This window comes from Protomyctophum bolini (assembly GCF_963924005.1).
Source record: "Protomyctophum bolini genome assembly, chromosome: 12".
Lineage (NCBI taxonomy): Eukaryota > Metazoa > Chordata > Actinopteri > Myctophiformes > Myctophidae > Protomyctophum > Protomyctophum bolini.
In genome coordinates, this window is record NC_137873.1 from 27,130,287 (window position 1) to 27,202,375 (window position 72,089).

General features: G+C 43.8%; 2 protein-coding genes across 2 annotated transcripts; both read left to right on the forward strand.

Annotated features, from left to right (window-relative positions):
- The first annotated feature begins 981 nt into the window (after positions 1-981).
- shhb (sonic hedgehog signaling molecule b) lies at positions 982-4,904 on the forward strand. The gene is made up of 3 exons (XM_080779326.1): positions 982-1,348; positions 3,005-3,266; positions 3,653-4,904. Exons 1-3 carry the CDS (start codon positions 1,019-1,021, stop codon positions 4,345-4,347), a joined length of 1,287 nt encoding a protein of 428 aa, XP_080635452.1. The 5' UTR covers positions 982-1,018; the 3' UTR covers positions 4,348-4,904.
- Positions 4,905-43,276: 38,372 nt separating this feature from the next.
- cnpy1 (canopy FGF signaling regulator 1) lies at positions 43,277-59,188 on the forward strand. Its single transcript, XM_080777430.1, has 6 exons — positions 43,277-43,523; positions 44,903-45,005; positions 47,750-47,865; positions 56,316-56,531; positions 57,801-57,891; positions 58,990-59,188. The coding sequence occupies exons 2-6, from the start codon at positions 44,912-44,914 to the stop codon at positions 59,022-59,024; spliced, it is 552 nt and encodes a 183-aa protein (XP_080633556.1). The 5' UTR covers positions 43,277-43,523; positions 44,903-44,911; the 3' UTR covers positions 59,025-59,188.
- Positions 59,189-72,089: the final 12,901 nt, after the last annotated feature.

Consider the following 72,089-nt stretch of genomic DNA (forward strand, 5'->3'; position numbering starts at 1 on the left):
CTTTGTACAGGTCCATTTGGTTCCATTTGTGCAGAGTTACGGGGCCATTTGGAACCCATGCACTCAAGGACACTTTGAGACCCACTGATGTAGCAGAGTGTTTACAGTGAACCATGCACAATAGCATCCTGACTCTGTTTGACCAGAATGGAACAGAGCCTTCCGATTAGTATCATCGGTAACACCTGTGAAGTGAGTATATATAGGGAAAGGGCCCAAGTTCTTTCCAAAATGGAAGAATGCATATTGGCTTTTGAAAACATATTTGACTGTTGCTGTGCATGATTATTTGACTCATTAAATTGTGCTATTTTAAACTGCAGTATACATTGCAAATTAGGTCTACTTTGCAATTTTACTGACAGTAGCCTAGTTCTCTTTCGAACGAGACAGCTGGCTCAGATGCCTATTTGACATGATAGATTCACATGGCTCATAATGACCTGAACAGTATTACCAGAATTTAAGTTAAATTGCCAGTATTTTGTTTTTAAAAACAAAACAGCGAGACAAGGGTCACGGACAAGTTGGACCGGTCATCCTTATAGGCCTATTTATTTTATTTTATATTATAGACAAAATGTGTGCTATTTAGTCGTTCTGACCTTGTATGAACCCTTCTGGCATATAGCAAGCATTCAGTCCTTCTGTCTGTCAGACTCGCATCATGGATACCCATAGGATATACCCATAGGCGTGTGTACTGAAGCAATAGCCTACTTGCGGCTTGCCCAGACATGCGCTTAGGGCGATTGAGAGGGGGGGGGGGTGGAGGGAGAGCGAGAGAGAGAGGGAGGGAGAGAGAGAGAGAGAGAGAGAGAGAGAGAGAGAGAGAGAGAGAGAGAGAGAGAGAGACTTAGTTATGGCAATCACCGCGGTCGCGCCGATAGGACCCTAATCGAGTTATAGAAAGAAAAAAAAATCAATCAATCAAAGAAGGGACGACCGGAGCCCTGTCAGCGAGAACTTGGGGAGATAGAAACACCTGCAACAGGAGGACGCAGCGATCATCCTAGGAATGGGTCGGACGGGCGGCTCGGAGCTAGTGATGCTGAGGAGAGCTGTGCTGTGCTGCGCAGTGTGTCTGCTCCTCCTCGCATCCGTCGGTTCTGCCTGCGGGCCCGGCAGGGGCTTCGGAGGGAAGCGGAGGCATCCCAAGAAGCTCACCCCGCTGGCTCTCAAACAGTTCATCCCCAACGTGGCGGAGAAGACGCTGGGGGCCAGCGGCAAGTACGAGGGCAAAATCACCCGAAACTCGGAGCGGTTCAAGGACCTGACGCCCAACTATAACCCCGACATCATCTTCAAAGACGAGGAGAACACGAACGCCGACAGACTCATGACACAAGTAAGTTCAGGGTTTAATTAAACCTAATCATTCTATTATTTATTTATTTGTTTATTTGGTGGTGATTTGAGTGTATAGAGAAGTGATGATTCATCACTTCTCTGATGAATGACAGTTGGATTTGAAGCGACAAAATCAGTGGATCGGTCTCTTTCTTGCCAGTGAACCGTGATGCGGGGCTCCCTCCCGTCTCCAGTTGGCTCAACCAGAGCATGATAAATTGAGACGTTCATTAACAGATCGATGGCTGGGGGCCGCTTCTTTGCGGGTTGCTTTCTATTGGATAGCCCGATGGTAACTTTGTCATTATCTGTGCGCGTCCTCGCCTTGCATGCAGCTTTCTTTACGCACAGCGCGGTACACCCTCAAAGATAAGATTGTATAGCCTATATGTAAAAAATAAATACAAATAAAAATCAAGATTAGGCTACTACAAATTCACTAGTAAGGATCCCTTTGGGTTTCATTACTCTCGAAGTTACACATGGACACTGGACAGTTTCACACTGAAGCTGTAGCCTTATGTGTGCGCAAGACGCACACAAGTCTGTCCCTAGCCTATACTGCGGTGCCCTCGATCTCAAGTCATGCATGCACTCCTCCTATCTATGTCTATTGATCCCTTTTACACGCATCTGCTGCTCCTCTGATCAAAGTGGAGTCGTCACGTCGCCTATTCTGAAGTTCAGGCCATTGTGTTGCTCCATGCTATTATGTGAGAGAGGAAATTGAGAGAGGTTATAGGGCAAATATCAGTTTTCTGTGAAAGATATAGGCTAACGGCATATTTTTTCCCCTTCAGAACGACTTAATTTAGTTAAGCAAGTATTATATGTCCGCAAATTATTTACCTGTTTTAGCCTAGTTATTTAGACATTTGTTTTTTATTTTATGGCCTACATTTCCTATTGTAGCTTATATAACTGTGTATATACTTTTTACATTACCGTATACATTAATACATTATTATTATATTATTATTATGCTTATCAATAGTGATATTTTTAGGTGAAAACTAAATACTTTGTTGTTAGAAAGTTTTAAACTAAGATGTCCAAGAGTCTTTAGTAAACAGAAAATACATTTTCAAATGGGTTGCCAATTTTGTCCAATCAGGAAAGAGTACTTATAAGCTTCAATGTTCTAGTTCCAATTTCACTTGTTTATCCTGATTGGATGAAATTGGTATTCTGTCCTGAATATTCTTTTTACTAAAGAGCTGAAGAGACAGCGAGACCCTGTTACTGAACAAACACTCTAATTCATTTAATTAAGTATTGATAGAGCTAATTAACACAAATTGTGTGTGAAAAACACTTAAGCACCTTTAATTACAGTTTGTTGTTGTTGGCTATAGTCTGTTCCTGTACAATCAGCTTTTTTGTCCAATTACAATTAAATTGTCAGCTGCTGCTTGTAGATCGCCTATATTTTCACCACTTCTTTAAACATTTGTTTTCTAATTTATGGAATTTCTTAGATTTTTCTTTCATTTCTTCATGAAATTAGCTACTGAAAAGATTATAGCCTGTATAGTCATAATCAATCTACGTGTGTGTGTGTGTGTGTATATATATATATATATAATATATATACCCAATGTGTATGGGTCCTGTTGTCTGAATGTGACGTTGGTGTCTCTCCCCCCTCTTTCAGCGGTGTAAGGACAAACTGAACTCTTTGGCTATTTCAGTCATGAACCAGTGGCCGGGGGTCAAGCTGCGGGTCACGGAGGGCTGGGACGAGGACGGCCACCACTCGGAGGAGTCCCTCCACTACGAGGGCCGCGCGGTGGACATCACCACGTCGGACCGGGACAAGACCAAGTACGGCATGCTGTCCCGGCTGGCCGTGGAGGCCGGCTTCGACTGGGTCTACTACGAGTCCAAAGCCCACATCCACTGCTCCGTGAAAGCAGGTCATTATTGTCCTATAGCCGTATACCCAAACGGCTTCTATTGGTCAGCTGATTAGGCTATATTGCTAGGAGGCTATCGGTAAAGTACATGCACTTAAGTACAGCACTTAAGTACACTTTTGAGGTATTTGTCATGTTTCTTTTGTAGTGGAGTAAAAGTACAATATTTGCCTCTGTGATGTAATGGAGTAGTAAAAGTATTAAATACTTCAGTAAAGTAAAAGTACCTCAAGATACAGTACTTCAGTAAATGTACTTGGTTACTTAACACCGCTGCTAGTGGTGGTGGTGATTATGATGATGTACTAATCTCAAAATTGCCCAATATTATTTCATAAATATGACATGAAAACACTTCTTTAAGTTGTTATCGTGTTTCCTTACAGAGAACTCTGTGGCGGCCAAGTCGGGAGGTTGCTTCCCCGGTTGGTCCGTGGTGATCCTCGCCGACGGACGGACCAAACCCATGAAGGACCTCCAGCCGGGGGACAAGGTCCTGGCTGCCGACCGCAGAGGAAACGTCATCTCCAGCGACTTCATGTTGTTCATGGACCGCGAGGTCGGAACCAGGAGAGAGTTTTACGTACTGGAAACCGACGAGCCTCGTAGAAAACTGACCCTGACGGCCGCTCACCTCGTGTTCGTCACGAGCGACAACGGCACCGCCGGGGCCGACGCCACGAGGGCCGTGTTCGCCAGCAACGTGACGCCAGGACAGAAGGTCCTGGTTCTGGACGACGGTGCCGGCATGGACCGCCTGATAGCCGTCACTGTGAGACGGATTTACGTGGAGAAACACGAAGGCTCGTATGCTCCAGTGACGGCGCACGGAACTGTCATTGTGGACCGGGTGTTGGCGTCTTGTTACGCCGTGGTGGAGAACCACGCTTTAGCCCACTGGGCCTTCGGCCCGGTGCGTCTAGGACGCACATTGACGTCGCTGCTGCAGGGCACTGTGAGGGACTTGGGGAGCGCGCATCAGGGAGACGGGCTGCACTGGTACTCCGACCTGCTTTATGGGATCGGAACCTGGCTTTTGGACAGCGGGTCATTCCATCCGCTTGGGATGTCACAAAGTTGAGACCAGATCCAGGAACTATTCATCTATCTGTCCGAGAAAGGAGAAAGGCTGATGTTGAACTTTGCTATGGTCACGATAGGGTGGAAACTCCGACAAATGTTTATCTGGGACTGGGTCTGGCCAGGAAAGAAGCCGTTTAAAATGTTTTCATTTTCAGACACTGAAGCCCGCTTTCTCCAATGGACATTGTATTGACGACAAATAGCCTATAAGATATAGCTTGTATATCATAAATTGTCATAAATTTATATTTCTTTATTTATTATCTTCTGTATGCTTTACAGAAAGGCGGAACGTGTTCATTTTATAGTGGCCTGGTGGTATAAAAGATGTCATATTTTTGAGCGCTATAGCGACTAAAAACCCTGTGAATGATCCATGTCTACTGAATGAATGCAGAGAAAATGTGATAGTTATAACTGATTGTTAGGGCCTTATATTTTCATGGATGGATATAGAGTATAATGTCAATAAATTATATTTTTTTATACATTGAAACTCGCCCTCAATCTACTAAGTGGTCTTAGGAAATATTTAGCAGTCATTGTGTCATTTTGGTATGAGAGCTACCGTCCGTATACCAGGCATAGAGCCCACCTTTCAATTCTCCCTAAATGCTTTATAATACCGTTTGACTCGAGGCATATAAAGCGTAGCATTTCTCGGTACGCCATTGGATTACACCGACAAACAACGTTTGTTGTGTGGAAGTATTGTAGCAACTGTCATGCTTTGTTGTCAGAGCAGTTTGAACGTCATAGCCTACAATAGCAGTGGTTTTCAAAGGGATGGCCCGGAGACCCCCAGGGGGCCTTGAGGGTAGCACATTTTTATTTAGTTTTAGTCGTAGTCTTTAGGGGTGCATAACAGTCCGACAAGCAATAGTCTGACACCCTACCGCCACCCTAACATACCCTAACAGCACTCAGAAGCCACGGGTAAGTCTTAACCGGCCACGTATGTCGGAGCCACGGAGAGTCTTAACCGGCAACGTATGTCAGACTGACATACGGACTAACGTCGACTAAAATGTATTTTGGCTTGTAATGTATTCGACACCTTGATGGTGTCGTCATGGCCGATTTTAGACTTGGTTGCATGCTCACAACGTGTCGCAGGGCGACCCGTTGTGAGCTTGTAGATCTGCTATTTTCAGAACGCAACCTAACCTGACTTTTCCTTTAGTTCCACTGTATCTCTTCTCCACTCCATAACATTTTAGTCTAGTTTTTATTTGTTGACAAAATTGTCAATATATTTAGTCTCATCTACTATGAGTCTATTTCTCATGTAGAATTTTGACATTCAACTATGACAGACAGACAGACAGGAGGGAAATTCAGCTGTCATAGCACCGCAGTAGGCATTGACACAGATACAGGTAAGAGTTGACAGAAACAGTATAGTGATATATAATGCCCGGGATTCTAACTCTGGTCTCCCGCATGGAAAGCCACTCACCCCCTTTTTCACCTCACAGACACGCACGCACACACACTGGCCATCTGCACTTTGACTGGCCACGTTAGTATGAACAATTAATAGGTATATAAATATAGGCATACATCATGTAAAAGATATAGAAATGGGGATGTATGGTCCGACCAATCATAGTCAATGTGGGAGTTTGTGACGTGAGAATGTTAAACTCCTTGCCTACAGTGTAGTCTCTGTATTTCCATGTAACAACTTCATCCTAGTGCTCTTGCTGAAGTGTCCGCCTGTCCGCTGTCACCATTCCATCCCGAGAGAGGAATAGAGTGCCTTTCAGAGAGAGAGAGAGAGAGAGATAACTTCAACAAAGAGTCAAAGTACTCGCATAAAAGGTAGCACATCCCACCAAGATGGCATTGTAGACTCACATTGTTATGTGCTCTGATGAAGATATGACTGGCAAACACCAGTGTCTCACCAAATGTGTGTGCCATCAAATAAATTAAAATGCAAAGAATGTAATCTGTGAGTTTTCTGCTTGATTTGTGGAGTGTGCTACGTTGTTTGTATTGGGTAGTGGCAGTGCCCAGGTTATCAAGAGTGTCCAATGCCACGGTGCTTTTCCCACAAGCAACTTGTTGGGAATTTGGGAAACGGATCTACATAGTTTTGGCACATGCATAGTCGGATACACATTCAAATCCATTCGTACTGAATCGTACACTAAGGATTTTACTGTGTGTAAACATGACAAAATAGCCCCACCAGCCCCTTTAAATGCAATGCGAAGACAGGTGCCTTGACTGCCTTCTAAGGGAAAGTGCCAATGTGAACCCAAAAGTTGGATCACAGACACAGTATATGAACAAATTACAGTAGACAGATTGTGTTTTCTATTGTAGAACATAATGGGTCATGGCAAAATTTGATCCAAAGCTAAACCAGATGAAAACCATGGTTTAGACTGCAAACACTGCATGTCAAAATGCATCATGGTAAAACACATCCTGCACTCCTGGACTATTCAAATTGTGGTGCTAGTAGAGCCTCTAGTGGTCGGAAAGGCCACAGCATTTATTTTTGAGATTTAGCTGGTGGGCCTATACTCTCATTCAGAGTGTCAATCTTCCAGGCATACTCCAATCCCACCCCCAAAAATGAACCATGAACCTGATATAGGAGCTGATTACACCCAGAGATGAGTTATGTTTAAGGTTCATAAGCACACATTTTGAAATGTATTCGTTTTATGTCATATATTGGAAAGAAATTGGGCCCCAATACCTACTTCCTTCACAGGTCTTACCAATTATAGCTACTTATTAAGGCTCTGTTCCATTAAGTTGTATCACAGTGGTTCTCAAACTTTTGAATTTCAAGGACCCCCATAGTTCTCTGAGGCTTGTATAGTGACACGCCCACTTTGGTTCCCACTTCAGGGCAAGAAGAAGTATTTTTTGCCAGCCTGCCATCCATCCATGCATCCATGCATCCATGCATGGACATGGTGGGAAGGGAGAGAGAGAGAGGTCAAATAGATGTATGTTGCGTTACACTTGTATTGGGTTTCACACCTGATGCGTAATGTATTTACTCCAGGTGCACCTTTCCCAAGTGGATCCCAGTCCCTGTTGTGTGAATCCACCCTTTGTGGTATCGTATGGTAGGCCTATATGGGCTCCGCCAGGTGAGCCACCGGGGGACCCCAAGCATGAGAGGCTAGAGCCAGACTTTCTACCAGTAAATGGTTATGGAGTTCATGGTTTCTATACCACGTGACATTTTGTGTCTTTCAAGTCCATTGTGCCTGACCAAATAATTCATATAGGTTATATATTATGGGGTACTATATATCCGAGGTACTAATACAACCACCAGTTCAAGTTAAAAATGCCAGAACAGCCAACAGTTAATGTTACATTTCAGTATAACCAGAAGGTGGTGCCATTTACTAAATTGAGGAAAAACCTCAGCAAAACGACATTATATATTATTCCACAGTTGTGTGTGTCTCACATACACCTCATACTGTGAAGTTCTCTCTATGTCTGCAGTGTTATAGCCTGCCTAAAGAAAGCAGATCTGAAGTGAATCATGCATCTTAAACACAAACTGAAAAGCGCAGCACAAAAGGTTTAATTTGAGAATGGTGGCTTTTCAACAGCCTTACTACAACCTTTGCAGAAACAAGACAAACGGCATCTTTGGTGCATTCATTTCTTTTGACAGTTTGTTGGCCAATAGCCAAACACCAATGCTTTTTTATTCCTGTGAGAAGATAGAATAGACATAATTTAATTAATGTTGTGAGTAGCTTGGTTACATACAGTACATTGCTCTCCCAAGATCTCGCCATAATGTAGGCCTGGCTGTATACGTTGTAGACAAAGCAGAATTTCTTTATTTTGATTGTTTGACTTAATTTCCCTATCCAATCCCCGTTGTCTGTTGTGTATTGAAAGTACATTTACTTAAGTACTGTACTTAACTACAATTTTCAGGTATTTGCACTTGAGTATTTCCAATTTCCAATACATTTACTTCTACTCTACTACATCTCAGAGGCACATATTGTACATTTACACCACTACATTTCTTTGAATAATCAAAATCTACAAAGTAAGTATAGTAACTAAAGTTAGTTACTACTTACTTTGTAGATTTAGATTATTATTACAAAACATGCATTAACCACTTCAGCCCTTCGGCCATTTGAAAATAAAGGATTTGTACAGTATTTGAAAACTTCTGAAATGGGACATTCTGCATAATGAGTTTACTTTTGGTACTTTAAGCACATTTTGATACCAATACTTTTGTACTTTTTCTGGGGTACATTTTTCCGGACCTTTACTTGTAACAGAGTACTTCTACATTGCCGTATTGATACTTTTACTTAAATAAAACATTTTAAGTACTTTTTTCCCACCACTGCCGGTTGTAGCTTTGGGGGATAAAGGGCTGCGTTTTCACACTAGATTGCTCCCTGATCGTATCAGACGTCAACCTTGGTGTCAGTGCTTAACGGCTGCAGACACTGAAGGCAGCAACGCACCACGCAGAGAGGCCACTTTGACCCCACTGGGTGGATCTTAGCGCCGTCAGCAGGTTTCTCACTACAGGACGCTTGGCAGTTGATGGAAAAAGCCCTTCAATTGACACAGAACAACAGACAGGCCGGAGCAGGCCCATGCAGCGTTCCTCCATCCTCCCCTATACCCCTGCCAGCCTTTCCTTCCTTCTTTTCCTTCCTTCCTTCCTTCCTTCCTTCCTTCCTTCCTTACCTGACTGAATTCTCTTCTTTCTGTTCTCTATCTTTTTGGCTCTGTTCCCTCGTTCTAGTCCCTATCTCTCACCTCCCATACAGTATAGCCACTATAGCCCGTGCCTCCTCTCCCCAGTTATTAGCTTTTTACCCCTTTACCCCATGTCTGCCCTTCCACTCTCGTTCTCTTCTTTCTCCCCCTTGATATCCATTATTTTACCCCTTCTCCACGCACACACACACACACACACACACACACACACACACACACACACACACCCACACACTCTGTTTCCTTTCGGTGCCTCTTAGCAATAGGTGGCCTCTGTGGTCCACATATACCAACCTCCTCCAAGAACCTCCACCTTTCACACTTTAATGTGGTCATTTCTGTGTGAAAACGTTAAATTCACTTTTATGCCACTAATGTCTGTCAACTGGTTCTGTGCCTGATTGACCCATAAATGTAGGCTACTCTCATCTGCATAAGCCTACAGCCTACACTTGTGATGCCATGGCCAAGGACACCGACACCTATGGTCGATGATACAGTACCAGTTGCATCTGTTGTTTTTCATTACTCTCAGTTTTTTCTATGACTCTAATATGTGGAACTTGTCGTTAATACTCCCTTACCTGAGCTGGCTGCTTGCTTACAGAGGACAATTGCAAATGACTGACTGACAATGTCATTTGGCGACAATATAAAGGATGACTCTCAGGCAGGTGTTGATTTCGTTGACTGAAACTATGTGAGGAAAAATGTTTTTCATTTACGATAATAGTGCAAGAAAGGGAACGGGAGCGTTTCCCTTTGCCCGCTGGTTCGTTCTCGTTCTTGACAGTTCGTTCATGTACCTGATTGTACGTAGAAAGAAGTTATATCTCGTAGAAGGTCTATTGCCACATTTGCCAGTAGCTTTGAGACTACGTAGCCATTTTCCATGCGGTAACATCTTCAACAGATGTACATTTGTACCTTCTCTCCACGTTCTCCCCTGTCTTGTTCTTGCCATTTTGTTCTCATCACTTGTTCCCACTTCCCATTCCGTTTCACCTTCTTTGACCTTTCCATAAAGTTTGCTCTATGTCAGTGTGTGAGCGCATTTGTGTCTGAAGAGTTGTTACACACTCACGCTCGCTCACAAACATGCGTGCGTGTGTGTGTGTGTGTGTGTGTGTGTGTGTGTGCAGGCATGTGTGGGAATGAATCGGTAATATCTTGTTAAAGGTATTTCAGATAGTCTTTTATGCTGTAGCATTGTGAGACGTTTTATTGCAGAACAAAGGTGAACGTCTTTCCATACTCCTCTCTCTCTCCCTCTTCCCCCCCCCCCTCTCTCTCTCTCTCTCTATTTCTCTCTCTCTCTCTCTCTCTCTCTCTCTCTCTCTCTCTCTCTCTCTCTCTCTCTCTCCCCATCCCTCTGGGTCCTGTTTGTGTGTCTATCTGAGATGCTGGGCTGGTGGTCTGCTGCCCATCTGCCAGGCCCAGGCTGTGCTCCCTTGCGCCCTCTCTCTCCTCCCCCTATTTACCTACCCACTTTACCAGAGCACTGCAGCCCAGAGCACTGATAACTGCTGAGACAACCAATTTAGACGGCCTCCCCTTCTGCCGCCCGCGGGGACGTTTCTATTTGAGGATTACACTCCTGTAGGTTGTTTCGTCCGCTGTAGCTATACTAACATTTTCTGTAAAAAAAACACGTATTTCACATTTCACAATTCAATTCAAATCAAATACTGCAATTTAGAAATACTGTTACTGTAAATAAAATACAAGTCTGGAATTCATAATGTACTTGAGTACTTAAGTACAAAAGTATTGGCATGAAATGTACTTAAAGTACCAAAAAGTTAAAAGTACTCCGCAGAATGTCCATGCAGTTCAAGTTTTCAATGTAATTGTGAGCTTGTAGAAATGTATGGCTGAAGTGGTTCATGTATGTTTTGTAATAATAATCCAAATCTATAAAGGAACTTATATAACTAAAGTTTTCCAATAATTGTAGTGCCTGAGTAAAAGTAGGCCTACAATATCGTTATCCTCATGGCATATTTAAGTCACTTTTTGGCCAAATTGACATTTCTGCCTGACTCTACTCTCCTAACACTGCTGCATCATTGTGCCTTATATATGTCCTAAGCCAATCAGAATGCTTGTTACATTCCAAAATCACTTTCTGCTTAAGGGTGCATCGGGATATGTGCATCGGGAGCACACTCACATACTGTTTTGTATTGTCAGTGCACTCTATCCAACGTACCTCAAGAAATTACTTCAGGCAGATATAGTGTTTTTGGAATGTAACAAGCAAACTGATAGGCTGAGGACATAAGGCAATAAGGCAGGGTGAATCAGCGGTGTTAGGAGAGCAGTTTTTTCATCCCTTTGACCTTTTTCGTCTTTTCCTTAAAATCAGCCTCATAGCAATTATGCTATGAGGCTGATGATAATGTACTGTTAAGTACAGTTACTTGAGTATAGTCTACTTTACTTTCCACCACTGGTGAATGGGGGAAGCTGATGCTTCTGGCGCATCTGACACAATGACAATGCAGGGCTATAAGGAGCCATATGCAGGTGTGGATCTACAGTACACTGTACCTTTACTGGACAACATAGACCTAGAGTTTTTGTTCACATGGTTGCTCACCCTGCTTTAGGGGAAAGCTGAATTAATTACTTAAATCTATATAGTAGGTATCATTCACATCCTTAATTGCACACTATTAAGTCCAGACATCTTGCCGGAACCCAAGGGAAGAAAAATATATTGTTTTACTCAGTTATCTTTCACTTTTGTGTATTTATTTTCTATTTCATTTTTATTTATTGACACAGACCATGCAGATTACTTAACTCAGCACTTATCTGTTTTCTAATAGTTATCTTTCCACTGGCTGTGCTCCAGATTAATTTAACAAACCAGCATTCAACCCAGCGGCGTATGTCAGTCACAAGGGACTGCGTGCAAGAATCGAGGAATCATTGTGGGCCCCTCTACTCATAATAATTTATTGGGGGGTGGGGGGCGCAATTATAATTATTATTGGAGGTGTTACAACCCCTGCAGTCCCCCAGGAAATTCTACATATGGTGTGCTGTGCACACCTTGCATTAATGTCCTATCATTCCCATTTCATCGGTGGGCCGCATTTTATACTGGCTTTGTATTACTAAGATTCTGTATACTTTCTCTTTTAGGTCAAAGATTGAATTTTGACCTTTCAACTTATACAGTATCAAGGTTAATGATTAATTGGATATGCAGCGAAATTGAAGACCATTATTATTAGCGCCCCAACAGGGGGCCCCCCTGCTGTGGGGGCATGTGCAACGCATGCCGAGGTGTCAGACCACAGTCACATGCATTGACTCCAATGGCCTATGAGGGCCCTTTCACAAATGCGCTCCAAACGTGTCCGATGTGTCGACTTCCCTGTTCACTTCCATTCTGTTGGAGCAAAGAGGCGGAGCATCCATTCCCTAGCGCCGCAGTGACTGCTTTGAAGTGTGTGAAGTGAACTCCTTCCCAACGTATAGGCCTAATTCTAAAAAACTACACATCAGAAACAACCGCCCACAACACCGCAACCCACCACACTGGGAATGGACACATCTGAAGTCTTGGCTTGCGTTGGCGCCGATGCGTATGAAGAGCATGTGTGACGGTGCCTTTAGGCAGCAATTGGCTCATCTCCAAATGACCTCTCCTTGCAACTTCTTAAGGTGGCTGAAAATAATTCACTCTTGTGAGAGGAGAGATATATTTCACTCAGGTTTCCACTCAGCACTGAAGATACACACATTATAGGCTATTTGATGACTATACTCAGCGCTGCCTTTGCCACAATGCCATAATAATACAGACTAACTAAGACAGACTAACCACCTACAGTAAACCTTCTAAAACGGAGCTGACTTGCAACTGTACTTGGTCATTGGTGTGCTCTTTTTCCCCCTACACCAAATGTCTTTGGTGACAATTAGCCGATTTACAAGCTCTGAGCTTGTACATCAACATGACCTGATGAAGATAAGATCCACGGGATCGAAAAGTTGTCAGACAAATAAATAAATAAGTATTTTTTGTACCTAATATGGTGCGGGCTCCTAACAAAAGCGTTCATGACATTTTCATGTGTGTTACGTAATAACGTATACAGTAGCAAAGATCACACGATCTCAAAGCGTGTGAAACCCATTTCAAACCTCTTACAGCATTACAAAGCCACGCAGGTGTAAACCACTCACTGTGTGTATAAGGCCTAGCAGAATGTGGGGGGGAGGGCGTTAACATTTGTCATTTGGGAGCCCAGATCCGAGGCCTGCAGTGGGCCAAGTGACGTTGCTGGAAACTATAAGATCAGGCCCCCTCTGCCACTCCTATGCTGCCTCGCTATAGTTCTTACACATACATTTGTTTGGTTAAGCCATTCCCCTCCTGCCTGCATGACCTGTCGATTCTACAAAATAATGCCTTCTAGATCAGTAGTTCTCACACTTTGTTGTGCCGATGACCCCCAGAATGATATTTATTTGGCCCTCGACCCCCCCCCCCCCCCCCCTCATCTGAAAATACTTTGTGGGATTTCAAAAGTATTCAACATTTTTCTAACACTGTCAAGATTTTTGCCCGCTGCAGCGCGGCACGGAGTGACGCAGTGTGAGCTTACAGTATAGCCTACATCTGCTATTTTTGAGAACCACTGTTCTAAATCCTAAAAGTTTTCTGAAAAGCGAATGTTGATATACAGTACATACGTTTTGTGCACATATATAGCATATACCGGTATATACATTATGTAGCTAAAATCTAAAATAACACAGAATCACGGATGCTTTCCTGGTTTTCAGAATGGGTTAAATAGAGCTCATGTTGTGTTCTGTAAAGGTCACTACGGGACTAGCGGTCACTATAAGGGATCCTAATAGGAAAGGAAGAATACCACACCCTCCCCCTTCACCACCACCTCTCCCCTACGGCATTACTGTACAACTGACCTTGGCCGTGTTCATCATGATGTGTGTGTGTGTGTGTGTGTGTGTGTGTGTGTGTGTGTGTGTGTGTGTGTGTGTGTGTGTGTGCGTGTGTGTGTGTGCGCGCGTGTGTGCGCGTGTCCCTCTGACCTTGATATGCTGCATATGGCCTGACATTTTCTTACTGTGAGCCCCCCCACTACAGAAGCTTAATGAGCAGCCCCAGAACACACACACGCACGCACCCCACACACACACACACACACACACACACACACTCTCTCACACACACAGTGTATACTGTCTACATCTTGGCCTCATCTGCTCATCTTGGCCTCACACACACGCACACATGCATGTATATGCGCGCGCACACACACACGCACACATGCATGTGTATGCGCGCGCACACACACACGCACACATGCATGTGTATGCGCGCGCACACACACACGCACACATGCATGTGTATGCGCGCACACACATCTATCTATCTATCTATCTACCTATCTATCTATCTATCTATGCACCAAGTCTCTGTCTGTCTGTCTGTACGTCTGTCTGTGTGTAATCCACGTAACTCAAGAACCGTCCGCCCCACCGACTTCAAATTGGACACATGCGTACCACAGTGCAGTGGCAGGTGTCCAGTCAGTCGGGCCAATTAATAACGGTTGGCCTGGAGAGGGCCCCTGCCCAGGGTCCATACTGTATATGGAGCTGGCCTGTTCTGACATCATTCTGATGCAGGTACTCCATATTTGGGCATGCCTGACAAAGAACTCCATATCTGGCCATAGAAGGGACACAGACATAATATCTGGGTGGGGCATGCATTTCCAACTTGCATCGTTCCAAGTAGGCCACTGCTGTAGAGGCCCCACGGGCACCGCTCTGGTAAATGTTCACTTTGACATGCTCAGAACATGCTACGGTTGTTATGTCATTAATGCATTTCTACTCTGCTCGTCTGAGGCTTTGTGCCACTTACTGTAGCATGTGTAGGCTATAGTTGCTACAGACATAGCAGCACTGTTTGACTATAGCAGTGGTTTTCAACCAGTGGTCCAGGGACCACCAGTGGTCCTTGAGGGGGTTCCAGGTGGCCCCCAGCTAAATGATGGAGAGTTGGTAATGGACCCTTATAGATCTCAAGAGTTAGAAGAATTATTATTTAGATTGACGTTTGCCTGTAATATCTCTCCTAATGGTACCAACATCAATACAGCATAGAATTGTGGACAAAATCTTATCCAACGATAACAAAATATTCTTTAGTTTTGGGTCTGAGGTGCTAAATGTCATCAAATGGTGGTCCGTGGCTCAAATGTCGATTAAATAATGGGCCTTGTTAAAAGGGTTGAAAACCACTGGACTATAGGAATCCGCTCGTAATGTAATTCCGACGGCAGATATAGTCCGACAACGTGGCTTCGCCTGTGGTTATGGTTATTGACAGGGTTAGTCATGGGGCGAGTCGGACCAACGTCAGAATAATGTGCTGTCGGAAGAATGACGCTGACCCGTTTGACTAAAGCTTAGCTGCTAAGACTAAAGCTTAACTGGCATGGCTATGTTGGCTGTTGCTCAGCCATCAACGAGTTAGAACTGAAAAGTTTTAGTTTTAGTCTAGTTTTAGTCAACTAAATATAAGAGTTTTGTAGACTAAATGTATAGTTGATGTAGTCGACTAAAATGTATTTTTGGCCGGCCTTGATGGTGTCGTAATGACACATTTTACACTTGGTTGCAAGCTTTTCAGAGCGCAACGAAACATAAAATGACTTGTCTTTCATGCAGTTATTGTGGTAAGTTTGCAGATGACTATAAAATATGACTGAAGCTAACTAAAGCTATCGTTATTCAAACGACTATGACACAATTAAATCAAACTTTGCTGTCAAAATAAACACTGTTTCACTCCCATTACTCCGCTGCGGTTCAAATATATTATATTTTGTACATTTTCTTTTAGTTTTTAGTTTTCTGAAAAGCCGGAGGTCGAAATGGGAGAAGAGATAAAAGCAGGAACCCAACAATTTAATTGAAATTATATTTCTATCCTTTCCCACTCAATTTAAAAAATATATATATTCTGAATCATTCCTTCTGAGTACTGTACTGATTCTAGAGGTTTGAAGTGCATATACTGTACATTGGGTACAGCGTTATGTTGTTATGGTGCTCTAAATGCAAAAGACAACAGACAGCCAGAACAGATTGGATAATGTACTAATTCCTTTATCCAATGTCGTAGCACTCTTTGAGCATAAGGAACCATACAGGCTGAGTTGTATTAGCCGCAAGATACTGCAAACATTTGACAAATCCTCATCAATACCACACACACACACACACACACGCACGCACGCACACATGCACGCACGCACGCACGCACGCACGCACACACACACACACACACACACACACACACACACACACACACACACACACACACACACACACACACACACACACACACTCTCTCTCTCCTCATCCTGGCCTTACCTATAGAGTTTACAGCTCATTTGTTTAAGCTTTTATAGGTATTACTATTTATCATTCGAAATGCCATTTTAATTTACGCTTATCTGCTTGTCTGTCACCATAAGCCTCTCAAACCAGATTCCCTCTGGTAACAGCCTGTGGGATCTTTATGTTTTCTCCTCTCCTCCTTATAAAGCACACACACACACACACACACACACACACACACACAGAGTATACATAAAAGATTAATTAGCCGTCTCCAGAAGTGACATGTATTGTTTACCTGAAGGATGCTCGTCTCCCTTGAGATCCAACACAGAGAGAGAGAGAGAGAGAGAGAGAGAGAGAGACAGAGAGAGAGGATGAGATAGAGATGGACAGAAAACGTCAGAAATGCTCACAAAGACCAGAATAAAGAGCTGGGGTGGGAGAGAAGGAGCAAGGGGTGTAGGAGGGATTGGGAGTATAAGTGGGATGGGGAGGTATACGTGGGGGATGACAAGAGCGCCAGATGAAGAGATAAAGAAGGGCAGAGAGAGAAGAGAGGGGGAGATAACATTGTTAGAGGGCCAGTTCAGAGACACGGCAGACAGGCAGTATGAGGTCCCAGGGCAATCGGAGGCATCATCCTCTCTGCCTTTGTGTTGCCCTCCTGCCATGTCCAAAAAGAAGACCCATTGATTCTGGTGTCGGCTGTGCTTAATTCTTACACACACTAACACAAAGATACAGACAGAGACAGATAGAGATTCACCGCCTTTTTCTGTCGTATGTAGAGGCTATATACCGTAACGGCATTAGATGCAGCACATTTTGTTGCATCTAATACCTCAATCCTCATGAAAGAAAAGAAAATCAAGACATTTCCACTTCTACTCTCATTACTGTAGGCCTACTTTTTTCCTTTTTGTATTTTTGTAAGCACCATCCAAACAGCATCTTCTAAAAAACAATGTGGTGATTTGAACACTCTTATCGACAGCATCTATATTCGGGGGGGAACAGACTACAGAGTAGGGGGGAACATTCACCAAAAATAGCCGATCCAAATGTGAGGAAAATAGTCACACAAGCAACGATAGCGTTGACCCTTGAGCGGTACTTCCACCAAAATTCTGCAACTTCCACCCAAAACAAATGATAGCGTCTACAGCGTAGGTCTTGCCCAGCGTAGACAAATCTGCAGTGCAGTGCCCTGTAGGCCAGCTATATGCAATCATAGCAGTGTCAATCTGCGCTTAATTTGACACCGGAGCTGTGATTGCAGCCAGGGCAGCTCTCCGGCTTTGTCTATAGGCAACAGAGGCTGGCGGAGATGTGCTCCATGGAGCACACTTTTATAGTTCTGTGTGTGCACGTTAATGCAGTTGACCCATTCACTCCAAGTATGGAATGGACAGCGACCGGAGGGGTCAAAGTTGAATTTGGTTGAGTTCTGAGTTGGCAGCGGCAGACAGTGGAGATGTACTGCGCTCACCACAGACCAGTGATGTCAAGAGCCTTTGAAAGTCCTGTGTGAAGGGAGTTGCCTGATCTCTATTAATCACTTGTTGCTAGCCATTTACAACACGTATTTGGACAAATGCTTTTCAATTTACTGGTTTTTTAATTTAATATTTTATTAACAAGTCTGTTAACAGACAATGGTAGTATACAGTCAAAGGTTATGCTATAAAAGGATAACACAAATATAGCCCCATGGGAGCTTGTTTCCACTGTGTACTGAATTAATCGTGGGTGTTCCTCAAGCACCACTTTTAAACCCTAAATGCTGTTTTGATTGAACAGGGTAATTTTTTCCTATATACAGCTTTTGTCCCCACACATCTCAATATTTGCCATTGACAATGAAAGGAGAAATTAGGTAAAATGTCCACCAAATATGACGTAAATTTGTACGATGACAAGAGCGCCCCTCACTTCATACGGGTGTGATTTCTTTCTCCTCTATACCAAATCTCTTCACGTGTCACAGTCCCACCCCTGTGATGTCACAGAGTAACGTCAGGACGTGACATCAGCAGGGTTTCTCTCCCCTGTGATGTCCCAGAGTGATGATGTCACAAGGGTAGGTGGGAGGACCTAAAAGCAAAATTTGCATACACATGACATCATTCTCTGACATCACTAGCTCACTGGGGTGGAGAGAGAGAGATAGTTGGATTGTGTCATTTTTCCTCCCAGAATGTTTGTCTCCGTCTTTTGAAATAATAATGACTTCTGTTTGGAAAAGATTGCAACACGTTGGCAAGAAAGCCGTAAAGTTCCAATTTGTTGCGTCCTACCAGGAACTTGTGTTGGAATGCACCAAGAAATGGCAACCAGACAAGCTGAGGGTGGTGTGGACCCGGAGAAACAGACACATGTGCTCAAAGATCCTCAGTTGGCAGCCTGGCATCAATAACCCATACCGAGGCAGGGTGGTGTGGCCGGTGCCAGAGAACATTGACATTTTGGTTACATTATTCAAGGACCCCGATGCGACCGAGTTTGAGGATAAAGACTGGACCTTTGTCCTTGAGGGTGAATGCAAGGGCCATCGTAAGGTGTTGGCATCTGCCGACATAAACCTCAAGCAATTTGCCAGCCTCACCCACACCCAAACCGACCTGACGCTGAAGCTAAAGCCGACGTCCGTCAAAGTGGTGGAGGCCACGCTCAAACTGTCCCTGCTGTGTGTCTTTGTTCGAGAAGGAAAAGCCACGGATGAGGACATGCAGAGTGTGGCCAGCCTGATGAGCATCAAACCCATGGACGACTTCAATGAGAGCGACGGGGAGTCGGTCACTTCCTCCCTGGCCCAGGCAGATAGGGAAATGGCACATGTTTGCCAGGAAACAAGCCCAGTTAGTATTAACCGTGGCAATGACTCTCCGTGCGTCAACATCAGAATAGGCGACCAGCCAGTCGGAATGGGCCCTGACTCCGGTCAGAACCCTGGTCAGACTGGCAAAGAGAGTGATGCTGAACCAAGGAGCATCGGGCCATGTGATCGGCCGAAAGTTTTTCCTAACGACAACAGAGAAAAGAAAGAGCAGCTGATTGAACGACTTGCTGGCCAGCAGCTGAGCATCCTGCCGTCTCCGACCAGGAGCTCTGGGATACACGTCTCTGCCAATGACACACGTGCACAGGCCCTTCATGCTTCTCCAGTGACCAATGGGAAGCCTGCACTAGAGGAGCCAGACAGTGTCCTCAGTGTCACCTCCCGTCCTGTGGAGTTCCATGACGTCACATCTGACCTCACATCTGAGGAGGCTGTTGGGAAGGACGAGGAGAGTTTAGTTCTGGTGAGCTCCAGCCGGTCACTCCTCCGATGGTGTCAGGAGGTCACCAAAGGTCACCAGGGGGTGGTAACGGTCACCAACTTCCGCACTTCCTGGTGGAAAGGACTGGACTTCTGTGCCATCCTTGACAAGTTGGACCCTCGTGACATCAAGCTCAATAGCAAGAACGTGTTTGGCTATGAAGCGCCGGGCGTCTCTCGTCTGTTGGGGCCTTCTGACGCGGTCCTGCTGTCTGTCCCTGACCAGAATATGGCCCATCTGGCTTCGACAGGTCATGACGTTGACATCATGACCTACCTCAGTCAGATCCGCTTGCACTTTACCAACCGAGACCTGCGTGTCTCTGTTCTCCAAATACAACACGGCAGCAGCAGCCAAACCATCTACGGCTTTGCCCTCTCTGGTCCTGCCCTGGCCGCATTAGATGCTACTGCTTTCTGCATGACCAGGCTGCAGGAAGGAGGTAGCAGCTCCCTGGTAGTCCCACCTCCTAGGACCAAACGCATGGCCAGAGGGGAGGGGTCCACAATACCAGTCCCTCTCCCAAGGCTGCTTACCAAATTGTTCAAGTTTCGACCGGGTCAGGGGAAAGATCTGAGGAGGTGGAGGAGAACAAAGCGAGAGGACGAAGGCAACACACGGGGTGATGTAGAGAAGGCTCTCCCCACGGCAGAGAACACTACTCCAGCAGAGTCCCGATCACCTCGACGACCACAGGAGTTGATCTGTCTGCAGGACACCAGTCAGTACGTGCAGAGCCAGCTGGTGGCGCTAGAAGGGGAGCGGATACACATCGACAGCCAGGCCACCGCGGTGGAGAGACGCCTGCGACCCCTCATGGAGACAGGAAGCGACAGCGTCGCGGAGGAAGAGCTGATCCAGGAGTGGCTTGCTCTGGTCAACAAGAAGAACGCCCTGATGCGCAGACAGGACCGCCTGGAGCTGCTGCGCGAGGAACAGGACCTGGAAAGGAGGGTTGAGCTGCTGACCAGAGAACTACGAGTCCTAACGGAGCGCTGCCAGACGACCATCGCTCAGCAGCAGAGAGAGCAGCTCCTGCTGCAGGAACTGGTGTCACTGGTCGACCGGCGAGACCAGATCGTCAGACAGATCCATGCCAGGGAGAGAGAGGCGGCAGAGGAGGACGAGTGTCTCACACGAGCTCTGGAGCTGAGGAGGAGAAAGTACTGCAAGAAAAAAAACAAATGCGTCTTACAGTGAGGGACTTTAATCGTCCCCATACTGTGCGTGGGGGGGCTATTTCTTGGAAAAAAACACACACACAAGTGTGTGAAGTGAGGGGTGCTCTTATCATTATACATCAACATCATTATACATCGGCCAATCAAATCATCACATTCCGTGCAACAGACACACACAAAGCTGTGCATAGGCCCTCAAAATATATTATATATTATGAATGCAGCAACCAATCATCATAACCAAATTGGAATCACGTGTTGAGGGGCCTTTATAGAGCACATGTCCAAAACAGCTTTCACTTCTGCCCATAGGGGGCACCGCAAAAGCAAACAGTTTCATTGTCTGTCATACTAACTCTAGTTACCCCACACACAGTTTGGCTGCACCCCACGACTGACAGCCCAGCTTGGAAAGGCCTTGTGGAGTGCACTTTTCTATAGTTACACTGTGAGACCTTGGATGTTGCTGTGGCACAGCCGCAGATGGATGGTATACAGACCCACCCTGACTATTAGGAGCTTTGCACGTGGATAATTTTAAACTTTCCCTGCTCCTCACCTCATCCATGTATCAATCCATTCATCCATCCATCCATCTGGTCGAAAACCTTTTTGTGTTTTGATTTCAGGCCCAGCCATATAAGCTTTTAGGGGAGCATCCGGTCGCTCTACCGGCCAGCGGCCACTCTGCCCCTGAGCCACTGCCCTACATGTCAGTATAGTGATCCTGACGGTGATAAAGTTACCGGTAAGTACAAATGACTGCGTAATCAAACCTTGGACAACAAATCTTTTCTCTGCTCAGATTAATTTCCCTGACCCTATTTTTCACAGTGATATTTTGGTGCTCTTGTGATTTATTTAAGGTTGGAGCTTTTCAATGAGGAAAAAAGTGGTTCATAATTTCAAAAAATCACACTCATATGAAGTGAGGGGTGCTCTTATCATCATACATCATCACATTCCGGCCAATCACTTTTACCGTCCTCACTTTTCTGTCCTCACTAGCGCGCCTCAAATATACGGAAACCAATAGTCATCATCAGTCAGGCTTTTGCATCATGCCAGCAGCTATTCTAACATACAGCTTGCAGTTATGTGAGGTAAAGAGAGGAAATAAATATTGGTGTATTCCAGGTGAAAAAGATGAGATGAGATGAGATATAATATAGCCTAATATATCTCATCTTAACTCAAAGGTTCGTGAGCACCCATGAGCGACTCAACAAATAAATTAACATCTATTTATTTTTTCTTTATTCTCAAAGATTATTGCAGCAGATGATGAATGTAAATGGCTAGGTGTCTACTATAAAATACCACTCCGTACATTATTATCAGGCTAAATACAAACCACAGAGTTGTGTCGTAAAGTTTATTACTTTGTAACGCTTGCCAAGAAGGCGGAGGAGACCGATCTGTACGGTCTATTATTGCAGCTGACAGTGCCTATTGATTGGGAGATGTTGGCTGGTGAAGGTGTCAGGAATAGGTGTATTGATCCGTCTCTCGGCACCATTGTCAGAGCTAATCATGTGCTCTGATGGTAAACCTATGAATAGAGACCAATAAACACCATAGCGACCTTGAAGAGCAGTGAATGCTGACGATGACAATAATCCCACGGCCAGCATCGATTTCAGGTGACAGTTCAGATGGCTTGACTTCGTCCTCAGCCTAGAATAGAAGAAAGGGAACCTCTGTAGTTTACAGTTTGATTTATTTTATTTTTATTAAATTCTTTAAATTATTTTATTAAACATTCTGTCTGATCCCATCAGAAAGCTCAGAGTCCTGGACTGGTGTTGGATGAATGCCTTGCTCACGGTGTTCCAGGTGGATTAATGCCTTGCTCACGGTGTTCCAGGTGCTCCCTCCCCAGTTTATTGATTCATAGGAACTAAATTGAACCATAAGACTATCTTTATTTATGCAGATGAATGGTTTCCTGACAACCTCCGCACCCTGAGAAGCAGTGGTATAAAGTAACTAAGTACATGTACTCAAGTACTGTACTTAAAAGTACAATTTTGAGGTATTTTTTACTTTTACTTTCACTACAATTATACGAATATATGAATTATATGTTACTATAGTTACTTTGTAAATTGTTATTATTTTAATGTGTCACGATGCGACGCATTCGTATAGTTTTTTGATCAGCTATTTTCTAAAGATTTTGTATACATTTTGAACTTGTGAAATGAGTATGAGTACTTTTACTTTCGGTACTTTAAGTATATTTTGATGCCGATAGTTTTGTACTTTTTTGAATACTGGACTTTTACATTTAACAGTATTTCTAGATGGACAAAATCTAAATTAAAACTAAGCTACTGTAAACGTACGTATGTTAGGTTCTTAGTTTATTGTCTTATGATCCTAGACTGACTTTCTATGTATATGTCTTCTCGCTTATTGTAAGTACGTCTGCTAAATACCAAAATTGTAAATTGTACTGTAAAACTATGACTAAACATACTGACAATTTTGTCAACGAAATTAAAATGTTAGTGAGGGACTCGTGGAGAAGAGATCAAAGACAAGTCATTTTGTGTTGTGCACTTTTAAATAAATTCAGCATGTACATAAATAATACAATAATAATACAATATAATAATAATACAATAATAATAATAATATAATAGCAACAATTTTATTTACACATACACAGAAATGTTTGGGAACCAGTGATGTAGCCTATTATATGTAAATTACACAATCTATTTTATCTTTCTGAATAAAGAAATATCCAAATATGTGTCAAAAAAGACTGGGACTTGGGAGAATTAACATTTATTGACTGCCCCATATAAAAATAAATCATAAAAAATAATTATTTGGTCATAAAAATATACATTAGAGGGGTGGGGGCTCCAGGCACCACTCTGATGTCATCCCCGAATCTGATTTGATTAAAAAAAGAGGCATCATTAGTTCAGAAGCAAGCTAATGCACATCACAAAAACTATAACGTATCATTCTCCATTCATTGTCAATCTGAATTTAATGTTTGTGTAGTGGACAGACATCAAGCTGGATATAGGAGGGGCTGTATCAACAGCTTTATTTCATTTTAATAATATCATTATTACTTGTTTGTCTACTTGTGGGACCGCCTCAGCTCCGTCAGCTTCCCATTCACTGCTGTTCCCTGCAGCATGCCTTTGGTGGCTTGGGGAAACTTCTTTAATGTTGCTTCTACATAGAATCAGGCCTGTGCAGAGAGCACGGGGGGGCAGGGGCTCAAACTCCAGAAAAGGGCACGTGTGTCTGCGCGCACGCGCCGATTTTTGGGGGTGGTCTTTTTGTGGAGTCCTTCCCTTGTGCCATTTCATGTCATTGGACAGTAAAATAAGCAATATGTTCTCATTAAGGCCTATTCATAGTCTGGATTTTCGGTGGTAAGGTGACCACCGCTCCGGTGGTGAGCTGACCACCGGAACTGAAATAACGTTGAGCGGTGGTGAGTAAAAACAGAGAGAAGGGCTGGAGCGGTGGCGGTGGTTTGCTCTTCACCGCGGCTCGTGACGTCATGTTGTAGTTCGGCGGTCACCCCACCACCGTAAATCCAGACTATGTATGAGCCTTTAGTCTGAAACTAAAACTGACTGATTGGCAGATTAAAAGATAATTCATTATGATAGTGGAATTTATCATTACTTGTCAAATGTTCGTCTTGAAGGGCCAATGGAACTTATTGGCCCCCCACACAAGCCCTTATTGGTCCCCCACACAAGCCCTTATTGGCCCCCCACACAAGCCCTTATTTGCCCCCCACACAAGCCCTTATTGGCCCCCCACACAAGCCCTTATTGGCCCCCCACACAAGCCCTTATTTGCCCCCCACACAAGCCCTTATTTGCCCCCCACACAAGCCCTTATTGGCCCCCCACATAAGCCCTTATTTGCCCCCCACACAAGCCCTTATTTGCCCCCACACATAAGCCCTTATTGCCCCCCCACACAAGCCCTTTTTGGCCCCCACATAAGCCCTTATTGCCCCCCCCCCCCCCCCCCACACACACACACACAAGCCCTTATTTACCCCCCAAATAAGCCCTTGTTTTCCCCCCACACAAGCCCTTATTGGTCCCCCACATAAGCCCTTATTGGCCCCCCACAAGCCCTTATTGGCCCCCACATAAGCTCGTATTGGTCCCCCCCACACCACACATGTCCTTATGTGGCAATTTTGGAGAAAGGGCACTTTCTGCAAAAGGGAGACGCAACTTGGCCTGTTGTAGAGCCACCATGAGGCGGATTTGAAAACTGTCAAGTGGCATTTCTTTCCTCAGCCTATAGTGGGAATAGGCATGCACGGCTTATCCGTGGATATGCACGGCTTGGGATACACTGCCATGTCTTCCTTCTCAGAATGCATTTCTTTCATGTGGATTCCAAGGGATTCGATTTTCCAAAAGTTGCGTAACTGATCTGACAGTGCCTGTTCCTCTCCGACGCTGATGTGCATCACTTAAATGTCCACAACTTCAGTTATGATATTTAGCGTGGTGACTTCTCCTTGCACCAGCCATCCAAATACACTTTCCAGTGCAACTATAGTTCTTCATTCAGTCCAGAGGCGGTTCGGTTGGTAGTTTGCTAATGAACCCCCGTACCCGTAAAGGTATGTGACTACGTGCATGACAACATGACCACTTGGGAAGGGAAATTTCAGTGGACAGTGGGTGCATATACTGCATATTGATATATTTTGCCAAAATGCCAAAATTTGCGCCTCTGAACCCACGGAGTTTCCGCCCCTTCTTCCTGTGACCATTTTCCAATATTGGTCTCCGCCAATTAGGACTCCTAATTCCACTGCATCCATCCCTATGATGGGTAGCCAGCTACATCTGCTATGGGTATTCCTTTTGCTTCCTTATCTTTCCGTTTGTCGCTTTAACCATAGAAGAGCTCAACTTGGGTGTTTCCAATAAATGGACATCAATGCTTTGATTGTTCTTAATATTTCTCAAACGAGCCTTCACTTTCCTGCAATAGCCTATGTGTTTATAACTTAAACGCTTGGGTTTAGTGTGTACAACCAAGTACACACAAGATGCATCTTAGTTGACTAACCAACTGTAGATTTAGTCAACACTCGACACTAGATATTATTATTCTATTTGTTGGAATTCTAATTAGTTGCTGGCAGATGTTCTACACTAGAGGGCAGCATAGGTCTTAGACAATTACAGTAGCCTACTACAAGGCCAATAAAGCAGGATTTATACTGTGGCATTTACATATATAATCTATTAGCTTAAAATATATTTGGCCGAGTATAAAACTGTCTACAGCAATGATTACACCTTTTATATCCAAACATGGCATAGGAAAAGGCACTAGAATTGGATTATAGACACTATAAATCTATGTTTTTATGGTACATAATATATTATGTCATTTATTTGGGATGGCGGGTCTTTTAATCAGGGCCCATCTCATTAGTTGGGAGTGTTAGTTTACAATGTTTTTGTACAGAGCACAACAATGGCTTTAGACAGTTGATGCTTTTCTTTTCTCTTCTTTGCTCAACCCTGAGTTTCCCTTTCTGTCTTTACAGAAAAGTATAGGCACCAAAAAAGATTGGAGGCCAAATAGATACAGTATATGAATCTATGATAGGGTTTTGAGAAATGAATGAGACTTTAACATGAGTTTAATGTGTGTGTGTGTGTGTGTGTGTGTGTGTGTGTGTGTGTGTGTGTGTGTGTGTGTGTGTGTGTGTGTGCGCGCGTGTGCGTGTGCGTGCATGTGTACACATAATCCAAGCCACTGTTTAATGTTTTAGTTCTCTCATTGAAATGCCCTTCATATGCCTCTCAAAGCAAATACACATGTACGCGCACGCACGCACACTCGCACACACACACTCACACACATGCACACACACAGGCCTGCTGTGGTCCCAAGAGACACCCAGAGAGTAGCAGCTGCTCTGTCCACACACACACACGCACACACGCACGCACACACACACACACACACACAAACACACACACGCACGCACGCACACGCACACGCACTCACACAGAGAGAGAGAGAGGGAGTCCGTCATGCCTAAACAGTGTTTGCCATTTGTAAAGGTTGGTAAACATTGATATGCCTCCCTCCACACAACTGGTAGTGTCAGATATGAGCCTCAAGGATTTAATGATTTATTTACCACCAGAGGGATGGATGATGGATGGATGGATGATGGATGGATGGATGGATGATGTTGGAAGCAAAGCAAAGCAAAGTTACTATGTTTACCCAGGGTAACTGGACTAAGCTCAATAACTTGTTTACAGCCAGGCCCTGCTCATAGAACATTTCATGGTAGGGGTTCAATGCCTTGCTCAAGGGCACTTCAGCGGTGGCAATTTTTAACGAGCCGGTCCGGGGATACGAACTAGCGACCTTCCGATATCAAGACCGCTCCGCAAACCGTTCGGCCACCGCTGCCCCAAATGGATGGACTCATATATGGGTGGATGGAAAGTATTCTCTTTATTTAATGTTGCTATTATATTGCACCTAACTCCAATTTAGTTTTAGTTTTAAGCCTATTTTTAACCCTTTTTAAGAAAATAGTATTGTTTGTGGCTTCCACAGCTGTCATACCTGTGCTCTAAAACACACACTAGACATGTAATTTATTTCAGGATTTGTTGAATTGTCAAGTAAAATGGTAAAATAAATGGTAAATGGGGCATCCAAAGTGCTTTACAATGTGCATTACATTCACCCATTCAGCCATTCACACAGCGATGGTAGAGTAGTTATGGTAAGTGTCTCAAGGACACTTTGGCAGTAGGTAACCCAGGGGGAGCGCTCTACCTCCACCGCTCTACTGTACCTCCTGAGTCGTCCCAAAAACAACAAATAATGTGTTGTGAAAACATTGCTGCCAACACATATTAATTAATTTATTTTCTTTGTAGTTAAGTTACAATAAATTAGCAGCCGAGCAATGCACACAGTGCCTTTTTCAGCTGTATGGATAGACATGTTTCAGTAACCGAAAGGTCTGTTGTTCATATAGCCTACTGCAACTATGTGTCCTTGAGCAAGGCACTGAACCTCTGCGTACTGAATGAATATCATTTGTTGTAGATAACGGCATTAAAGGGATATTTCACTTTCAAACATGTTTGGGGTCATTTTGTGAACACCCCCAATATTAGTCGCTTGATTCCATATTTAGATATTTGATATTTATTTTTTCAAACGTGCCAACTTCCTATACAAACCCATTGAAACTTCAAACTCCATTTTATCCACAATAGATTCATCAAACACACTCGTCATTGGTCCTGGTGACTGATTGTCCTTCTAATACGTGAGGGGCCATGTTTTTTCAATTACTTTTTCATTTATTTAATTTTTTTCAAAATAATTATAAAAAATAAATGAAAAAAGTAATTGGAAAAAAAAAGAAAGAATCACAGCTCCCTCGTGGATTAGAAGGCCGATATCAGTCACCAGTGCCAAGGACATATATTCTCAGTAAATCTAACATGGTTAAAATGAAGTATGAAGTTACAGTGGGTCTCTTATAAACAGTAATCAAATATCTAAATACTGAATCAAGCAACATAAAAACTTCCTCACAAAAGCCCACGGTAGACATGTTTGAAAGGGAAATATCCCTTTAATTAATTAATTAATTTATATAAATGATTGGTCAGTGGCAAAGTGACAGGTTGTTGTAACTTTTCATTAGTGTTCAGATGGACATAAGCTTCACCCCAGGGAAGGGAAAGAAGTAGGCAGAAGGATGCTATCCAAGCCCATGACATGCCAATTAAGCTGTGATTCCAGCACAGATTGTTTAGTATGTTTACTAATGCTGATTGCTTATGTAGTATTGTGATTATGTAGGCGCTGAATTCATGGTCAACTACAAGTTTGGATGAAACTTCTTTACCCTCTTCTTTATCTACAAGTTTGGATGACACTGATAACCCCACAGTATCTAGGTCTAGTGTCTTGTAAAGTTTTACAATGCTAAGTCTTTCTCAGGGACACCCATATACAGTACATCCTGATTTCAATGTACTTTCATCATGTTAGGGCCTGAAGAAAAACAAAAAAATGTTGCTCCTCCTGACCTGTAGTTTAAGAAACCGATCTAATTAAATGCATCCATTCTCTCTGTGTTGCAACTTAAACGGCCACACCCGATAAGCGCAAGCAGAGTTCCTGGCAAGCCTCCTTCCTACTCGGCGAGGTGACTCGCCGACACCCCGGGGTGACAGCAGAAGTCGAGATGTCACATCACATCAGCGACCAGGGGACCCGTATGGTGGCCTGAATTCTACGTCCACCTCCCTCCCACTGCTGTGCCCTCTCTGTCTTTGTCTCTCTCATTCTCTTATACGCCGCTCTCTCTCTAATGGTTTTCAGGCAAATGTACAGTATACAATGTGCAGAAACCACACGCGTGCGGCGTGCACGAACACAAACTATACATTATATTATTTTTTTCGGAACGCTCTCACTTGCACGCAAACACGCGCGCATGCACTCAGACACATGCACACAACCAAATCATATGAATAGTAATTGATCCTCATGTGCATTCTGTCCTGCCCCCACCAGGCACCAGCCCCTCCAGACATGCTTGGGTACGCCCCTCTCTCTCTCTCTCTCTCTCTCTCTCTCTCTCTCTCTCTCTCTCTCTCTTTTACCCATGTACACAAATACACACCATCTTGTCAGTTTTTCCCTACCAATACACATAGACTACATTACAATAAGGCTGGTACATGACAATTGATTTGGTACAGCATAAAGGGCTTCACAGCAGCATCCTCCGCCTGTATGCGGGCTGATAATCGTGGTAGGGTAGTATCCCCCCTTGGCCATATGCAACTATAGTCATACAGCACACACTAACACATACACATTCATATGAAAAAGAGAAAGAAATACACACGTGCACATCCGATAACACATACGTACGTGCGTAAGTATGCCTGCACATACGCACACACGTGCAATGCACAGAGCTATCAGCCTCAATGAAACGTTGCAAGCTGAGATGAGCGTGTGTGTCGGATTATTGAGACAGGCAGTGAATAAAGATGTTGGTCTGCTCAGCCATGGTGCAGCTTCTGCTGCTGACAGCAGAACAGGCTAGACACACTCACCAGGCTGGGAGGAAGCTTCTTGGTGGAAAGTGCAATGTTGTGGTGTTCCTGGGAAGGCGCAGTGCATAATGGATGCCTCCCATGGTAGTTGTATAGGTAGCTGAACTGTCATTCTTTCACATGGGACAATCGAGAATGGTGGTTCTCAAACTTTTGAATGTCAAGGAGGACCCACATAACTCTGACTCTCAGACTTGTAACTGTGGCCCGTCTATGAGAACCACTGATCTAGATTGGAACACCCAATGTGATCACTGACTAATTATTTTTAGTATAAGTTGAGGGACCCAGGAGCAACTATGGTGGCATGGTGACTTAGTATGTGCAAGATAAAGCAGACAGAACTGGGATGCCAGGAATTTTACATCATGGAGCAAGAAGTCAAGGTCTCTGTCCACAAAACCATTGTTTCAATGGAGATGAGAGCTATTCCAAAGTGTCTCTCTCTTGTAGTGTTTGACTGCCTTTTCATCTATATAGTAGGCATAGTGGACAGGTCGCCAAGACCTGAGAAACATTGGGTATGGTGAGTGAGGTGAAGGGAGGGACATTTATACCACCTGGCCCCAACGTTGTGGAATGACCTTCCTCAATCTTCCACTGCAGTCCTTCAGAGTCACTCATCTTCTAGCACTTAGTAACCTTTGTGCATGCACTTGTTGACTATTTAGATCTATACTAATCACGCTATTTAGATGCTTTCACTTGTTCCAAGATCCCATGTACATTATTTACAGTATATATATATATACGGTAGATGTATGGTGTTTACTATGGTGTTTGTATAGATTGTTATTAGACAGATGCTGAAATCGATGTGTACTTGTTATCCCAGTTACTCTGAAGCTAAAGTTTTCTCAGCACTCTACTGGACTAGGGTGCATTCTGCTTACTCTGACCTTGTACTTTGTAATTCACTCTGGATAAGAGCGCCTGATGAATCCCTAAAATGTAAAATGGCAAAGGCCTAATTTAGCTATGCGAGGAAAAGGGGGTCAGTGACAAACGAGATATCATTAGGGTCTTCGAGTAAGCATGTCTCCTCGATGTTTGGTTGAGTTGAATTGAACACATCCAGGAGAGTCAATAATGAATTCTGGCAGGCCTGAACTCCATCCTCTCAGCACTGATCACATATTTCAGGGGTTTTCTATTCATAACACAGTACACGGAGTATGACACACATCACCAGGTCATGCGCCAAATTTGAACCCACAATGTCACGAGTCTGTGTGTGTGTGTGTGTGTGTGTGTGTGTGTGTGTGTTACTGAGATACTCTAGACTAGAGTCTGTGCCTGTGTGGTGTAATTTTTGAGCGGTGCCTCCACTCCATTACGCAGCTACGTATGTGTGTTTGTATGTATGTATGTGTACGTACATACGTGTCCGAGTACGGACAGCTGCAACACCTAAAGTGGCCAGTAGAGTACAGCACTGCAGAGCCCTGCATGGGTGTTCCTGCGGGTCTGGATGTTCCGGGATCCCCCAGGGACCCCCACACGTTAACTCTGTCATTTCTCGACTGTTTCGGACACGGGTGGCTCGCTGGAACCGGGCCGGCACCCTGGGTGCGTTTCTGGGGTCTGGATGTTCCGTGGACCCCCCACTCTACCTTTTGGGCACCCCTGCTCTAGAGTCTGTGCCTAAGGGCCGATTCATACTCCTATTTTAGAGCCGAATAAAAGTCGGTTCGGCTCTGTAGTGCCTACAATGTGACATCATTTGAGGTTCGGGGGGGTGGGTACCGTCCTAAAGTCGGCTCTTCGGTGCTACTGAAAATTTCTGACGAGCCGAAATCATTTCGGCACTACAGTGGTAAAATAGGAGTATGAATCGGCCCTTAGTGTTACTGAGATACTAGACCACTAGTATATGTTGTTTTTAACCACTGTGAAGCAGCGTTTGTTAAATGGAAATGGTGGTGGGTTTTCGATTGGCCAGTGCACTTGTGCAAGGACGCACTGTGATTGGCCAGTAGCCACTTTGAGTGGCAGTCGGGGCAAACGCTCTCGCCAGAAGTTGATTTACTCTTCTGTGCCTAACGGGTTGCAACTTGAACAGGGCTGAGTCGGCTAAACGATCTTCACAGCGTTCGACACGGCAACTTGCGCACTTTAGCGCGTTCAGTGGTGGCTCAAGTTCACTTGAGACGGCGCCCCTCCGTCACGGTCTAAAACTGGAATACTTTTTACCATTTATGCAAACCCACCACCATGAATGGTGATGATGATGATTAGTTTTTGCCTGGTTTGTGTCTGTGTCGTCATGTGTGCAGCTAATCTTAGACACTGCTGGACCAATCAGTCTAAAACATTTCATGGACACTGCCAGTAGGCGAAGCAAGACACAACACCTGACTTTTTTTTTAATCAACCTCATTGTGGTGCTATACCAGGCCGCTTGTTGGTTGTATAAAGCCCACAGCTATTTCTGCCAAACAAATTTTCTTCAAAACACGCCTTTTGCTACTACTTTTGGAGATTTTGTCCAAAGGTAACACAAATCGTTTACACAATAAATACACTTCAGTCAGACAACTCACGAATAGATTTACCAATATTTATTACAGAATGAGTAATGAGTGTGCATATGATATTTGACTTCGGCTTCGGCGTTCGGCTCTGCTGGATTTTCTCCCTGCTCGGCACGATTAAGCACCAACATAAAACATTATAAGAGCAGGGAGATAGATATACAATAACACCCCCCCATGGGGAGCATAAATAGCAGAGCCCACCGGTGGTGCTGGGAGAAAACGTCACATAACAACCAGGAACCATATGCAGAGGAAGGCAGGAAGAGCATGCAGTCTAGTGAGCTTAAGTAGCCCGCCCAATTGGTCAGCTGACTGCCGCATTGGCGAATGACGTGTGGGACTTGCACACACTTATACGCCCACATAGTAATGCAGCATGTTAATCCCTTGAGTATAGTATGCGCCTTTGAGCACTGCATGAACCCCCTCGAGTGTATCTGACTGAACTAACTCTGCAAGCTACGTCTCATATAATTTCTTCAGTCATGTGATCAAATTTTGCATATACCATTCCGATTGGCTATAATTGCCTTCCAAAATTAGCAGGGGGCCTATTTTACAAAGATTGACCCCACATTTGATATTGCATATTGAGGGGCCTCACATTGCACAATGCATAGCCAAACGTGATTTCACTTAGACCCATGTTGAGCACCACAATACTGGAAATTCTGTCCCTGTTTTTTGCAGAAACATTATTTAATTTTTCGTTTTTCAGCAACTTAGCTACAAAATGAACAAAAAGGAAAATTGACAATGAGCATCAAACAGGGTTTTCATATTCCATACAGTTTGCCTGTAATTTGGCTCCCAAAATTGATGAGAGGTCTTGCTTACAGTAAATGCCATATACGTGTATCATGAAATTCAATCAACCCCAAATTTTAATCACAAGTTGAAGGGCCTCAATAGAATACACCTCCAAAGGCCCTTTCACTTATAGCCCGTAGCCTGGTCCTGGCGGCTGCAGTGCAACCCATGGCTTACACAGCCCTGGCTAAGCAACCTTGTCTGTCGGAGATAGGCGCACGGCGGAGTGTCCCATTCTAGTTATTGTTATTATTTAAGAATCTTGGCCATATCCCCTGTACAACTCATCTGATTAATTTCCTCCATCTGCGGGGATGAAAAACATATTTCCTTCTCAATGCTTCATGTTCAGAAATAAAGAATGCTTGACAAGAATACTTTACCCGCTTTCTTTGATTTGCTATTTGCAAGATGTACGTAGTATTAACGAAAGCTTCTATGCAAATACAATTTCTTTGCATATAGAGGTGGTGATTTGAGCTTTAATCCATTATAGTGTATTCCAGTCAGGAGAGCCAAAATAACTAGGATTTTACTGTGTATCAGCCGAGGCTGGTTTTTAATTTAATGTCGTGGGCCCTGAAAACAGGAGCGGTGCCAAGTCATGGAGTGTATAATCCCATGTACCAACAAGCTGAGGAACGGCTTTAATTGGCATTTTCTAGAAAACAAACTTGTGCAGCATTGTGGTGGACATTTTTGTCAACAGAAGGGGTAAGAGCCTCATGAAGGCTGTCAACAGCTCTGTATGAAAAACAAACAAAACTGGATGCTATGTTGGTGTGATAAGATGGATGTGTGTTCCAACTCGAGTCTTAAATTCCCACAAGTCTATACTGAAGATAGTGAGTGTTGATGTAGCGAATACAAAGGCTAGAACAACCAGAACATGTATTCTACTACTATTGTCCATGAAACACATTCTGCATTTGTGTCTCTCATAAAAAAACACAGTCTATGCATCATTGTGGGTTCGAATCCGCCGTGGTGCAACCGGTTTCGCCGGGCGTCTACACGAACACAATTCAGTTCGCCATTTGTCAGCCTTCTGATTGTTCCCTGACTGACTAACCAGCAGGCTCATTTCTGCCTCGTTCCGCCCTGGTTTCGCCTTGTTTATGTTGAATTTGTTAAAACATCATTTTTGGAAAAAACTTAAAAAAACATGATATGCCCATGCTGTCACCATGCTGCACCTTCTAAAATAAGAATTGAATGCACAAAATATCATTATTATTATGTCATTGGTAGTGGAGAGAAAGGATTTTTGTCCAACCACGAAATGGCAACCAATGGGTGCGAAGAGGGGCACAACCACACGCGGGACTTGACAAAGGGTGAATTGGCCTGTGTTCAGGGGAGGGTGGGGGGAGGATGAAAATAATCACTGCACATCCTCCTACGGGCTGGGGCGGCACCTGTCAGCGGGGAGTGTTGGGCGGGAGGAGTAGGACGAAGGCGCTACGTCCTCCCGGTGAGGCCTCCTCACTGGCAGGCGAGCCACTATAGGATACAACAGCAGTGACAACACAGAAATGTGTGTGGGAGGAATCAATTGGTATAACGACTACATTGGGGAGAAAAAGGGGGTAAAACATAATTGGCTACTCTAAATTTAAGAGACAAAAAAACGTGTGTGTGTGTGTGTGTGTGTGTGTGTGTGTGTGTGTGTGTGTGTGTACACAGTACACACACACACACACACACACACACACACACACACACACACACACACATGTGCACATAATTCATTTTTTTCCCCTTTTTTTAGGGCCACATTTCAGGTGAACCATCCCACATTTGCAGGGTATAAAAAGGAATTTGCAGTTTCCCAGCAAGACTATGTGGTGTGATGGACAGATGCATGGATTGAGACTGGACAAAGAATCTATTACTTAGTTGGGTGCAAGTGAAGATCCCCAGAAATAAAATAAATCGAAGGGTTTTGATGGCGCCTAAGCTCGTTGACTGATCCTTAAATGCTATGGAAAACCCTTGAGTGTATTGTTGTAAAAAAAAAAAGAACACAACAACAACGTGGCAGCGTATCAAACCTGACAGGCAATCTCCCTTAATGCCGTGAATCCCAAATTACACCATGCTACTGAACGTCAAGGTTAATTCCCTCACACAGCGTAATGAAATGATTCCACATGACGCCTCCAATTGGTGCCTGGCTTGGAGGCCTGCCCATAGAAGAGCTGGCTGTCACGCAGGGTTTAAAATGAAGATGAGACCGGAATGAAATTGACAAGTGGAAATGTGGTAGAGAAATCTACGTTGTTTTGGTGGAAAACAAAAACAATTGCTGGGGCAAAAATATCATTGTTCCAACACACTATTTATTAAAAAAGAAAAAGAAAAAGCTGAAGGAACGTGCATGAGCCTATACTTGCATTACATTTTTTGTAAATGCACCATAATCAACTAAATATATTATTATGTGGAGACAATACATGGATGGTAGTTTGCCAGCTGCCATGTTTGTGTGACAACCAATCTCTGTCCCTCTCTCTCATTGTCTGGCACCTCCCCAGTAGCTCTCTTCCATTCCTTTCCATGCTCCACTAATTCCAGTGCCCCTCTGCTCCCATCCATAAACTACCCCCACCCCCACCCACCCACCAACCAACAACCGCCCCCAAAATACACTTTCTCTTCTAACCCCTACCCATCACACCCCACCCACCCTCAACCTCACCTCTTTTGTGCTCTGGTCCATCAGACATGATATCACCAACAGCCAGCCATGCTATAGTGTTGTGCTAGTTGTAGTTTTTGTTGACAGTGCTGGTTATGGGAGTGGGTGGATGTGTGGGTGGTGGGGCATGTTCTCGTATTGTATTGTTTTTTTTAATGCCCATCATTAAGTTGAGCTGTTAAGATGCATGTCCTGTCCTGTCACACACCAATGCTGCATGGCTTATAGACCAAAATTCACGCCAATGTCTTTCTCCTTGCGGCAGACTTATGCATGCTGTCCCAATAATATGGTTGCTATTATTTAGGTTATTATGCCTGAACGGTTTTGGCTCTATAACATCAGTCACAGTACCTACATTATGACATTATCCCACAACATATGTGGATATTTTAATATGACACGCAAGCTCCATTCCTCGACATCATCCCCAACCTTGTTTAAAAAATAATGTACTAAAATCTCTCTCTCTCTCTCTCTCTCTCTCTCTCTGTGTGTGTGTGTGTGTGTGTGTGTGTGTGTGTGTGTGTGTGTGTGTGTGTGTGTGTGTGTGTGTGTGTGTGTGTGTGTGTGTGTGTGTGTGTGTGTGTGTGTGTGTGTGTGTGTGTGTGTGTGTGTGTGTGTGTGTGTGTGCGTGTGTGTGTGCGAGTGCGTGTGCGTGTGTGTGTGTGTGTGAGAGAGTGTGCGCATGCATGCGTGCAAGCCTCTCTCTGTAGCGCTACCTCATTACAGGACATTCCTCTTCTCAACAGTCTAGGTGTCATTGGAAGGTGACCTCTTGTACAGTAGTTGTCATGTAATAGTAATCGTGCATTCCGAGGCATGTTGTGCCTTTTCACCGTATACAAGTCAGGCTACAAGTTCACATAAACATGTTGTGCCTTTTCACCGTATACAAGTTCAGCTACAAGTTCACATAAACATGTTGTGCCTTTTCACCGTATACAAGTTCAGCTGCAAGTTCACATAAACATGTTCACTGGGGAAGTGAAAATCCATCATCTGTACTACAGGTTTAGTGACGCTTTTTGTCACTAAGCCTTAAAAAACTGTTTTGATTGATTGATTGAATACTTTATTAGTCAGAAATGTAAACAGCTATAAGACACAGTAAGGCATTTAGGCTAAAAGGATAACACACAAAGGTCCTGCATGGAACTTATTTCCATCGTGGTCCTATGTATTCAATTAATCAACATAGCATAGAATATTAATACATGTCATGAACAAATACATGAAACAATATATATACAATATACATACATATAATATGTACAAAGGAGAAGAAGGAAAAATGGCAGCAGTGAGTGACACATAATTTCAACAGGAATTAAAATCTACTTCCCCATGGTCGTCTGAGAAGAACAATAATTATTTCCAGGCCAGTTTTGAAAGAAACCAGTGATTCAAGTATACATTTGGGGGGTAGCAGATCATTGTTACATATTTTTATAATTATGTATATTAATATTAACCCAATATCAGTAATTAATAGTTAATTAAGGGCCAGGCTTAAAACCGAGATGTAAAAGAAAATACCCATGGAATACTCTAAATAGTAGAAATGTAGGACTTTGAGCCCAAAAGAACCATTTCAGAAAAACCCAGTGCTGTCAGTTTAAGACAATTTGCACAATGATGGAAACCTTTTGAAAGAACTTTGGATGTACTCAAATGAATCAGAATGAAATCTTTTACATTTAAAATGATAGAAATACACCCTTTTAGCTACCATCCAGGAAATGGATAGCAAAACCCTTGTATTGGAAGACGCAAGAAAGAGGAGACCTAATTTAAAGAAGAGGGGAGTTTATATAAATATAATCTCGCAAGGAACAGATAGGCTATTACAAAGACCCAGGCTATACAATAGCATTAAGTCCATAATGTACAGAGTTCCAAAGGGTCCTGGATAATGTGAACACACATTTTATAATCCAAATGACACAATGTTTATCTATCGTGATTGGAGGATGAGCGAGCGTTCCTCGTTGTCGTTCCGCACCCACGTGAAGGAGATCTCATTGGTCCAGTGCAGTGATGGCGGTGGTGGCGTGGTTGGCCCAGGAAGCAATGATGATGAAGCTTCATGCCGAGAGGGCATAAAGGCGCCGTGGTCAGTGTGACCTATATATAAAACTCTCTTTCCCTAGAAACAAGGATCTACAAACATGATATGGGGGTATGACCAACTTGATATGGTGTGTAAACACATCAATGTATCCATCAACCATGATGCTCTACATTTTTAGGTATCAGATTATGGTGCTCTACATTTGGGGCTATCAGATCATGTGGTGCTCGCTCTGCTGTGGGTATCACTCACTTTGACAGGTATATGAGGGCACTACTGTCCCTTTCTGTATCTTAATATATGTTTTGGGAGGTCTGAAGCTTTTGCATGATGAAGATGTTGGAATGTACAAATAAACATTTGGGTGCAAAAAAGGAAAAAGAATACTCCTTTAGCTATCAAGAAATTAGGTTACCTCATGACAATATGAATTTCCTGTTGAAAGTGATGAGCCCATGCAAATAATTAGTTTGTTCCCAAAGCTATCCATTTATTCTTCTTTTTTTTTACCCCCCATGTCTCCTTTTAAATGTGACACTTTCCTTCTCTATGCATTAAATGGCCACCTAATCTTCTTTCTTTATAGATCAGGTGAGCGCCGTGATGTTCAAACAATTATCTCGGCACACTCCTGCCCTTATCAGAGATAACGTCACAGATAAATCCCTTCAAGATCTGTCACTGGCTCAGTCAAGTCTCCCTTTAACAACATGGAAACAAATACAGAGGAGAAACAATTATCTTGTCATGCCGGAGTCTCATTATGCTCCACTAAGGAGGTCAATAAGCTTTTCACCAAGGCGGAGTTTATCAGACCCAGGCTTTGGTTAGGATAGAGTGGCGTTGAATGACCTGTCACTGATAGCTGCCAGGTTGATCGTAGATGCATGCAGGCCAGTGCAAGAGGACAGCGCTGCCAAGGTCATCTTACAACAATAGACATGGTTGGCTGTCCTGGTGGTTAAGGGGTGGGTATGGGTATAGGGGTCCATGTTAAATTACTGTGCAAATGAAGTCCCTGAGAAAAAGAAAACATCAATTATCTGTCTCACTACTATACAGTTAGTCGAGTAACCAAGCTTTTGTGATATTGTAGTTAGTTTGTCTGCCTGTACGTATATTTGTTTGTATATTTATCAAATCACAACATAAACAAGCAACTTTATAAGTAGGTATTGGACATATGGTGCAATTTGGTGGTCAAGGGTCAAGATCGGTGTTGATCCACACGTTTCAACTATAAACACCTAAGTTGTTCCCATCACCACAAAAGTGCCTAGAAGAGCTTAGAATTAGGCTAAACCGCAGCTTGTACAACAAACTTCTGCTGTACAAAACAATGGCAATAATGAATAAAAAATAGGTACAAAATACCTGACTGTCAAATGAGGATAGCATAGACACTGGATCAAGCCAAACAGAATCATGCTGTGCTGTGCTGTGCTGATCTGTGCCGCGCCGTCTTCGCCTGCATGCACATCAAGCTGACCTGCATTGCATTAGCTCTAGCTGGCACAGGCATAGAGGCTATTTGTGTGTGTGTGTGTGTGTGTGTGTGTGTGTGTGTGTGTGTGTGTGTGTGTGTGTGTGTGTGTGTGTGTGTGTGTGTGTGTGTGTGTGTGTGTGTGTGTGTGTGTGTGTGTGTGTGTGTGTGTGTGTGTGTGTGTGTGTGTGTGTGTGTGTGTGTGTGTGCGTGTGCGTGCACGACAGAGAGAGAGAGAGAGCATGTGTCTAAATGTGTAAGAGTGTAGAAACAAACAGCTAGAGGGCATTAGAAGAACTCAGGCTGAACAAGCTGTCAGTGCAAACTTTGTTAGCCAGACAAATCCACTGCCAAAAGGGAGATAATGAACACGATCCCATCCAAAAACCCTTGCCTTCCTTCACCCCTCTCTCTCTCCCCAGCTCTTTTCTCTATCCCTCCCCCCCTGTCTCCTGTCCTCCTCTGGGACCGAGGGCACCAACACAGATCTGATAGATACACCGGAAAGCAGACATGCTCTAAATTCATTGATGGAGTCATTGATTTTGATGTCACTGAGGTGGACATGTCCGCTGTATGGTTCGGTTCTCATTCAGCCCAAGCCGTTTAGGATATTTTCACTTTTAGACGACTGACTGCCTTAGGCAGTACATGTGAGTCATTGTTGTGAGTAGGCTAAATGCTCTTTTAATAGTGATATAGGAAAAAAACATTACATCCATTATTACATTCTTTTTCCACCACGCCCATGGTGAAAATGGCTCAACAATGCCCTAGTAGAGGGCTGAAGAAAGGTCTGTGTAAGCCCCCGCATCCTCAGGACCTTCGACAACAGCACTATCGAGTGCACCCTGCATGACGCATTCCATAGTACCGCCTGCTACTGGAACTCAAAGCGCTGGAGTATACATTTACTATAAGTACTGTACTTAAGTATAGGCTACAATGTTGAGGTATACTTTACTTTTATTTTCAATACTTCAACTCAGAGGCAAATATTGTACTTTTACTCCACCACGATTATTTGAAAAATGTACTAGTTACATACAAAACATAAATTAACCACTTTAGCCCTATTTAAAATGTGGCTATTTGAAAATGGCCGATCTACAAGCTCACAACGTGTTTTGTAGATGTGCTATGTTCAAAAGATTTGAATAAATTGTATGGTACCTTGTGAAAAGTGACATTCTGCACAATGAGTAGTAGGCCTACCTTTGCTTTTGGTTTGCAGTATATTAATGCCAATACTTTTGTACTTTCACTCAAGTAAATATTTTCTACCGGACTTTCACTTGTAACAGAGTGCTTGTACATTGCAGTATTGATACTTTTTCTTACGTAAAACATTTGAGTACATTCCCCCCCCCCCCCCCCCCCCCCACCACTGGTACTTTGTCCACCGCTGGTTGCGGATGGCCCCGCACCACTCCACCACCCTCTGGAGGTGAGCATCAGATCCCTCCCTCCAGGATAGAAGAAGCGGTGCATAGACAAGGCTGAGCAGATTATCAAGGCCCAGCCACAACCTTCGTCATCATGCCACTGCACAAGCTATAAGGCATTATACCTGTACGTATCAAAAGCCACGTGACCAGACTATGGAAAGGTTTTCACCTGTCAACCACCAGGCTGTTGAACGAGTATGAACGAGCATGTTGGTGTTGAACAACACACAGTTTGTGTGTATAGACTCTGTATGCATGCACTCCATTGCTGCTGTACTGGCATTATCACGTGTACACTTACAGATTGATTGATATCTGCTGCTAAGTGACATATTTTTCTTCCAATATTATGTACTGAGGTCATGAGAACAGTCAGTGACACAACTATTTTTTATGTATTTGATGTATTACCTTACCATGTGTTTTTCTTGCTTACTGTAAATCACTCTGGATTAAGAGCGTCTGCTAAATGCCTAAATTGTAAATTGTAGTGTGTAATGCATGTCTACCTATCTCAGGATTCGAAGCTCCTCATTTTTGTTCCAAACACGTAATGTCTGTTTGCCCATTTGTCAGAGAGATAACACATCACATTTGCGTGTTCACCTTGACCTTGCTCTTGTATGAGACTCATGAGGATATCAGAGCAACCTTTGCCTCTCTGTATACCGCACACAAACGCACGCGCGCACACACACACACACACACACACACACACACACACACACACACACACACACACACACACACACACACACACACACGCACACACATGCACACACACACACACACACACACACGCAGAAATATACTGCTCATAGTATCAGCTGTGCTGACAGATCGGTGCGAGGTGGGAAAGTTCAGCTAAGCTCTTAGTTTGGACCTGATGGTGTACATAAAGGTCAGGTTCAGCTCTTCATCTGACACGGTTGTGTCTTCTTATGGATTAATACACCTCTACTTCACCTGATATTTTATAAGCAATGTTTGCCTCATTAGAGGTGGACAGAAAAGAAGGCTTTAACGTACAATATGTAGTACATCGTAAATTGGTCATGAAATTTTACTCCAACATCAACATACTGAAGAAGAATAATGCAGGCTGTATATCGAGACTGATTCATTAGTAGTACAACACAGTAGAACAGTATCCTTGAGATTCACTGGTTTAGACAAAAGGCCAGGGCTCAAATGTTCCTTGCCTGAGTTAAGTGGCCTACTCTCAGCGAGTTTATCTATTTGGCCAATAAAGACCTTGGTGCCATAGCATAGATGACATTCCATTAGTTTCAGGGGAAACCAGGTCAAATTCCCCTGTGAAGAAACCACCTGGTACTGTCTAGTGACAGGTAGGGCATGCACGCATGCACACGCACATGCACCGCACACACACACACACACACACACGCACGCACGCACGCACGCACGCACGCACACACACACACACACACACACACACACACACACACACACACACACACACACACACACACACACACACACACACACACACACACACACACACAGTAATTAAGTAAGAAAGCAAACAAAAAAACAAACAAATACAAAAGCTCTAGTAGGCTATGTATGTGCAAGGATATCGGCAATATGTTCACTATTGGAACGGAAATGAACAGCATAACAAGTGAATTGACATTTGCATCTAATATTAGAGAACAATGACAACATAACAATGCTTTTGTTGTTATGTTGTCATTGTTCTCACAGTACATAATGTCAAGTATGTAGAATAGATCTGATCAATGCTGCGGTCCTCCTGTCAGGCCAATGAGTGAGGGAACCGATTCATTCAACTGAACTGAACTGACAGGCATCTGCTAAAATGACAGATCTAGAAGCTCACAGCTGGCTTGAGCAGTTGAGCTTGTACATCTTGCTATTTCTAGTGGGCGACACCGTCGTACGATGATGAAATCATCGTACACAGCACAGTGCACACACGGTAGCCCGTCCAGCGGTTTTGATTGGCCGGTAGCGCTCGAGCTCGCAACGCCATTGGTCGACACGGTTCCAGTTTGTCACAACGTGGCGAGCCCAGAGCGGAGCACGTCCTCCGGAGTCCGGACTGTCTCTGTATTCACTGTCCTCCTGTCCGCTCACACACACACTGATAATGATGTTGAAATGCAAAGCGTGGGAGCCAGATAAGTAACGGCTTTTCATGAAGACTGGCATTGATTGTATTACAGCCGTGTCATTCCCACGCACTGTCCCCGCAACACACGACGTCACTTCAAGTCTGTTTGTTTCTATTCTAGCCACACCAGACACTGTACAAAGCCTGCTCCTCTCGCCAGGTAAGACGAGCTGCCTTGCTGCTGCTTTAGCTTTAGCTCGCTATTCCTCCTCCCAGTAGCGTTTTGAACAGGTGGATTGTCCATGGTGGATAACAAGAAAGACTAGACTTCACTGGACAGTGGACACGGGCTGACGCCGGGTTCAGGCTACACCGCTTGCGTATGTTTTGTGAGGGGTTTTCTCCTTCGTGATCATGGTGCAGCAGCCTGGGTTTTGATGTGGAGGCGGGTGAAAGGCAAAGCTAGGCTGAGTTGACTGAATAACTGACTGAATGAATGTGAGTGAAAGAGGGAGCTCTCGTTTTGCACATTTGCATCAAGTCACAGCTCCGCACACAAACAAGGCAGTGAAGGCACCTGTCAGACTCCGATCAGTGGCTCTCATGCCACTGCTGCTGGTGTTTCCGGGTCACTGGTTAAACGACTGGAATCAAAAGATATTGCCAAGTCAATGAAATGAACTGGTATGATATAGGAACAAACTAAAACAAACCCACATTTTCTGTTTCACCAGGACGAGAATCCCCTTAGTTTCAATCAGATCATAGCCATAGGAGTCATGATTTCTGATTGAAACGAAGGGGATTCTCGTCCTGGTGAAACAGAAAATGTTTCTTGGAACTCCCTTTTTTCCTTTTCATGACATCATCATGCCATCAAAATAGATGACACGAATTAATTGATAATCAATTAATTAAGGTTAATTGTAACTTTTACTTAACACAAGTGTATTTTTGTGGCTAGAACTAGTTTTATGACCAACTCGAGATTGCACTCGTGTACACAACTGTCTAAAGTAATTTAAGCAAGCTATGTCCGCACTTAGTATCTGTCTCACATTTTCATCTGATGTACTATAATGGGGTTTTCCATGTTTGTTGATGAAGTTGAAATCCCTGTTAACTGGAGTTATTTGTGGAGGAATACCAAACGAGTCGCCCTGGGGTACAGCCGGCGGAACTGCACGGCCTGGTATTCCTAAAGTAGCCTAAGTAAATTATGCTTAAAACGGTTAAACCTAACCTTAGTCCTAACCTTAAACCTCAGTAAAACTATGCCTAAACCTAACCCTATACCTAAACTTTAACCACAGTAAAACTATGCCTAACCTTAAACTTATTTCTAACCTTATTCTCAGTAAAACTAAATAAAGAATACAAGAACCGTCGGACAGAGTGGTCAGTGTGAGGTCGGCAGAAGAGACCTGAGGGGCGAGATGGTTTAGGGGCGACCGTACCTGATACCTTGTGGAGACCATGTCCCCTTTCCCTCACCTTTTTTTCCACTTTCTATGTTGATTTTGTCATCGGAGAACCACTCCGTTCTAATGTCCAACAGAATGGGTTCTGACCCCTATCCCCCTCTCTCTGCTTCCCAAGGTTATTGACATGGCATCATGGATTATTCAGATGACTCTGGTGCTGCTATTGGTCTTCATCAACAGCAGCCATGGGAAAAGAGACAAGATGCTGTACTGTTCTGGTAAGTCAATGGATGGAGCTCTTTATGTGTGGTGGGGAGGTCTGGGTGTTTCCTGTTGGCTGAAGGGTTCCATTTGGCCAATGTTTCTCAACCTGGGGGATTGGATCCCAAAAGTGGGCAATGCAAGGTTGACCGTTCACAAAGGTCAATATCCGTGGATATTGTGTTGTACATCGTCGCCATCATCATAAAAATTCATAATGCAATATATTGCCTTGCGTCTTGATTTCACTCGATCTGAGATCTGTTGTGTAATTAATTGGTAATTTTAGTTTTTCCCAGAAAGATGCTTTAATTTATAGCAGAGTGATTCCTTAGACACTAGAGAAATGAAGCAGAGGGCAGAGAGAGGGGAGACATGCAAGGCATTCTAAAGCAGAAGCACAAGGGTAGGGACCCTAGAAGAATTAAAACTAATTTGACAGTATAGATTTCTGTAATCTGCATACGAGAACTCCATTGAGAAATCCTCAATGATTGCAAGTTGACTTGAATTAACAATATTGTATTATTATAACAAAACATTTTTATAACAAAAAACGCGTGCATGTTCTCGCCCTGTCTCCTAGGGTAGGTCTCTAAGGAACTGGTTGGGAATAACTTGTTCCTTCCACGCGCTACGTCCAACCGGGGAAACTCCCCCCTGTCAGGTGAAAAGATGCGACTTGGACTCCTCATGCATAGAAGGAAGCATGAGATCAGTCTGTTGCTCTAACTATAGGTTGGCAGAGGAAGTGTAGCACCCAGGAGTTACATTAGATAATTGACACTGGTTGAAAAAATGGGTTGCAAAAATCGTGGGATAGAAAAAAAGGAACATTGCAACCTTGACTAGTTTATCATATTTAATCATCATCCCTCATTGAAAGTGAACAATATCCACTTTGCAGTTTACCATATTGAGATCATAAAAAGAAGTAGGTCAGGAGTGGCTTATTGTCGGTATTAGCTGTATGCTACTCATACGCTGAGTTTGGCAGTGCCCGGGATCGAACCCATGAAGTGCTCTACCGACTGAGCTTCAAACTTTTAAAGGTAGAGGTAGATGGGTAGAGTAGCAAAAACTGTACTTGGGTAAAAAGTATTGTTACTTTAAAATAAACTTTGACAAAAAGTTGTCAATTAAAATGATTACTTGATTAAGTAAGAAAGTATCAAGTGAAAAGACTACTCAAGTGCTGATTTACTTTCTATGATGTGATTTATTGTTTACATAATCAGTTGCCTTGTTTGTGAGGTTCAGTCTAAAGCAAATGTCAAATGTCAAAATGTAAATCCCGTCAAACAGGTTTATAGAAAAGCCATTCCTAAGAGACTTAACTGGTTAAACCCCAGCTTCAGCATTCTGCTTCAGTATTCTATTCGCTCAACAACATGTGGGCTTTTAGTGGTTAATTTGCTTGGCAGAATCATTGCTACAGTAGAGTGCAGAGGCCATGATGGCCTAGTGGTCACCTTTATGTTTCAGCCTAGACTGAAACAGCCAGAAACACCTTCAGTCTGAGTCTGTGCATTTGTTCATATATGGCAGTGGTTCCCAAAGTGGGGTCTGGGGACCCCCAGGTGTCCCTGAGGGAGTTCCCAGCTAAATGATAGTTTGGAACCTTGGTCTGTAACTGGTCTGTCAGGGGCGATTCACACTATGGTCCCGGGTGCACACTCGGGACCACTTGGCAGATGTTGTGGTAGTGTGAATGATGCGTACCGTTCCCGGGAGCGGATCGCCCCACCGTCCCCAGGGACTGCATGGGGGGGCGGGTCTCTGGACCGTTGAAGTGTATTCAGATACGGATCGTTCCAATGTGAATGCATGCGTACCTAAAGAAGGAAGTGGACTGTTTTTTTTAAGAACGTGACATAATCTCTAGTCGACGAGCCAAGCGTCAACACGACGCGTAACACCAGCGCATTTCTCAACGCCGCCCGTCTCCTGTTGAATCTGCAGCACCGCAGTACGCGCTGATCTTATTCTGCGGACGACACGTGGCTCTTGGGCTTTGCTTTGCATAGTTTCCAAAGTAAAACAAAATAATAATAATGCTAAAGTAGAATCCATAGCAAACTAATTTCCAACACGACACTGGAGCACAGACTGACTGACACAGTGAATAGCAGGCAGGCTGACAGTGAAGTAGTATAACGCCAAAGAGGCAATGCAATGCAGTGTGTCTGGATTTATTTTAGACAATGTCGCAGAGTTGATGGTCAGTGTCCGGACGCGCCAGTCAAAGTCATCAAGCACACCGCCATCAGGAGAATTAAAGTGTGTTATGCAAGTGTACCCGGGTGCGCTGTTGAATCTCGGGCAATGTGAATCATGGCCATCGGGGACCAGGCAACCGTATTCAGAATTGGTTCCAATTAAACAGATTCAGTCCGTCTCAGTGTGAATTGCCTATAACTCTGATAGTGTACAAATGGAACCCAACCCAATGGGTTCCATTTGTACACTCTCTACTACTCTCTACTCAGAGTTAAATTACCATTGATTTTACAATATAAATTGGGGGTCACAGAGATAGAAATGCCATTAAATGGGGGGTCTGTAGACTAATGCATGTCAAACTGGGGGTCCTTGAAATTAAAATGGTTGAGAATCACTGCTAGAGCTGTAAAAATCTTCTCTTATGGGGGCCCCTGACATATCTTTTCACATAGGGGTCCGCGGGCTGATTAGTGTCTATTTGGGGGTCCTTGACATGAAATCACTGATATATGGGGATATGTGTCTCTGTTATTCCCAGCATGCAGAGCTATTGTGGATGAAATCAGCTACTCCATCGGCCAAGTGGACCCAAAGAAAACCATCAATATTGGCAGTTTCAGACTCAACCCTGATGGCACAGTGACGGACAAAAAGGTACTGATAATTTCTTGTGAAATAAGTAATAACACAGATCTTGACATCTACTGTGAAACGGATACAGCCTATCCATTCATTAGTTGCTCTATTCCAGGGGTTCTCAACGTTTTTGGTTGGGGACCCCCGGAAATGCTCGTTTGTCTCGCGACCCCCGCCCCGCCCCCCTCCCCACCACCAATACAAATAGACCGCTACAATATCCTTAATAGAGAAAATACACCATCATTTGGCGACCCACGGGTTGTAAACCAATAATGTTTTTATTGGTATTTTATGTTTAACTTCCACTACTGTCAAGTCCTGTAAATGAGTACGAATTTATTAATTATAACTTGACCTTTAACGCTCATAGAAATGCTAGCCAGTTAGTTGTGCACTGATGTGCTGTGTGCAGCTATGCTGGAATAGTACACAGTACACACACTATGATTTTTAAATGCAAAGGTGACATTTTTGTTCAGCATTGCCAGTGTTATTGTATCAGCACCAGATAAATACAGAATTAACCGATAAGATCAAAATGTACTATTTAGAATGGACAAACGTATGTGACTCAATCAGGTTAGCAAATTAATACAATGTAAGTCTTACCTTTGATGATTATCAATATGCTATTAAGCTTCATGATATTGCTCAACAGTTGACTGTTTTCGATTGATACTTTATCGAAGACAAATGTAGTTTGACGTCCTCCATCATTCACTACAGCTGTGTTTGCACATTGAAAGCATGTCATGTGTTCTGTGTTGCATTCCCATGAACGCAGGGTGTTGTCACGTAAATCAGGTTGTAACACAAACGGACACAGTTGTAGCCTCTCATTTATTTTTGAGGGGCGCTAGCCCCTCCCATATACAGGTTTAATGTTTGTTTTTAGTTCAACTAGACCTGTACGTGCCTGTACGGCCACCGGCCTACAGTACTTGCAACTTGGGAACCTAATAATACCCGTCTCTCATGTACCCATCTGTCTGTGTCCCTTTTGTGCCCATGCTGTATATATGGAGATATCTGTAGTATGCAATACCTGTTTTTATAGCACCCATTTTAACTGTGTCTGTGTCCCACCTGGATATCTCTGTATCTGTCTGTCTGCCTGTGCAAAAAGAGTGCAAACTTTTTTTACTTCGAAAATTCCTCTAATCTGGTGTACATGCACAATAGAATTACAAATTCTTTCTTTTATTTATAATGGGCTTCGGTGGCAACGAGGGCCAAAACTGGTATCCACCTGTGTCACTGGATGAGTTTTAATGCGATGTAATAGATCACATTATTGATAGAGGGAATTGTTTTCAGATGATCGTGGGAAGTTGGGTTGGGCACAAAAGTAGGCTAATATGGATGGACGGACGGACGGACGGACGGACGGACGGACGGACGGACGGACGGACGGACGGACGGACGGACGGACGGACGGACGGACGGACAGACGGACAGATAGATAGATAGATGACGTTGCTGGGTGGCCAACCGTTAACCCTAATGGCTACTGGTTTATATAGTAGGCCTATATCAATTAAACTTTTCTTTGGCAAATAAATGCTGTAGTACAATCACAAGTACACCATTGATGTGTGATGTAAATTTGGTGTGCATATAAATGAAGTTATTGAATATTTTCACTTTCGGTGTTGCACTTTGTAGACGGTCCCTAACCGCCCAGCTAACCGCCTACTGCCCATAGAGAGCCATAGAATCGATTAAACTCTGAGGTTAAATTAATGCTGTAGTACAATCATTGATGTGTAAATTTGTTGGCAATATTCTGCATATTAGAAATGAAGTTATTGAATATTTTCGGTGTTGCACTTTGTAGACGGTCCCTACTCTCTACTGCCCCATCTGGCAGAGTCAGGTTAAGGAAGTGTAGGCTACAGACAGAAGTACAGACATTTTTCGGGGCTTTTATAGATGGAGTGGTTCACGCCGATGTCAAAAGCCTTTTGGAGGTCCAGCTTGACCATGCCGCAGTATTTGCCAGCATCCATCTCGTGTTTGATGTGGTCGCTCAAATAGAGGAGGCATGTGTCAGTGGAGTGGGATGTTCTGAAGCCAGATTGGAATTCATACATCATTTTGTTTTTGTTGCAAGATACTTTTCAACCTGTTCATAGACAATTGTTTCCATCACTTTCGAGATGGAGCTAAGAATAGAAACAGGGCGGTATAGTTGCCGGGGTCTAATTTGCTCCCTTGTGCAGGGGGGTTACTTTGGCCAGTTTGAAATCTTGGGGGACCCGTCCCTATTTGATGGAGAGGTTTATTATGTGGGTGATGATTGGAGCTATAGAGATGGCAGAGTCTCTGAGAACTTTGGAGGGAATATTGTCATGGCCAGTGGCCTTGTGGGGTTGAAGGGCTCTCAGTCTTTTAAGTACCTCCTCAGTTGTTACCATTGTCAGTTTAAAATCATCTTTACAAACACGTATGTTTTTGTAGAAGGCTTTGATGTGCTCTACTCCAAAACGAGTGTTAACCAGCGTTGTTGCAATGTTTGTAAAGAAGATGTGTAGTTGGCTACATCAAGCTAGTCAGTGATGAGGGTGTCGTTCGATTTGATGTTTGCTTGTAAACCTGGTTTTTAGTTTCTGACTTTGAACGTGTTATGGTTGGTGATGCCAAACGGGCTTGTCTAAGTATTTCAGTTCATCTACAGTTGCAAGTACACTAAAATGTATAAAGAGAGGGTATTGTGGGGAATTGGCTGCTTGAGGCTAATGCTAATTTAACTTACCTGGCAATTACAAACAGGAGACATCCTCGCAATGAACAAAGAGAATATACAAAATACAAAACAATAACGGCAAGCTGTTGCCAAGACTAGGCATGCTCAAACGTGGTATGGACCTGCGAAAATACATTATTTTCTCGGCTTGTAAACGTCCTATTGACAAGCCGACTATAGGAATCCTGATTTCCCTGTGAGTGTGTTTACTATAAGACGGCAATCAGAAAGCAGTTTGCTGCTTCGTAATATGCAAGCTGCCTCCAGACGTCACTTTAGGGGGGGAAATAACCCATAACATTTTAATTGAATATTTAATACTTTACAAAGCATTTCTTGACAAATCATGTATAAATAAATTAAAAATCCATGGATTTTAAATTCGTAAAGAGACTGAAAATAATCATCCACTGCGTCACCTCTTGTCACATGTCTCTCTCTCTCTCTGGCACCTTTCTTCTTCATCTAAGAGTTAACATTAGGGAGCTGATAAAAGACGTCGTCCAGAGAGGGTAGGCAGTAGGCCTGCTCTCTCCTGAGTCCTTACTAATAAATGTCTGTAGTATTGCCGCTGCCTGCATGCCTTTGAGGTTCTGTGAGTCTATGGATCCAGGTTGATGTTCCAGCCCTAATGAGGTCAAGTCCCAGCGGTGCCCCCAGCACCTCTTACTGTCCAGGGAGAAGACTCTCATGAGGTGTCCATCTCCACGTATTGATTCCCCACCGCCTCTAATCCCTGTTTAGCCATTGATAGCTTCTAACACACTGCTATCATTTTCCTAGTAGTGAGAGACAATCGTTCCATTCACGGGCAGATCGTATAGTGAACTAATTACACCTTCTGTCGCCTCGAAACAAGTAAAAGAAGAAGAAGAGTAAATTACCCAACAAAATTTGTAGAAATTTAACCCGTTTAAACCCTGAACGGTGTCACGTCAGATTTTTGCCATGGCTGTTCAAAAATAGCAGATATACAAGCTGCAAATCTTGAACGTGTTAGAACTACTGCTATAGAAGGCGTTTGTAGAATGGGCCTCAGGTGGTCTTAACGGGACAGGATGGGAGGAAACCCATGCAGAGAACACATAGTGGACAACAGTCTAATGTGCTGTGCTTCATAATGCGTTTGTGTCATGGACCTCAACAAAGGCAGGTGTCCTGCATTTCTTTTGGGGCTGCTGCTGCTGCTACATGTCATATTCCTGGCTTCTCATTAGGCAGCTGTCTAAAGTTGGATTCATTTATATATGAATGCTAATTACTCTTCTTTTACCCCCTGTGGGTCCCACTCAGACTCCATTTAGTTTGCCCTTAAGCTCTCTCTCTCTCTCTCTCTGTCTCTCTGTATGCATCCGTGTGCGTGTGTGTCTGTGTGTATTGATCAATTAATATAATTGTTTAACTGACAAATAAGTCAAGCCTGCAATAATTATATTGCATAATCATATTTAACGATTTGAAAAGGCAAGGCGTCCGGTTCTCTTTGAATACCAAGCAGACTTCATACATGGTAAAATCCTCAGTGTTAATCTATCCAGTTGTGTAGCGCTGATGGTGTGTACGTTTTCACACTCAGGAGTCAAATCACCACCGAGGATTTGACAGTGTAGTGAAACAGCCAGACAAGACACGTTTATCCAAGAGATGTAGTTCTGTTTGCCCAGAGATCCGCCCTCTTCCTCTCTTAACCCGCAAAACAAACCTCCACCTGTTACATTGTTGGCCCATCAAATGTTAGCGAGCTAAAGAGGGAGCCAAACCTTGATCCCTGTGCCCTTCCTGGATCCATCCTTTTCAGTGGTGTTTGACCTGGTGTGAATCGGAGAGGCTGGGATGTCACAGCTTAGATGCCATCACAGAGGAGGATTTGCTGGTTTTAAGTCTCTGCTCTTTGGCCCTGGTCACAGTAGGACTTCCTGGGGGCATGGGCGAGAAAAGAAAAAAAAAGGTTCTCAACCTGCCCGACTGCAACAATGAAACATTTAAGGCCTCCAAAGACATTGAACTTAGTTGGAGTAGCGTGCTGATCTCCTAGAGATTGGTGGGAAGTCATGCATTGAGAATGAGTCTGTACACAATGGCATTCTGACACGTAATATAACGGCATCGGCCCGAAGAACAGAAGGGAGAAAAGAGGTGTGTGATCGAGTGACGTGACATCCTCTTTCCCTTGTGTTGTGCATTGTGTTTTGAGTTTGTTTGCGGCTCTCACCATCTCTGGGTATGTGTTTTGGCAAAGAAAGCCAGTAAGTATAAGGATGGTGAAGACTCCGAGGCTCACCTGTTCTTTCTCTTCAAATAAATGCCAAATATGAATCTGCTCTAGGCTATAAACTAATGACATTCAGGCAATTAACATGTAGTCCTCCTGTGTTGTGCGAGGCAGCTATCTATGATGGAAATCACACAACACTGAGAAGTATCTCTGCCCTTCTATCTAATGAAGTGATATCGTACCATCAAACCCTTTTCCCCGCACGTTTTTATTATTAACCCGAGGTTTAAGTAGCATAATAAAACACGTCTCAAAATGACACATCTAATAGACCGACGCTTTGCTTTACATTCCGCCCTCTTTGATAACAATATTATTATTAATTTATGGGTCTTCATCAGCCCATATCGCCCAGACAATAAAATTGAAAGGCCCCTGTCCACAGTGGTGCAATAATGGGCCCCGGCTGTCCAATGGGAATTGAATGGGAGGATAGCATCCCTGAGAAGCCTATTCTTTGGCCCAGGCCTGCCTTGCGCGCCCCTCCACCCCCCTCTCACCACCTCATTCTTCAAACCAGCTGCTGATTGACAGGTCCCTTTCACCAGGCGGTGACTGGCGAGGAAGGAGTTTTAATTCCAAACCATTTTAGCAGCATGGCATGATAACGACTCCAACCCAAGCCCAAGGATTGGGGACATATGGATGTGTGTGTCTGTCGCTGTTGGTGGAAAGTACATTTACTTAAGTACTGTACTTATAAGTACAATTTTGAGGTATTTGTACTTTACTCGAGTATGTCCAATTTTCAATGCTTTTACTTCTACTCCACTACATCTCAGATAAAAATATTGTACTTTTACTCCACTGCATTTATTTGACAGCTTTAGTTACTAGTTATTTTGTTATTTTGATTATTATTACAAAATTGCCTATACATTTCGGCTATTTGAAAATAGCAGATCTACAAGCTCACAATGCGTCACATAGCAACACATTGTGAGCTTGTAGATCTGCTATTTAGATGTTTATACATTTGAAAATCTGTTATATTTGCTGTGCAACACTGTAGTATAGGCCTACTGAAGTTTACAATAGGGCTCAAGTGGTTCATTAATATCAATCAAATATGTGACCCATGATTATTTCATAATTTTATTTTGAAAATAAACATTTTCCATTCCCTGCCAAACAGTTACCATAGAATTAGTTTTTCGTTATTCCATGTCGTGGCGTACCACTGCCTAGGGTTGTCACAATTATTGCATAATCGTCGAATCGAAATTATTTGAGATAATCACAATTTTGTCATTTTGTCATCATCATAATCGTTTCCATGTTGAAAGATGTTCATATATGAAAAGAAAAGCCAAAATAGCTACCGGTAATCTAAAAGCTTACAACGCATCACTAAGCTTGTAGATGAGCTATTTCCACTTTATTTTTTATTTATTTTTAAGTAAAAAAATAATAAAAATGCCAGTAATTTCTTGGTATATTTCAGTTATTTATTTGTCGTATCTGCCCTGTGCACTTTTGGATTACGTAGCCTAAAAGGCAATCAGAGATGTCATTTCTATTCATAATGTTCCAATTTCCGACGCCCCAAAACACAATTAAATCGTTAATCGCTGTTATTTGTGTGACAATTAATCGCCAACTTAAATGTGTAATGGCGACAGCCCTAGCTAGCTATACCACTGCCCCGGCGTCAAAGTTGTCAAAAACAGATTTTGATTGATAGGTGAAGCTCATCGTCTCTTGGCCGACGTGACCTTACATCCCACCATGCTTTGCCCTTCAACCTTTTGGCCCAGTGCTGTACCCGCCATCTATTGGTGGCTGACTTCACTTCCCTTCTCCACACAACGTGCTTGTCAAGCTCAAGGGATCTCCCTGGGCTGAATGAAAGGTTAAATACAGCAGCTTCCTGGCTCTGAAAGAGAGGGATAGACAGAGAAAAGAGGGGTGGTGGTGGTGGCGCTGTGGAAAAGAGGGGCAGAGGAGTGGCTCGAGGGAGAGAAAGCTTGGGAGGGAAAAGAAAAGGGGACGAGTGGATGGATGGAGAAATGGAGGTGGGATGCTGCAGAGCTGGTCGTCCTGAGAGCGGTGATGGAGAGATGAATTGAGGAGGGGGAAATAGAGGTGGGAGGAGGCCAGGAGGGGAGTTGCAGTGATGGGAAGAGAGAGAGAGAATTGTGGCTCAGCTCGATTCCCCCTCCAGACCCAGAGAGCAGATGGCAGAGAGACACGCAAGCTCTTTGTCACAAAGTCACATCTGAAAAAAAGGAGTGTGCGTGCGTGCGTACGTACATGCGTCCGTGTGTGTGTGTGTGTGTGTGTGTGTGTGTGTGTGTGTGTGTGTGTGTGTGTGTGTGTGTGTGTGTGTGTGTGTGTGTGTGTGTGTGTGTGTGTGTGTGTGTGTGTGTGTGTGTGTGTGTGTGTGTGTGTGTTTGGGCGCATGTGTGCTTGCGCGCGTGTGTAAGTAAAATCACAGTAGGCTAGGCCGGAAGGGTCTCTGCAGCAGACAATAGGGTCAGGGGATATATCTACATTGAACCCCCGCCGCCCCACCATCCCAAGCCCTCTTTAAACCTCCATGCACCCCCACATTCTGACCAGAGACTTCCTCCTTTGATCACTGGAGGATGGAGGTGGGGGGGGGGGGGGGGGGGTGTACAGGCTGAAAAAGAGCAGGGGAACGGAGTGGGGTTGAAAGGACAGGATGACACCAGGCTGTTTACCCTGCACTTGGCTTCTGTTTCGGCCTCTCCCCTGTCCACCTAAACCACCACCCTTCACCCCCCTCTGTGGGCTACCCCCCCACCCCCCCTTACTCAGAGAGGTGTGAAGCCCCCTTCCATTCCCCATCCCTCCCAGCATCACCCTCTTTTCACCCTCTTCTTCCGGGGCGGGAGGACATCCAACCGAGGGGCAGGGCCAGGGTGGGTGCTGGTCGGCCACTGCACCTGTCTTGACCTGTCTAGACACCGCTGCCGCTCACTGTTTTGTCCCCCTCCATAAGGAGAGGATAAGAGAAAAGAAAAGCACTCTAGAAATGCTTTCTGGACGGGGTGGGGGAGTTCTACAAGCAGAGGTGACACAGGTTAAAAGTCACAGTTTTGGGGTGAGGGTTGTCGGTGTGGATGGAGAAAACAGCGGAAACGAGAGGTCACTCCTCGTGACCCAGTGGGGGTGTCGTGCGAAAATGGACACTTTGGATGAATACATTTGGGACATATTTTTTTAAAGATATCCATGCACACTATTTTGGAGATAAATTTCCTGATGTGCATATAGCTACGTCACTCTATTGATCTGAGTGGTCACATGGGTTGGCCAAAAGTCTCCGATATGAACTACAACTTGAAATACAGGTGAACTACAGTTTATTTTTTATTTCGATTTTTGTTGTTTTTTCTTCATCCACAGTTTAGGCAGCTGATATTTATATTTAACAGACTTTTATATTTTTGTTTATTTTATTTTTATCTATCTGGCCAGGTCCCTCTGGCTCGCTCTGAGACTCACCTGAGTGAGCTGCTGGAGGGTGTGTGTGACAGTATGAGTGACTATGCCCTCCACGTGGACCCTGACACCAAGGAGAAACAGTACAAGAGGTTTGCCCCCCGGAGCAGCGGGACCCCCGGGGACTTCCCTGACTTCAACAACTTCCAGTTTGATGGACCGGACGGTGCTTCCACTGCCCTGAAATTTGCAGTGAGTATGATGGCGAACTATCTGTATTCTGTAACACCTGTACCTTGTTTCTTCAAAGAGCCATGATTCTGAATCTTGGTCTTCTGTGCTTCTGTATCAGCATAGTTCAGCATAACTTTGCATGACATAAATGGTTCTATTTTATATTTGAATACATTTGGAAATAGTTGTTGGGCCCAGGTTGTTGCAGTCATCCTTTTTTAGCATGCACTGGTATTAGTTTAAAGGTTACCATGCATCTATCACATTAAAAGATAATGCTATATCTATCCCAGAGAGGAAATTTTGTTTGACTTTACTTTCCGTCAATTTACTTCGACGTAGACTTTGATACCAGTGTAATAGTGTATACATTTTGTGTACAGAGAAGATAATAAATAATACGCTTTTTTGCTCTCGTCATGTTAGACTTTGTCTAGTTCCCATAACGCATATGGCATCTGTCCTATGCAAGCTTCATATACAGTATTGTTGATTTTATAAACGGCACAGTGCTGTCAGGAATGGTATTTTGACTGAAAGGTTGGAATCCCACAAAAATGTCAAGCCATACAAAAATACAAACATAATCTCTTCTACAACGTGTTGGGACACGCTGCAATCATGTAGATCTGTTGATGTCAGTTTATAAAGTTTGGTTTTGCGAATAATCACAAACTGAATGAGGAAAAACTGCTTTTATATACAGTACTTAAATTTCTCTAACTTATTGTACAATGATTGTTACACCCTTTGAACTTGGAGGTTGTCTTAATGATTTTGAAATTGTTGATTGGGATCATGCCACCGCTTTAAGAAGTATTTGTTTTTTCCCCTGATACCTTTTTAGGCACTCAAAAACTGGCCTTTGAGGTTTCGCTGATCCGATCCGATTAGTACTATTTTGGCGTAATGTACTTTGCCGTTTGTCAGGAACTTGGCTTTTATGATGCTTAATTCCCATATGACAGATTCTACATCTGTCATATAACATTCTTAAACACCGATGTTGGATTGAAAATGTCTGCTACTGTTTATGGTTTGGGGTGGGGGTAAAAGATATCCAATCGGTGAAAACAGCGTAGAGTTCTGGTGCTGCAGCTCGGCCTGAGCGTGACAAGATGGCCGAACGGCAAGACAGCGGAGGGGAAAGATGGCCGCCACCTTCACTGAGTGCTGTGCCCGCTATTGTGCGAAATGACAAGCACCATGAAGCTCTGGTGAGGAACGAACGCGTTTCTCTTCTGTATGCATGAATAACCCCTCTCTCTGCTCGTCTCTCGGCCTCAGTGTGAAACCATTGTGGAGGACTTGGAGGATGAGATCATGTCTGCCTTCAGCCAGAGTACAGAACATGTGGCGGAGGAGTTATGCAACTCAGGTACTACGCCTCGGCTTTTTACTTATTTATATATTTCCTTTCCCACAGACGTGATGCAGCACTTTTTTTACTGCTTTCTCCACAAGCCTTCGTTCATGCTCCTCCCCAGATAGCAATATTTCTGCACAGATTAATGCCAACATGAAGTGAAAGCAAGTACAAGATGTGATTTACGTTAAAGAGGCAAAAGGGGAATATGATGAGGCGTTTATAAGTACTTGAGTAACCAACTAAATGCGAATCGCATTCAGACATAATCTCAATTTTTCAGATTATGTGTACAGTATGACGTTTCAAAAAGAACTGCGTATCCTATTGTAAAGGAAATGCACCAAATAAGACATAGTATTCCTCCACTTTTAGATGTTTGTTTCTAGATCCATTCTAGTGCAAATATTTATTTGCTTAATTTGACCAATTTATTCAATGTTACAGTTTCAGGATTTGTATTCATCCTATTTAATTTACACAGCATCTCGTTTTTACACACACAAAGCAAGCAGATTGTCTTTAATGCGAAATGGTAAAATGTATAACTCTACAGTGCAGTACAGTCCAGTTGCCTGCTAGCTCATCCTAGCGTAGTGTAGGGGTGCAGGCCGCCATTTTGTTCCAGTCATTGCTGAGCAGCCACTGGTTATGCACAGGAACAGCAACCAAATGATGCTTGTTTTGATCATTTCTTTCAGTACATTGTAGTACAGTATGTGTATAAATTCATAACCCGCTTTAATGTTTTTTTATTTGCAGTCGCTAAAAACGGTTCACTGAATGAAATATTCAAAACTAAAGCATCAAAAATGATGACAATTGAAACAAACATAATTTTAAATCCTTCCTTTATATCCACCAAGTACACCTGGTTGAATACTATAGAATACTATTGCACACAAAGCTCTCATTTATATACAGTATGTAACGATAGCAAAACGTGTCAATCTCTCTGACTACTGTGTAGTGATACTGTACACAGGTGACATACTGTAGCATTAAAACAACTTTCTGTTATATGTTTGTTTGTTAGAGCAGTTGACCGTGGAAAAACTAAAGAACCCAAATAGAATGAGTAACACACTGTGTTTGTGCTTTCTATTTCAGATTACTGCAGAGATGGTAATAAGAAAGAGCTGTAGCGCCAGTTGATTGTGGTATTATTTTATATCCTTGCTATATGGGAAGATGGGACCAGCATTGTTACTCACCTTTGAAACGAGGCCTTACACATATAATATTTTGACATATTAGTATTCATTATTTTTTAAATGAACGGTATTAATAAACCTGATTTTAAACACAAGTATTGCCTGTATGTTTTTAAACGTAACCTTTTCTGTGAAATGGAGATTTAGGTGTGTCGCTCTCTGGTGATCTGTAGGCTACTGCAGCCTACTGTATGCACTGTGGTTTCTCTTTCATTTTGGGGCATGGTCAATGACCCTAATTGAAGTAAAAAACGAGGCATATCTTTTTAGTATTACATGTCAGATTTGTAATGGTCTTGTGGCAAATCTGTTCAATTCTGAGATCGCCTCCCGTCACAGTCCATATTTCGCAAGTGCCAATGTGGTTAAATGCTTTATCAGCTAGTTTTGATGTTTGCATCACTGCTTCTAATGCTTTGTAACACTTAGTTGTTTTAGTTTGCACTTTATTTAATACCGGTATTTACTTGACCATTTATCCTCGTCTGTTAACTAGAATTCTTCCCACTTACTGTATTACGATTTACGAAACACTCTGGATAAGTGTGTTTTCTACATTACTACTGATGAGATTGGATGCTAAAACGATTACATTTTTACTGTTTTATGACAATTGGGTGAGGCTTTCGGTGATCATGATAGAAATTCTACTGCTTGAACTCTGAAAGTGAATAAAATGTACACTGATCATGCAGTGTGCTATCGAGGGCAAAAATATGAAACATCGCACTTACCAGAAATGCTGCCTACTTAATAAATCAATCTACCATTGCTTCGTTACCCGCATATCACAGGTTTTAGAACTTTTTGAGTTGTGGCACAGAAAACAGTTTTACAATAACATTTTCATTGGACAAAAGGCTCAAGAAGCCTGTGTCTGATTTGACAGGATGGTGTACTATTTCACGATTAGACAGTTCTCTCTCTCTTCTCTCAGAATATAATTTGTTGAGGAAGGCATGCACTAGGACATTTTTAGGCTTTACTAAAAATCCTTCGTTTCTATCTTCCTGTGTCTTTGCTCAAGTATTATCGACTCTTGCAGGAAGATCTGCCCATGGCATCCTAAAAGGTGCTTGGTTGGGCATCCAATAGGAACTTATTTATTAGTGATTAGTAGTGATGGTACTCATAATGTCCCGCCTCAGGTATTTTACTCACTGTTGTGTTCCTCCTCCTAATTTTCTCACCAAACCATGAACAGGGTTGTGTTTTTTAATGCTACGGCATGCTGTAGCATTGACTATGGCAGCCAGATGGAATAGCAACTTCAAGTCGCTGTTGATTCATTGTGGGCGTGTCAACACCAGCTGGGGGTTTGGTATGTACAGTTTCAAGTAGGGCTGCGTTGGTATGGATTTTTTTTATTGCAGTTATAAATCACTGTTTACCGACGGTATGGCGGTATTGAGTGAATAAAATAAAATATATAATGATAATTGTTGTTATAATACTAATGAGGGGCATGGTGGTGCAGTGGTATCTGGAGAACTCGCCAGTTCACCAACTCGCCACAATTTAGTGCATTTTAGTTTTACTTCACCTTCATGCAGTCCTCTCAGTTCGGGGCTCCCCAGGTTGGCAGATGGAGAGTAGCGCCCCGCTTAGGCAGTTGGCACCGGGTGAAAAATGGGTTACAAAGAATCGTGGGATAAATGTTTAAATTAAAAGATTATAATTGCGATTATGAACTTGATAACAGCGGTATGCCTTACACAACTGTGTTATTGTGGTTATTGTACAACCCAGCCCTAATTTCAAGAGGATCTCAAAATGCATTTATTTGTCAAAAATGGCACATTGGCCAATGGCCATTCTATACATGCTATACATTCATTTTTAGAATGAATGTATAGCACAAGTTCATATGGGAAAACATTAAACAGCTGAGAAATGCTCAAATATAATGGAGGGAGGGTGGGTAAAGAATGCTCAAAATGGTCCCATAGAGTAGCTATTCGGTCCATTTAGTAGTTCTATAGAAGCCAATGTGTTCTAAATAAAACATTCTGTATTGTTGGTATGGACCCAGTCTGTCTTGCTGTCCTATTTTGGTTCCCTCTGGTCTTGATGGTCAGACACACTAAGAGTATATCAGATGTTAGGAAGTTGATCTCGTGATGACTATTATGAGGTATCACGGCTTAATGAGAGGAAATGGCCCTCAATGATGAAGGAAAACCACCTTAAAGAAAAGAAAATGTATCAAATGCACAACGTTGACTTCAAAGCCATCGCCATAACCCCACGTCGTGTTTCTCCACCCAAATAAAGTCCTTCTATATAACTACAGTAAACGTGGCTCACTTGTTGAGCTGTTGTGTTTTCCTCTCGGACCAGGGAATGTGGAGATAGTAGGATCCCTCGCTGCAGCAGCTTGGCCCATTGTGTTAGCTGGCTGTCTTGGCATGTCAGGTTTTCACCAGCTTATACCCCTGACAGATCAAGGGTTACCAAGGTGCCGGGTAGCTGGCTACTGGATGACAGGCAGCACTCAAATTCCCACTAAATGCTCATTTCCTATGCACGTTAGGGCCCCCATGGCCAGGGCCCCTAGAAGTAGGGAGGCAGGGAGGGGCTTTCTTTTCCTTCCTTTTTTTCGGCTTTCTAATGGATGATCAAGGATCTGTGGATGATCAAGGAACAAGGAAAGTCCTAAAAGTGATCATTTCCAAAGGCCCCCTGTATTCAGGACCAGAGTCAAAGATACACCCAGTTTGTCTGACTCACGGTTGACAATGCCACGCAGATTATTGTCTGAAGCAGTGCCTCATGGTTCTCCATGTTTATCCAGTTCCCAGGAATCCATGGCCCGGCGTATTATCGGAGTTGTTCGGTGCCAAATGCCCCTGTCAGTATGACTCAACTCCTTCTGGCTCCCAACCCACCAGTTGTGTATCATCTCGCATATATAGGGGTTTGTAACACGGATAAAGCGGCAATGTATTGTTCATGAACATCAATCTACTATTCTAACTTTATTCCCTGGCCTCTACACCTACAGAAGATGTTTCGTTTTGGGTTATTCTATGTTCAGACAATGAACTAAGACAACACTGAGGAAAAAAAGTGAAGGAAAACAAAAAAAAAACAATTTCTGTATCTTATATCTTACACTCCAACATAAAGTTTGGTCAGTGAGCTGTGGCATTAACTTGTATTCTAACAAGATTAAAATATATTTGCCCTGGAGATTAGCATAGCTAAGTCCCCCCTTTTTTGCCTTTTGGGGCGGCTGCAGTGGGCTTTGATCAGCGTAGCGCGGCGAGGCCCAGGCTTGGGCCTGGCCATCCGAGGGCCGGGTGTGAAATTGGCCTGATGTCATCCCCTATTCTCCTCCTTCGCCAGCTTTCAGCGGGCCATAATTATATTTCCGCCACAAAGCCCCCGTCCCCTTCATTCCATATTCCAAGTTTGACTAGGAAGCGTTTTGGAGAACTGCAGCTAAATTGCTCAGTAGGGGGAAAGATGGGAGGGGGCTGGAGGAGACACAGGAGACATCAGCACTTTTCTGATGTACTATTCCTTTATCTCCTTGTCTGGCCTTTGCCTCTGCCTGCTGGAGGGGTTAAATGTATCAGTCAGTCAATCAAAATGTATATAGCACAAATCATACGTCGGATGCAACTCTTGATGAGGATCTGTGAACTTCTGGGGAATTAAGATGTCTGAAGATGTTTTTGTGGTGTCTATTTTCTGCAAGTTATTCTGCGTGTGTGGTGTGCATGTAAATTACAGTCAAAAGTCTATTAGCAATTAAAATGATTAGACTCTTAACCACTAACTGACATTTGTATAGGAAATTGACTTATTTTGTTAACTTGACTAAATAAGCCAAAGACGTGGCTGTATGCTGTTCAAAAGCCTAACTCAGGTGAAAGTTCTTATACCAGAGCAAACTCATTGTAAGTTTTTGTTTCTGCATCTCAAGACTCACCATTGGATAACTATATTATAATATTAGATAGTTACATGAGGAGTAACCTGCTTGGATATGAGTCATGAGCCATGACATGTACAGGTATCAATGATGAAAAGTAGAATAACCACACAACAGCTCCATAACCATATACATGATTTATTGCAATAGATCATTTATATGGATATGGGGTTATTCTTCTTGTTCTTTATTGGTAATCAAACCATAACGGCACCTCTCTTTTACTGCACCATTATGTAAATCATGGCATACTTCAGCCATGTGCAGCTCTCATCCAGGTTAACTGAGTGGTTCTCAAAATGTTTCATGTTAAGGATCAACTTAATATACGTATTCAAAGAGTTTTTGAAAATCGCAGATGTAGAAGCTCACAACGTGTCATGATGCGACATGCTGTGAGCTTTTAGATCATAGCCGATGTATGATTAAAGTGAACAAACCTGTTTTTATGCAATTTTTACTCATTTTACTTGGACCTCTTGGAACCCTTTCAAGGATCACTGGGGGTCCCCGGACACCACTTTGAGAACCACTGCTCTAAGTGGGCCAAAATCAGTTTGGCCTCATCTGCAGTCAGCGTGTGGTAAGCAAATGCTTTTATTAAATGTTAAGAAGGCCAAAAAAGAGTGACGTGGATGGGGCTTTGTGGTCATGGAAAGGGTTTTGAAAAGGGATGTCTGGCCATTTCTCACCCGTCTTGGCAGGACGTGCGGTCACCTGCTGCTACATGCATGTATAGCCTGAGCGCTTGACCTTCATCCAGGTTCCCCGGCCTTCATGCACCCGCTCCTTACACCGTCAGTAACACTGGACTGCATGGATAGAAAACGGCAGACACGCGGAACAGTATAGCCTCCCCAACACTCACACTTTCCCAAACCACAAGATAGCATTGCCCTGCCCTGACCAACCCAACACAACACAACACAACACAACACCGCCCTGCTCAGCACAGCACAGCACAGCACCAACACAACTCAGCTCAGCTCGGCACGGTCGGCACAGCAGCTCATCAAGTCAGTGACCGTTGGGCGTTACTTCCACATACAAGCCAGCTAAGAAAGGAAATGTAGATGAGGGCTTCTGGAGCCATTCACACAGATCAGGTCAATGCTGCTGCTCTACGGCTACCATCGCTGCCAACGGATTGGTCCTCAGAGATAGCTCACTGCCCTTTGTCGACGCAGACCTTTCTCTCTCTCTCCAACTCTCTTGGTCTGTCGCTTGTTTTTTGGTCTTTTGTACTCTGTTTTTCCTGACTGTTTCTCCTATTCTTTGAGAGGATCAGGTAAATATTAGACAGGAAATGATAGACGGATGCTTGGAAGTTCTGGTGGAAGTCAGGGTAGTTTGCCATTTGGTTTTGAGTGACATTGCTGTGTGATATATCTTGCGTTGAACAGTCTATTTTTGGGAGGCATGCTGTATGTGAACTTGTTGAATAGAAGTTTCTGTGATTCCTGTGTTTTTGATGTTTGGAATGAAAGGGGAGACAATCGCTTTTAAAAATAATTTTGAATAATTTAAAGTTTTTGACTTGCAAAGGGAAAGGTTTGGCTTTTCCCTAGATGGTTGGGAGTCATTATTCAAATTAATCTTTGGAACGTGCATTGCATTGCAATGCCTGAACTATGTGAAAAGGGCCAGAGATTGATTTGTGGAACAAAATAAGGATTGGTGCCACTGGGCCATTTTAACATATTTTATTAATTATGACAAGTATTCTGTGTTGAAGAGGGATGACTTAAAACTCAACAATAGATGAGAAAAGCAGAAAGTATACAACAGGAAAATGTTGAAAAAGTTTTGGAAAGGAAACTCCACTTAAAATCTTCACTTTTTATCCACCAAACTCTGTTTTAAAATACACTACCATGGTACTATAGATGTTACCAACATTTGGTTGGTGCAGGCAGCGGTCATATTTTGACCATTTCTCACAGCGTAGAGGAAGATGTCCTATGTTATCGAATTATTCAATTTAATTATCAGCCAAAGAGCCATAAAGATAGTTTCTCATTAAGAATTGCAAGTCAACACACACTTATTTCTTTATCTTTGTATTTTTTAATCCCCCTGAATTGTATACAACTTTCAGGGGAATCAATTGTGCTTAAGATTGTGTGTGTGTGTGTGTGTGTGTGTGTGTGTGTGTGTGTGTGTGTGTGTGTGTGTGTGTGTTGTGACGGCCCGAAATGGTCCCCGAGCCGTCTGTTCGTGACACCTGTCACTCACCCCTGGGAACCACCTATTCTAAAATGCCCCGTTGATTGCGCCGGTGCGCGAGCGAGTGTGGAGGCAGACAGGCAGTGTGAGAGCAAAACCCGTCAGCGGTGGACCTGTCATGTGAATCGTGAACGAGGAAGTTAGTCCCTCGATTCGAGTGTGTTCCGTGTCGTTTTGCTCCGTAAAGTGGCGTAGCCTCGGGCGTGAACCAACCTGCAGAGCTACAAACAACCATTCCCACGGACGACCAACGGCCAACTACAACGATCCCCGCATCTTGACCTGTCTCTGTCCCTGTCACCTATCACACACGGAGCAGTGGTATTTCCCCCTTTATTATTTCAAGCCTCTTTTGTTTGTTATTTTGTTGTTTTGGAGACGATTAAAGAGCCGTGCTGCTCGGACAGACGGACTATACTTTTGTTTACTAACATTCACGTTGCGTCTGCGTTGCGTGGATCTGGAACAATACACCGTTTATTTATTTATGAACTGAGAGTTTGAGACGCAATGAATTGACGGGTGGTTTCGAGCGGAGGTTACGTGTGTAACCATGGATGGTACTTTAAGTTGCTGACTACCTGTTTTTGTCTATTTTGGTTTATTTACAAACATTGCAAACTATTGGGTCTTAATTGTTTCATGAACTGATGAACTGTGTGTGTTTGGGTTTGGTGAAATTCAATATAATAACTTGAAACTGAGTTGACAAAGTGTGTTGTGTGTTATTTCTTGGTATAAGGGTTTACATTTTAATATGTAAGTCCTGTGTCGGTTTCACCAGTGGTTAACCCAGATGAGGAAGAACTCATAAGAAAAGGAGAAACACTTCTCTGGTAGACTAAATCTACCTGGCACCCCTAAGACAAATAACCATCCAACTGGGAAACCGTTACATAAAAGTGGCACCCCAGATGGGACTTCTAAAACACTGAGTATAATAAAACAAACATGGATGTCAACCAAACAAACAATTCAGTCAATCAGTCCAATGATTCAGTCAACCAGGCACCTGATGTTCTCAATCAACCAATCAATTCAGTCAATCAACCAATCAATTCAACTGATCAGTCACTTGATGCCGCCCACCAACAAGTCAATCAGTCACTTGACGCCGCCCACCAACCAGTCAATCAAACACTTGGTGCTGCCCCCCAACCAATCAATCAATTGCTTAATGCTGCCAATCAACCGGTCAATCAACCAATCAGTGGAGCTCACCATGTTCAGGAGGAAGGATGCCACACCAGCCATTCAATTCTTGATATGGATCTCATTGACTTAACACACTTTGATCTTCCACCTGCACAAGGCCGAAGGCCACCTCCACCTCTTTTCCCACCTCCGTTACTCCAAATGCAAGGAGATGTACTCTGTCTGCGTCAGAACCAACAAAGATCTCAGAATCTCATTCATGACCAAATCACACAACTCAGAGAGAAACAGGAAAGAGACACATTGGAGCTCAAATATGCCATTGACACACTGTCTAACCACATAACACAACTACATGATAAGGACAAAGGGGACATGAATATTGTTATTGACAAACAGTTTGATTACCACAGAACACAACTCATCACTGGCGTTCAGTGGCGCTTACAGATCCACCACCAGGAGCTTCTCAAAGAAGTAAACGCAATCACTACTCCTCTAATGAATTCAATAACCCACTTACAAATGGAGCTTTCACAATGTAGCAAATTGTTAAAGGACATGTCTGTTGACATGACCACTCTCAAACAACAGTCACTACACACCGCTTCTGTGGTATCCTCCACTCTGCCACCCCCTGAAAAACAAGCCACCTTCTCTAACCCATTGGCTACAGGTCATGCCACACCCTCCCAGATGCACTCTACTATGCATCCTTGCCCTCAGAATCATGGTCTCATTGACACTTCACCTATCACCTCTACCCATCATTCTTGCTCTCCTGATCATACGTCTGCTCATACAGATATGTATCGACGCCATGTAGGGAAACTGCCAATTAAGTTGGAATTTCCTACTTTTGGGAAAAAGGATGACAGTTCTGATCCACTCCTTTACCTTGAAAGGTGTCGTGATTTCCTTGCTCTCAATCCTCTAGCAGATGATGAATTGCTTGCCACATTACGCAATGTGCTTGATGGAACCGCTAGGGATTGGTGGAACGTGGCACGCTTGAACACGCACTCGTGGGCTGACTTTGAGACCAAGTTCTCTTCTGCTTTCTTGTCTGAAGACTACACGGATGAGTTAGCCGACAGAGTCAGAAACCGTGTTCAAGGCGAGAAGGAGAGTATCAGGGACTTTGCTTACAGCTACTACTCGCTGTGCAAACGCTGGAATCCAGACATACAGGAGGATGAGGTCATCAAGATGATTCTCAAAAATATCAACCCTCTTCTTGCTAGCCAGCTCAGAGAGAGAGCAACTACGGTTGACTCACTTGTTCGGCTGGGGCAGCAGTTCGAAAAGGACAGAGAATGTCAACAACAATACGACCTGCGCACCAGACCCTCAAACAAGCAGACAAACAAACAACCCAACCAAACCAACCAAGGCCAACCCTCTCAGTCAGAGTCCACATCCAATGTTGGACTATTCTGTTGGAGATGTAATAAGAAGGGACATGCGCCAGACTCTTGTTACTCTCTGCTACCACCTGATCACCCCAAAAACCGGAACAGGTCATCAAATAAAAATCAATCATCCAATCCTCACTCTCAGCAACAGACAAACCAACCGACACTCAGTGCTTTAACACAACCAGAAAGACCCAGAGAAAACTCTTATGTCCATCCTTCCATAGTCCCTCCCCATCGACCAATACCACGTCAGCTGGTCTTACCTCTGTCTGTTGGGCTGTGGACAGGAAAAGCCATTCTGGACACTGGATCCTCCTACACCTTACTCAATGAGCAGCTGTGGACCGAAGTGAAGACCAAAAACCAAAAACTTCACCCTTGGGTTGAAGGTCCTTTGTATCTGGCTGATGGTGGAGCCAAGCAACCACTTGGATGGAGTGAGGTTGAGCTTCGACTGCATGATCAGTGTTACACGATCCCTTCAGTCATTCTACCTCCCGAAACTCTTGCTTTCCCTGCTGTGTTGGGACTTGATTTCATGTACATCAGCGGTATCCAGATGAATGTCACCCACAACTCTTACTGGTTTCCTCATAACCCCGGTAAGAAGTACTCTTTCTCGTCAGAAGGAGCAAAGCTGCAGGATTGGCGTCCTACTGTCGCATTCTTTTCTGCTGTCCCTCCCTTTCTGCCCACCCATGACAACCCAGTTGAGGATCTACTTGAACTCGCAGTAAAAAGAGCTCAGCTGGAACAGTCTGAAGAGTTCAAACTGCTGGCACAGCTACGCCGAAATTCTGATGTATGTACATCACTGCTGGGACGCACTGGGCTCTTGAAGCACAAAATTCATCTTGCACAAGAAACTGTGCCCATCAAACAAAAGCCCTATCGGTTGTCTCCAGCCAAGTACAGCATCCAACATGAACTTCTGCAGGATATGCTGGCCAAAGACATCATTGAACGGTCCATGTCTCCCTGGGCTTCTCCTGTTGTCCTTATCCCCAAGAAGACAGGAGATTACAGGTACTGCGTGGACTACAGAAAGCTAAACAGCGTCACCCAAAATGATGCATACCCTCTGCCTACCATCAACGAGATCTTGGAGTCCTTGTCTGGCTCTGTCATCTTCACCACTCTTGACCTTAACAGTGGATATTGGCAGGTTGAAATGGATCCACCTAGCCGTGACATGACTGCCTTTGTCTGTGCGGAAGGCCTTTACCGCTTCAAAGTTATGCCGTTTGGATTGAAGAACGCGCCAGCCACCTTCCAAAGACTCATGGAGACCGCATTGGGTGAGCTGAAGGGAAAAAACTGCTTTGTATATCTTGATGATATAATAATCTATTCCCAGGACAGAGAACAACATTTCCAGGACCTCCAGGAAGTGTTGAACAAACTTTGGGAAGCAGGCTTAACTGTCAACATTAAAAAAAGCAATTTCTGCCAGACTTCACTGAAATTCCTTGGACACATTGTGTCAGCACAAGGAATCGAGGTGGATCCCGGAAAGACCAGCGCAGTCCAGGACTTTCCTGTACCAACAAACCTCAAGGCTCTACAGAGATTTTTGGGCATGGCCGGCTGGTACCACCGGTATGTACCCAACTTCTCGCACACAGCCGATCCTCTGAATGCCTTGAAGCGGAAAGGGGCAAAGTTTAAATGGACAGATGCGTGTCAGACTGCCTTCGACACCCTGAAACACCATCTTGTCACCCCTCCAATACTTGGACACCCAAACTTTGACTTACCCTTTGTGGTATACACCGATGCCAGCGATGTCGGTGTGGGAGCAGTACTCGCGCAACGGACTGGACTTGGTACTGAAGAAGTGCTGGCATTCGCCAGTAGAACCCTTAACAGAGCTGAACGCAACTATTCAACCACCGAGCAGGAATGTCTTGCTGTTGTGTGGGCTCTGGAAAAGTGGCGATACTATCTTGAAGGCAGGTTCTTCACTGTCGTCACTGACCATTCGTCACTTGTGTGGGTGTTCAAAACGCACAACCCCAGTACCAGACTTATCAGGTGGGCACTTCGCTTACAAGAATTCACCTTCGCAGTGGAGTACAGGAAGGGGAAGTACAACACAGTCCCGGATGCACTCTCAAGAGCTCCGGTAGATCCTGTTGACCACTCTAAACCCACTTGTGCCACAGTCTTGTCCAGCCATCGAGACTCGCCTACGGATGACTTCCCTCTCTCAGACGAGACTATCTGGAAAGCACAGCAGGAAGATCCTGAAACACAGAGCATCTACCAGAAAATTCTGGATGAGGGAGAACAGGTCATTAACCCTACCACAAAGTTGACCATCATCGAGGACAAAGTCTACCGTATCTTGGAGTTGCCCCACCGAACCCTCTACCAAGTATACATTCCACAACCTTTCCGTCTATCACTCTTACAACACTTCCATGAACACCCAATAGCAGGTCATCTAGGCAGATTCAAAACATACAAACGACTTCAGTCAGTACTGTACTGGCCAAACCTCAGCTTGGATGTCAAGACCCACACCAAAAACTGTCCGGTTTGCCAAGTGTACAAGCCTGAAGGCCGGAAGACTGCTGGTATGTTGCAGCAAACCATTGTCTCCCAACCGTGGGAAATGTTAGGAGTGGACATAATGGGTCCATTCCCAAGGAGCTCTAAACAAAATGAGTATCTACTCGTTTTTGTTGACTACTACTCCAAGTGGGTAGAGCTCTTTGGTCTTCGTCAGGCCACTGCAAAGACTGTCTCCAACATTCTCACAAGGGAGATCTTGACGCGCTGGGGAGTACCAGACTTCATCCTATCAGACAGAGGTTCTCAGTTTGTCTCAGACCTCTTCGAGGAGACCTGCCAACGGTGGAACTTGAAGCATAAACTGACCACAGCTTATCACCCGCAAACAAATCTCACAGAGAGAGTGAATCGAACTCTGAAGACGATGATTGCCTCTTACGTAGGGACCCAGCATAAGCACTGGGATCAGCACCTTCATGAGTTCCGCTTTGCTCTTAATTCAGCCGTGCAAGAGTCTATTGGAGTGACGCCTGCAGAGTTGAACCTAAGTCGTCCTCTTCGTGGACCCTTGGACCAGGCTCTTCAACCTCAGAACGCTACGCCAGACTCTGCATGCTACGACCAGGTAGTTCAGCTTCACGACTTGAAAGCTCTTGTCAATGAGAATCTGACAAAAGCCAGAGTGAAACAGAAGAGGAACTACGACAAGAAGAGACGGGAAGTTCAATTCCACGTTCGTGACCGGGTGTGGTTAAGGACCCACCCGTATTCAAAGAAGGAAAAATCCTTCACAGCCAAGCTAGCCCCAAAATGGCAAGGTCCATATAGGATTGTGGAGCAGCTGGGCCCTCTGAACTATCGAGCGGTTAAGGAAGAAACGGGTGAAGACATGCGTGTTGTCCATGTCTCACGCCTTAAGGCCTGTTACCCCTCGGCAGAGGAGTTGGAGGAACTGGAGCGCCGTAAAGTTCTGGATATCCTGGAGGAGGAAAGCGACGAGGAGACCTTCCTTGGTTTTCCGGACTCTGAAGTCTCCCCAACTAAAATCTCTGTCGTCTCAGAGAACCCTGTGACGACAGAGGAAGAGGAGGATGAGGAGGAAAGTTTGCTGGAGACTAAAGCCCTTACTGGTCGTTACCAGTTGAGGAAAAGGAGCCCAAAACGATATGGGAAGTAAATGGACGTAAGGATAGGACCTTACTTTTTTCAGGGGGGGAGGTGTGTGACGGCCCGAAATGGTCCCCGAGCCGTCTGTTCGTGACACCTGTCACTCACCCCTGGGAACCACCTATTCTAAAATGCCCCGTTGATTGCGCCGGTGCGCGAGCGAGTGTGGAGGCAGACAGGCAGTGTGAGAGCAAAACCCGTCAGCGGTGGACCTGTCATGTGAATCGTGAACGAGGAAGTTAGTCCCTCGATTCGAGTGTGTTCCGTGTCGTTTTGCTCCGTAAAGTGGCGTAGCCTCGGGCGTGAACCAACCTGCAGAGCTACAAACAACCATTCCCACGGACGACCAACGGCCAACTACAACGATCCCCGCATCTTGACCTGTCTCTGTCCCTGTCACCTATCACACACGGAGCAGTGGTATTTCCCCCTTTATTATTTCAAGCCTCTTTTGTTTGTTATTTTGTTGTTTTGGAGACGATTAAAGAGCCGTGCTGCTCGGACAGACGGACTATACTTTTGTTTACTAACATTCACGTTGCGTCTGCGTTGCGTGGATCTGGAACAATACAC

Coding starts and splice junctions, on each gene's coding strand:
- shhb (XM_080779326.1), top strand. CDS start 1,019: ATGGGTCGGACGGGCGGCTCGGAGCTAGTGATGCTGAGGAGAGCTGTG. Junction 1,349..3,004: donor CCGACAGACTCATGACACAA/GTAAGTTCAGGG, acceptor CCCCTCTTTCAG/CGGTGTAAGGACAAACTGAA. Junction 3,267..3,652: donor CCACTGCTCCGTGAAAGCAG/GTCATTATTGTC, acceptor GTTTCCTTACAG/AGAACTCTGTGGCGGCCAAG.
- cnpy1 (XM_080777430.1), top strand. CDS start 44,912: ATGGCATCATGGATTATTCAGATGACTCTGGTGCTGCTATTGGTCTTC. Junction 45,006..47,749: donor CAAGATGCTGTACTGTTCTG/GTAAGTCAATGG, acceptor TGTTATTCCCAG/CATGCAGAGCTATTGTGGAT. Junction 47,866..56,315: donor GCACAGTGACGGACAAAAAG/GTACTGATAATT, acceptor CTATCTGGCCAG/GTCCCTCTGGCTCGCTCTGA.